A 72,089-nucleotide genomic window follows, 5' to 3' on the forward strand; every position below is an offset into this window, starting at 1 on the left:
CCTTAAGCTTGACCAACTAGAATCGCCCTTAAGGTTCTAAGAATTTCGGCTAAATGGTTGCAAGTGTTTGGCTTATTTTTGCTTCAAAATCTTACCTTTGAATACTTCAATGTTGTGTATAAATTTGTGACCCTAGGCCCCTATTTATAGACTTATGGAAAAGGACTTATAATCCTATTAGAATACTAATTTAGTTTAATTAGAATCCTGCTAGGACTCTATTAAATAAACTTTATCTATTAGGATTAGAATTTAATCATATGTCGAATCCCGATAGCTTTAGGATTCGTATAGCACGCACACGAGCATCGCACGAGCACCGTACACCCGCGCGCAGGCCTTGCAGCCCACGCTGAGCGCACAACGCCTCGGCCCAGCTCGCTGCCTGTGATCCGCGCGCGCGCCCAAGGCCTTGGTTGGGCCTAGCCTTGCGCTGGGCCTGGTCGAGGCTTGGCGTGTGGTTTGTTGCGTGTGGCTTGTTGGGCGACGGCCTGGCTTCGTGTTGGGCCTTCGTCTAGCGAGCCTCGTCCGATGCTAATTCGTATGATACGCTTCCGATTAAATTCCCGATTCCGGAATTCATTTCCGATACGAACAATATTTAATATTTCCGATTCCGGAATTAATTTCCGTTTCGAACAAATATTTAATATTTCCGTTTCCGGAATTATTTTCCGATTCCGATAATATTTCCGATTCTGACAATATTTCCGTTTCCGGTAATATTTCCGATTCCGGTAATATTTCCATTTCCGATAATATTTTCCGATACGTACCATGTTTCCGTTTCCGGCAACATCTACGACTTGGATAATATTTATATTTCCGATACGATCCATATTTCCGTTTCCGGCAACATCATCGTTTCCGGAGTATTCATTTCTTGCTTTTGACGATCTCAGCTCCCACTTAAACCAAGATCCGTCGATTCCGAATATCCATAGATGGAGTATTTAATGCCATTAAATACTTGATCCGTTTACGTACTACTTGTGTGACCCTACGGGTTCAGTCAAGAGTAAGATGTGGATTAATATCATTAATTCCACTTGAACTGAAGCGGCCTCTAGCTAGGCATTCAGCTCACTTGATCTCACTGAATTATTAACTTGTTTAATTAATACTGAACCGCATTTATTAGACTTAACATTAAATGCATACTTGGACCAAGGGCATTATTTCCTTCATTAGGACCCCGAGTCGAAGACAATTTTCTCAATGAATTTGCAATTACCTTCAGTGTCGTGTTTGGTAGATTCATCAACTGTTCGTCCATTTCTTTGTTGAATTTTCTTCAAGATTTTTCATCCACCAGAAGGATTGAGAAGGAAAGCGTGAAAAGGCGTGGATAGAGAAAAGGGCCGTAGAGACTAGAGAGGGATGAAGGGTTTTCCTTTGAACCATTGTTTTCGCACGTGTGTGTGCCCACACTAATATTAACATGGACCACGTTCACACAAGAATAATCCAAAAATTTTGCCAAAAAATTTTCCCCCTTTTTACTCATTTATTTATTTCAAAACTATTTTATGGAAAAGATTCAGTATACTCCCTCCGTTCCGTAATACTCGAAACGGTTTGATCGGCACAAAGCTTAATACATTGTAATTAACTTATTATTTAATTAGATCGTAGTTGGTAGTGGGATATTTTTTTTTAATATAAGTAGTGTGATGTGTGTCAAACTTTTAAAGGAGTAGGGGGGTGGGGGTGAGGGTAGTGGAATTTTTTAATGTATTTTTAGAGAGTAGGGATGTAAGTGGGTCCTTTGGTAAGTGATAAATTGATATAATATTAATAAAAGTTTCCATTTTTAGAAACGTTGCAAGTAATCTGGGACGATCTTATAAGTAAAGCGTTTCGAGTATTACGGGATGGAGGGAGTATTTGACAAAAAAATTATACAAACTTTTAGGAAAGACGGTCTAACGGTTAGACCACTTTTATGCATGCATTTTAACTAATTAGTTAACCGCTGAAACCAATTAGTTAAATTTGAAATTCAATTAGTTAAGCAACGAAACCAGTTAGTTATGCAACCGAACCTATTAGTTAAACAATGAAACTGATTAGTTAAGCAATGAGATCAATTAGTTAAGATTTTATGAGTTTCAGTTATTAATAAGTTTGTTCGAAAATAATAAATATTCGACTCATAAATTTAACTATTTGTCTTTATATCTTAACTATTTTGTTATTCAATTAGTTATGATTTTGTTACTTATAGTTATGTTTTACACTAGTTTAGTTACTACAAAAAAAATTAGTCTAACCGTTAAACGGTCTTACACAAAAGCTTTTGAAAAAAATTATCATTCCCTCTTTATTTGATCTTAAATCTAAATTTTCTACAGTAATTTTATTTCTCAAAATATAATATTTGTAAGATCGTGAAATATACTCCATCCTACTTTTATTATTATTTGGAAAACATGTCAAGATTTTTTGTACACAATACTACTTTATTTTTGCATAATTATTTGTTACTCAAATACAAGTATTTTATAAAAAATGATCAATAAATAATTTTAAAATAATCTAGTTGGACATAAATGAACACATTGAATCTATGAGAAAGATTGGATTCTACTTTCCAATGTAGTTAAAGTACTTATTTAGCCTGTTTAGGTTATTAAAACCGAACAAAGTATCAAACTCAAAAAACTCAAAAGAATATCACCAAAATAAAAGCAAAAAACTCAAAAGAACCCACCACAAATGTAGATCACACCTACCCTTTTTAGCGTGTCGGTTTTGTATTTATTTTGATTTTTCGTTTCGTTTCTTTTTCTTTTTCTTTTTCTTTTTTTTCTTTTTCTTTCATGGTACGTGCAATTTTCTGGGCTCCAATTAAATATTACTTTTATTACTCCTTTTCTCTCTCCTCCAATGTCAATAGTCAGTTGGAATTTATTTTTCTAATTTCACTATAAATAAAAACAGGAAAAATAAAAGAAAAGAAAAACTCTTTTCACACAGTCTATTTCCTCTTTCGCGCGTATATAAACCACCCAGTCGGAAAAGCCAAACTCCCCCAAAATTAAAAATCAAATGCTTTGAAAAAATTAAAAAAAAACCCATAATTTTAGAGAGAGAAAATCACCATCTTCATAAACCAGTTGAAGAAGAGAAAAAACAGTCATATATAGAGTATATATATATACATACATATATACGCATACGATCATAACTATCATTCTCTCTTTAAAAGATACAGACTTTCTCTCTCATCCCTCCATTACCATTGTCCGATCGGATTCTGGTGTAACAATGGAGCGGGAGAGGACCCACTCAGATCCAGCTCCTGATTGGGAAGCGGGTCACGGGACCCAAACCGGGCTCGAAGGTGAGTTCTTTACTCTTCCAATTTTATCTACATTTTTTGTATGTGATCACATGTTGGATTATTTTTTCAATTGTTGGGATTGGAAATAATGTGGGATCAAAATTGAATTGAATTTTGATGATATTGTGGGTTTTGGAATAAGGGTAGAACCGATGTGGCAGCTTGGGATGGAGGAGTCATCGTACCCGGAACGGCCCGGTGAGCCCGATTGCATATATTATTTGAGGACTGGTTTTTGTGGTTATGCCGATCGTTGTCGTTTCAATCATCCCCGTGATCGTTCTACTTCCCCGGTAATTTAGAATATTTTACAACATTGTCAATTTTTATTAATGTTAATTGTTTTTTTATGCTGGTTTTATTTGATCTTGCAATCTATTTTGATTTTGATGGAATTTATGGTCTATATAGTGAGAAGCTTAATTTTCTATCTTTGTGGATTTTGTTGTTGCTTTTTTTTTTTATTATATTTAATTTTCAAACTAGATTGTAAACCCGTGCAATGATGACATTGTTCAGGTTGTACGAAGTGGAAGGGTTAGTGGGGGAGGAGACTTCCCTGAGCGAGCTGGTCAGCCAATCTGTCAGGTACTAGTATTGATCTTGATATAATAACTAAATACGAATTATTTGTAAATATCCTATTTTTATTTAATTTAATCTTACCTCTTTGTAATTTATGTTGTCCTTAACATTATAGTATTTTATGAGAACTGGGAGTTGCAAATTTGGCACTTCTTGTAAGTACCATCATCCACGGCAAGGAGCTAGTTCTGCGAATCCATTTGCACTCAACATTTATGGATACCCCTTACGCCCGGTTTGTAAACTATTTATGATTATTATTTTAATAGTTGTTCCGAGAGTTTATGGTGTATGAAGATTTGAAGTTTATGAAGGGTGATGATTATTAATTGTGCAGGGAGAGAAAGAGTGTAGTTACTACATTAAAACAGGGCAATGTAAGTTTGGGATGACCTGCAAATTTCATCATCCACCACCTTGTAATGTACCAGTACCTACCGCAACACCTGCCACAGTTCCTCCTGCCCCTTTATCTGCGGCCACTATTTACTCTACTCCTAGTCCCGCTCCTCAGCAGTATGGAATGGTGACTGGTAATTGGCCTCTTGTAAGGCCCTCTATGTTGCCAGGTTCATATATTCAAGGACCTTATGGACCAATGTTAATCTCTCCTGGGGTACTCCCCTTTCCTGGCTGGCCACCTTACCCAGTAAGTGTATTCACTATTCTATCTTGTTAATATACTCTTGCTTGCTTGCCTCTAAAATCAATATTTTAAAACATTTTTTCTATCTCCATGATTGATTTTATGAGGATACTTTTACCCCTAGTCAATGCCATCCCTCCATAGGGGTCATTATATTTTTTTTTTGGTGCAAATGAGCCACAAAGGCGGGGATGAGAATCGATCCCACGATCACCTGAAACCGGGATGGAAGCTCTAACCAACTGAGCTATCCATCACTCTCCATAGGGGTCATTATATGAGAAAGCTTCTTAATACAAACTAAGTGGAAAGTCATCCTTTGCGTGACCAAGGATTTACTATGATCTTCATTGATAACCCTTTACATTCCCAAAACTCTCTAACCACTTTGAAGCCTAATATTCCTCAAACATATCACTTTGTAAATGTCCCTTCCTTTCACCACTTTATTAAGCTTGCTGTTCATTAAAATCAGAGCCCCAATTTTTTTTTTCTTTCTCCTATATCTTCTCAATTGGTGACGGAAGATTATTGGCAGTGTTATTCTGTATGTATAACTTGTAAACACGAATCTCCTTCTTGAGACATAGAGATTTCACTGCCTTTATCATGGTACCATGTGATTATTAAGTCTCGTCACTTATCTCCATATTTCAGATGTATCTTCTAGTGTTGAATGTTGCACTTTGGATTTTAATTTATTTTCTGTTTGGTGAGAGTAGAATCTGAATAATCAAATCAAGTTTTAAAAGATCCATCTATACATGGTTATTCAAAATTCGTTATTGTATGGTCACCAAGTTTTTTGCATGATTTGGCACAGGGTACTGCTCCTATGACCGCCCCGAACACCCAGTCGGTAGGACCTGGACAGTTTTATGGTTTAATGCCAATGTCACCTTCTGGACCTGCTTATACTGGGCCCTATCAAGCTATATCACCTTCTGCTGGTGGAACAAGTAGTATTTCAAAAGAACATTCGTATCCTCAGAGACCTGGGCAACCCGAGTGCCAGCATTACCTCAAAACAGGGGACTGCAAATTTGGTTCATCATGTAAATATAATCATCCTTCAGAATGGGTTGTTCCTGAAACAAGTTCTGCTCTTAGCCCCATGGGTCTTCCTCTTCGTCCAGTATGTACATTATCACCTCATACTCCTAAGTCTCATTACTTGCTTGGTTTTTTTCTGTATATTCTAATTGGCTTCTTTGGATATTTAGTTTCACTGTGTCCCTTGCTTTTTATTTTACTTTGGTTTTATACATCGCCCAGAGTTGACTACTTCTTTACCTGTCGTAAGGGGAAGCATCTAGACTTACTACCTTTATATTCAGTAATACGTTTAGACTTTCCAAACTTTTGTTTTCGTGTTCATAGAAGGGTCTATGTAGAGGTGGTTGGTGTCTATCTGTGACCAATATGATTACCCTTGATGACATCAACAAATATTTTCATGTATCCATAGCCAAGTCTTGCTACCATCCTTGTTTGTAAAGACTGAAGAATGGGTGTGAGGTGATAGTAGGTTTGGTTAATGCTTACAGGTCTAAACCTATGTTCCTACGTAGTAGGTTGGCTTGGTTAATCCCATCCCTAGTTTTTGATGCTCCGTCAAGTTTAAAGGATAAAGTTGACTAATAGATACTCCATTCCAAGTGCAAAGAGATAGTCGATACTAACGGTTGAATTCGATAATTGACAATTGTCATGTTTAGTGTAACAGCTATTTTCCTACCCATAAATAACGACTGTTTTCCTGCAACCCTCATCATTACCAGAATGAATATACTCCTTTCCTCAGTTATATTTTCAAAACATTGGGCGATATTATACTTTTAATTTTTTTAATTGTTTTTTATATATTTTATTTCACGTCGATAAATGCTCTGAGGTGTGGAAAGTACTATCTATAATTTGATTAAAACTTATCTGTCTATTTTGAGGCCTAAACAGAATCGAATTATAAAACTTATTACAGAGAAATTATTTCGTATTAATATGCCGTCTAATATCCATTCCTGATGCTCGGAGTATCTTCTATTGTGCCAGGACTGACATTTTCATCATGGTAGTTACTCTTTAAAATCTTCATATTGGATATTCAATACAGATATTGATAGTTATGAGAAAGCTTGGTTGTATTGATATAAGTAAGGGAGCATTTATTCAAGATTAAGAATATAACAAAGTCAGCGATAATATCAATTGCTAAAATAAAAAAGATGTTGTACATAATTAGAAGAGATTATATAATCAAATCTACCACTAATATGTGAAGTATGTTCACATAATAAGTAATAATATAAAGGATATGATTGTTCAAATCACAATTATGTTCATATTATGATATTATCTCAATAGATATTCCTTGTTGAATATTAAGTTCTTTTGTTCCATCTATTGATTGAGCTTGTTGTGCAAGTCAGGACATCCACTAGCATCAAAGAACTGAATAGAGTAAGCGGTGCTTGCATTTTAGGAATTTCATATCTTCCCTTGGTTCTCTGTACTGTTTCATTTACTCCTTCGTACTCAAACTTTATGCGGTAGTTCTCAATAAACTTGAATTATGGAGCATAACTCTCAGCCTTTTTCAGTGAAGAATATTAGCTAGGGTGCCAAGGGGAAGCCAGTAATATCACTTTCTTTCTGGTTGTTTTCTTCTGTTTATTTAGCGTAAGTCCTAACGTATTCTGTTGTTATCTCTCTCCTAGATTGCTCAATTTATTGGAGTTAAAAAGTGGAAAATTGAAGCTGTTAATATACGAAATATAAACAATACAATAATACTATATTGGTATCATGTCTCGTTGTATGTCTTAATCTATTTTGCAAAAAAGATAAGTAGAAAAACTATCAAAATGTTCCATTAGAAAAAAAGAACTTACCAAAATGATTTTTCCTAACAACTTATTCCACATCTTTCTCTCTTTAAAATTTAAGTTTTTGTGGCAGTGGCATGGTTGAACGTTGGCTCAGACTATATGATAGAAATGAAGCATGATTCTCAGAGGATTATGTCATTACTTGATGCCAAATAGGGGTTGATTATGGCTTAATTACAAGAGTTCAGCCCAGCTAATTCTTGAGTTGATTGAGCTATTCCCAGCTTGAAAGAGATTTGAAGTTTTAACAAGTCAAGTTGGGCTATCCCGAACTTGGCCTGAAAAGTAACAGAGTATCTCAACTTTATTACAATTATTATATAGTGACACAACATTATTTAAGAAGAAACTATAGATTTCACACATACTACTAAAAGAACTTAAGTAGTAATTGGTTATAACTTGTTGCTTTATCTCAAGTTACACGAGCTTGGCCTGAGATTGAGTCAAATTTCCAGCTCAGGCAAGCTCAAGTTTATCTTATTACCTTTCTCTCCATTTAATCTAACCTACTAGATCTATGTTGCCCAAGTAAAATAGCCTTGTTTAGGCCAGTTGTGAAGATCCTTATTTCTTTCTCCTGCTCTTTATTTAGACATACAAATGGCTGAGAATATAATAAAATCAGAAAGGACTGCAGGATGTCACCTTTTTTTCCTTACTTTCTATGGTTGAGGGGGCGGGTGAAATGGGTTGTAGGGAAATGGTAGACCAAGATTGGCTAGTGTTCTTTGAACATCCTGTTTGTTGCTTGTTTACGTCTGAAGATTTCATAGCTTAAAAATCATAGGGGTTACGGTTGGCTATGGTTAAATGGAGAATGAATATATTAGCTGATAATGGATTACTTGGAGAGTGAGTATATGAAATGATAATGGATGACTTTAGAATGAGCTGATTTTCCATGTACTATTCTTTGCAAGTGATACACAAGCAGAAGCATGCAAAGTTTACTGAATGTTTTTCTCCGCGTGTCTTGTAAATGTATCTACATATGTTAACTTCAAACTTGAAATGATTTTTGGATGATTGCTTAAATGGTAATCATATGGATTTTCAGACTTGTTTTGCTCATTTCATAACAAGATTTGTTTTTGTTTAGTGAATTTTGGAAATATGATAAATGTTGTTTTTATTTGAGTATCAGGGTACTCCAACTTGTAGTTACTATGCACAACATGGAGTTTGCAAGTTTGGTCCAACATGCAAGTTCGATCATCCAATGGGAACACTAAGTTACAGCCCTTCAACATCTTCCCTTTCAGATATGCCAGTTGCTCCGTATCCTGTTGGATCATCCATTGGCACTCTTGCTCCATCATCATCATCATCTTCAGATTTGCGAGCTGAAGTAAGCGCCAACAAAGACTCTGGTTCCACCTTGTCATCTTCTGTGAGCATATCAAGCAGTACAGGTAGCTCTTTATTGTCAAAAAGTGGGTCCATATCTCACTCTGGTCTCCAACAGTCTAGTCAGAGTTCTGCTACTTCCACTAGCAGTAAAGGGGGTGTTGGTCATCCATGCTAAGTCACCATCACCAGGCAGGAAATACATATATTTTCCTCATTTTTGCTTTTGTAGATGAAAATTTCAGGAACCATCAGAACTCATATTCTTTTGAACAAACCCCACCCAGGAAATCATATCTGCTCCTTCCTCCCTCCCTCCCTCATCCATTATTCACACTTTTGCACACACAACTCTTCACATCTATGTTCATAGAATCCCGATGGCCATATATATATATTTTTTTTTCCCTTATTGAATAAGCCATCTTGTACCCTCCCGTGCCCTTATAATAATTAGGGGAAAAAAAACAGATACTTCCCCCCATTGAACAAAGGTCCTATGATTCCTACCACATTCCCTCTCCTTCCACTTTTCTTCTTCCCCGAGTGTTAAAAAGATATGTCCATTTATGTTCTCATATCATTCCCTTCATTACATGGAACATGCTTCTCAGCTCAGTTTCGGACTAGGGTGTAATTGGGAGTATCTGTTGTTCTCTTATTCTTGTTTTACCCCTTTAGAAACTGTTGCAAAAAACAAACAAAAGAAAAAATCTCATTTCAGGACCTGAAACTAGGCACTGCTTTGTTGTCTTCATTTTAGATACTTGGAGAAATATGTTGTGACAATTACTACACTGTTAATTGATAACTTATTATGTATGTGAAGAAAACTTCATTTCTGTTTATAACTGAAATTTGGCTTTTATATGCTTCCATTTTTCTATTCTGATTTCTGTGTGGCGTGACGGATGGAGCAGTCTATGTCAATCGTTGTCCAAGTCACTTCTAGTTTTTCCTCATGTCATTCTCCTTCCTCCGTTCTTTTTCATGGTACAACCAAGGTTATGTTTTTATCATTGCTTTTTTAGAGCACCAAATAGACAAAAAATAGTGACGGCTGTATTATTCGAGGTACAACCAATTGTATAATAGAAATTACCCCAAACCAGTTATGGTATTGGTGGTATTATTGGTGAACGTAAATGCTAAACATATACGGAGTATTTTTTATTGGTAAATGTTAAATACTAGACTACTAGTCCTTCCTCTTTATATCATACTATTTTTATGATGTTACATGGATGATACTTAGGATAAACTTACGTTAACGAAAGAGTTTACAAATTACAACAAAACTCATTAGCTAGACTTTGGGGGCCAAAGAAAATCCAAACACATCCAAAGTTGCTAACATGAGTTTCACTAGCTAAAACATTGCTTGCGAATACAAAATAAATTACGGAGAAAGAAGTTGCCTTGTTTGTTGGCTTTGAATGATGGCCTCATCTTGCACATCCCCATTCTCTTTTTCACTTGTGTTGTAGCTTGGGAAAATTTTCACCACGAAGAACCCTTAAGCTTGTGGACTTTAAACGACGGAGAAAGAAACGAAAGGAAGGTAAAATCACGAGAAGGTTGACTCGACAATGTGAGTAACAACTCACACACAAACGGAGCTACCAAACATGACTCGGTATCCGTATAAATGAATACGCAAAGTTCCTCCTATTTAACAAGGAGAAACTCTACTTACTGGACAAGCTACCCCCAAATGATGAATTTGGGGAGTTGTCTTAAGAAAAGAAATTTTGAGAGCGAGGAGATCAAAAGGACCATTCCTCGCAAACCTAAACTGCACAACCAACACTCACATCCACCCTACACTACTTTCACGCCTATTCAAACTACATTCTTCCTCCATCCTATGACCCAACAATCTACCTTCAAGATTAGCACCATTACCACAACGTAAAATGACTGACAATTTTCTTAATCCAGTCAAGGTATCGACGAAGCCCAAAACCATAACATCTACCATCCTCAACCTTGAACATAACAACCATGAACATTCAAACATTAACCAACCAAAGATTAACCACAAGGAGTTTAAAGGCTTAACTAACCCAAAATCCAAACTACGAATTATACTATTATAAAAAATTTGAATTCTAAACAAACATAACGAATACCAACCCATCGTCAAACAGGGAAGTCTTAATCCCACCACTAATTCAACATACTCGGTAGCAAGATCCTCCATTAAACAAAAAATTTAATACCAAAACGAAAGCCCAACTAATTCTTTACCTTTACCGTCAAGATCGGGGTTTTCCGACACTACGAGACAGCGGAAAATTAGTTAGCTTTGGTATTAAAAGTCCGAATTAACAATCTTTAAAATCGAAAATCCTATTCCAAACTAGAAACCCTTACCCCACACTTTACCTTTACCGGTGAGATTATCAACGGCGGAATACGGGAAAGATCTGAAACCGGATAAGGTTGTTTCAAAAATGGATCTAGAACCTTCTTCCTCTTTGAACCACGATGAAATTGATATTAGAAAGTTCTAAAGACTAACGGAAAGCTAGTAAGGTCAAGTGGTAGGTGTTCCTGAGAACCGCAGTAAAGCCTAAGCTTTGTTGTAACTTGAATCTATATTTTATTGCTTTTCTCACCCTATAAATCTGCTAACCTTAATATGTTAAATTTCTCACGCCTAAATCAAATAATACTTGGACAAATCGGTTTATTGTTAAGCATCTTAAATCAATCTAAATCAGCGTTTTGACATCTGTTTAGTAACATCTGTGCATTAAAATCAATCAAGAGTAATAATGTAGCATAACGCATGTCCCACCATCGTCAAAATTGAACTAGTAAGGACCGCGCCGCGTGGGCTAATGCTGGGCACTCCCCGTATTAGTAAACGTCCCCCGAACTCTCAATCTCTCCGTTGGATGTACGTTGAGCGATCTCCACATCAGAGATCATAAGGGAACCTATGGCCGTTGTGGGTCAAATATGTTTGCACTCCAGGCATATCACGATAACCGGGTTTTGTCAGTTTTCTTAAATTGAATGGCGACTCCTACAGACTAGTAAAAAGAGGCTAACGCCCACAGTTAGTTCCTCTTTACTTAATATGCTTGCCACATCTAGAGGGGAAAAGTCGTGCGGGCCGTATACTCTGATAGAGTTATGAGAAAGGTTGATTGTATTGATGTTAATGTTGGAGTATTTATACAAGTCTAGGAATATTATAAAGTCAATAATTTCCTAAATAAGAAGATATCCTATAATAATATCTATACAAATATAAAATATTGTGATTGATTATAATCAATAACTTACTACAATCAAGGAGATATAATCTCCTTGATATTATTCTCAATACGCCCTCGCAAGATGGACGACCGGAGGGAAAGTCCAATCTTGAAAACTTGAGTATATGATGATTGTTTGAATGGATGCTTCGTCGCTTCGAGGAGGCGTTGAGCGCACAATAATGTTAATGAGGAACCTGTCGTACTTTTCTTTTGTATGAAAAATATATAGAAATAGGAAGGAGAAGTTGCCTTAGTGGTTGGTTTTTACGATTGTTGAACCATATGAACAATTGATGGCCAAAAAACGTAACAAACACTAAAAAGAAGGTCATATTTTTGATTGGGAACCCATCTTTATGAAGCATTAGAGATGAGTAGGGTTTTTTTTTTTTTTTTTGTCTATGGAAATATAGAAATAGAAAGGGGGAAATTGGCTTAGTGGTTGGTTTTCACGATTGTTGAACCGTGAACCACTAACGCCCAAAACCAACATTCAATAAAGTCATATTTTTGGGTGGAGAACCCAGATACAAAAGAACAATTTTTGCTAGCACATGCCTTCGAAGTATGGTGAAAAGGGTGGGGGAGGAGTAATTTGAAGGAAATAATGCCCTTGGTCCAAGTATGCATTCTATGTTAAGTCTAATAAATGCGGTTCAGTATTAATTAACAAGTTAATAATTCAGTGAGATCAAGTGAGCTGAATGCCTAGCTAGAGGCCGCTTCAGTTCAAGTGGAATTAATGATATTAATCCACAGCTTACTCTTGACTGAACCCGTAGGGTCACACAAATAGTACGTAAACGGATCAAGTATTTAATGGCATTAAATACTCCATCTATGGATATTCGGAATCGACGGATCTTGGTTTCAGTGGGAGCTGAGATCGTCACAGGCAAGAAATGAATACTCCGGAAACGATGATATTGCCGGAAACGGAAATATGGATCGTATCGGAAATATAAATATTATCCAAGTCGTAGATGTTGCCGGAAACGGAAACATGGTACGTATCGGGAAATATTATCGGAAATGGAAATATTGCCGGAATCGGAAATATTGCCGGAAACGGAAATATTGTCAGAATCGGAAATATTATCGGAATCGGAAAATAATTCCGGAAACGGAAATATTAAATATTTGTTCGAAACGGAAATTAATTCCGGAATCGAAAATATTAAATATTGTTCGTATCGGAAATATATTCCGGAATCGGGAATTTAATCGGAAGCGTATCGTACGAATAAGCATCGGACGAGGCCTGCCGGACGAGGGCCCAGCACGAAGCCAGGCCATCGCCCAGCAAGCCAAGCGCGCCACACGAACAGCCAAGGCCACGCCAGGCCCAGCGCAAGGCCAGGCCCAGCAGGCCGTGGCAACGCGCACAGCGCGCGCAGCGCGCGCAGCTGCGAGCAGTGGGCTGCGAGCATTGCTGCAGCTCGCGTGGGCTTGTAGCTCGCGTGGGCCGTGCGGCCGTGTGGGCTGTGCGCGGGCATGGCCTGCACGCTTGCGGGTCATGCTCGCGTAAGTGTTTGTGTTCGCGTACGAAACCTAAAACGTGCAGAGTTCGGTTAATGATTAAATTCCTAATTCTATTTGATAAATTAATTAAATAAGAGTTTTATTATAATTCTAATTTAATTAATTCGTATCCTAATAGGATTCTAATTCTCTTTCCACACCCCTATAAATATGTGGCCTGGGTTCACAATTTATAACGAGTATTCAAGTATTCAAAGTGAGTTTTTGAGAGAAAAATTCAGTCACACATCTTGCTCAAAAGTGCCGAAAATTTATAGTACCTTAGGGGCGATTCTAGTTGGTCAATCTTAATGCGGATCCGAACGTGCTGTGGACTATCTACGGAGGGACGACACTTGGAGTCCTAAAGACTTGTTCTTGTTCGGTTCGGGCGCAGCTAGGGAAGGCACGCAACAAAGAGTATGCATCTAAACTATGCTATATGATTATGTGTAAATAATATGTATTCCTGGCTTAATGGTTGTTTCCGCATGATTTATGAATTGTCATATGTATCATAACCCAACAGTGGTATCACGAGCCTCTTATTATTTTCATAATCTAAATTGCATGAACATGGTTAAATATTACAAATTTGCAAGAATTAAAAGGGGTGATTAATTTTCGTAATTGTTAATTAATTGCAAATTGCGTTTATTTAATTATACGTACGCAGTTTTTCGGCAGTTTCTTCGTTACTCATCCAAATTGAGTGATTTTTGTGTCAATTTCGCATGTAAAAGGCATTCTAAAATTTTGACAAAAATAGTAATTTTCTGCCGAACCCAGAAGTCTCAAATTCGAAGCCTAACTATGACTTTTCGAAGGTTTTAGTTTTTCGAATGCAAAATTTCGTAAATTTAAGATGTTAAATTAAATATTTGCGATTCTTGTTGATAAATCTTGAATTTTTGATTGACCTACTGTATATGTTTAACAAGTTTGAATGCCTAGCCTTGTTAATTATGCAATCTAATTTGTAATTATGATTAATTTGTTGAAAATTAGAATAATTTAGAATTAATTTGATTTTCATAATTAATTATAATTTAATTAGAAACCTATGATTAAAAAACCACCATAAAAATTGTAAATTTATGATAAATTTTAAATTTTTATGACCTAGGCTTGAATCCATGACAATCGGAAATCAATTGAATAATAAATTTTCGATTTTTTCGCCCTAAAATTATGAAATTAATATTAATTTATTAATTTGTCATTAATTTTAAATATAAATTTTAAATTTTTATGCGATTCGTTCATATAACTTGCACGCACAAAGCAATGGACGCTTCGTGTTACCCTTAAGGGGTGTTGTATAGTGCGGGCATGCGACGACGAGCAAGGGAGCTCGTCGCCCGTGCGGCACGAATGCAATGAGCAAGGGCATGGTGCACGAGCACAAGGCAGCAGCCCTGCCTTGTGTCGTGGGCCGCGAGCTATGGACGAATGGGCATGGGCGAAGGCAAGGCACGGTAGTCGCGTGTGGGCAGCAAGCGAGCTGCGCCACAACGCGCACTACCTCGCGCAAGCGCGCGCAGCGAGCGCAAGCTCGCGTGCCACGAGCGCTGCGCCCAGCGTCGATCGCGCGCAGCGAGAAATTGCTCGCGCACAGCGAGCGATGGCTCGCGTGCATCGAGCGCTGGAGCGCGCGCAGCAAGCGCTGGCGAGCGCGCACAGCGAGCGATGGCTCGCGTGCATCGAGCGCTGGCGCGCGCGCAGCGAGCACCACTTGTGCGATGGCTTGCGATGGGAAGATGCAGCAGCTATGCGACGAGCGCATGGGCTGCGCGCACATGGCCAGCGATGGTTGTGTGCGTGTGGCCCATGGGCGTGCGATGCGTAGGGTGTTTGCATTACGATTAGATCGTTTTGAATGTTTAATTTGAAATTTTCAGTTTACGTAATTTTAATTAATTTTAAAATTAATAATTTAAATTATTTTCTTGGATTTTAATTTTGAATATTGTAATTATAATAAATTTTATTTATTCTAATTATTTTACTAAAATTAAAATCATGAATTAATTTAAACACGACTGAAATCAAATTAAAATTTTTGGATTCAATTATAAATTTATATGGGCTTTAAATTTTAATTAAATTTGTATGTTTCCGGTTAGACTTGAAATACATTTTTATGTTTAAAATTAGTAAAGCATATGAATTTATTGGTTTAAGTGGGAGCGCTTTTTAGTCATAAACTCTTGATTAGGTCTACGAATCCTTAAGGTTAAAACAACTTGATTAGAATTAATAAGGACTGAATAATTGGTAGATTATTGCTGCCCTTGATTAACTGCTGCAAATGTTTACGTGATGCATAATGTGTTTTACTAACCAGCTATGTGGGCCATTCATGATAATGAATGGGTGAATGGTATATATATTGTATATGTACTGTTTTGCAGGTTATGAAGTGACTAGTATGGCCCAAATAGGATAGAAAATATGGTCTGCGTACCATTAATTTGAATGTAATTGGTCTAAAGTACCAAAGTTGTTTTTCAATTCAAAAATGGTCTGCGTACCATCAAATAGTTGTAATTAGTTTTAATTATAGCTTATCCTATTTGAAGAAAATGGTGCCTCCCACGGAGATTTTCAAGACGGACTTTGAAGTTAAAGCTTCAAGATGAAGTCGGGCCATACTAGATCACATTTATCTTATGCATGTTTTAAGTTATTTATTGCTTTTAAATATGTCTTAAAATGCATGAGATCATAAGCTTGATTATGTTGCATGATTAAGGATTTTAGTTCACTTAAAATCTAACCAACATAGTAAGAGCCTTAAGTTCCAAACTTAAAAATTGAGTTAAAAGGTGCCATGCCAAAATATACACTTGCTTGGATATCCTTTACATCAATCTAGTAATAGTTTTCGCCCAGCGAGGTGTTACTTATTGGTCCTAAAGGGGCAAGGTACACAAATAATTGTGAGTACATGTTAGTTTTGGTGAAACTCAACGATATAAGTAAGGAGTCCTTTTATGTCGTGGCAAAATCGATAGGTTTACCTAATAAGTTCTTAGACGTACCTATCAACCAAGAATAGTTTCTAGACTATTAGCAAAAGGCTTTTGCTTACCTAAGATGTTTTAGGATTAAGTCGACAAACTGTGCTTAGTTCTTCAATGATTTTAGGATCTTGGAATCATTTTATTCACACCTGCCGGAACAATAAAATCGAATAAAATGCTAATAACTTGTTTGAATTGCATGGTTGCTTTAATTTCAAGTTATTATTCATGATAAATGTTTAGACTTTGCATGCTTCAATGTATGTTTTAATTATTGTTTATAATTAAATATCTTGCACTGCAGTAAATCCTTTTAGAAAGGTAACAGTAAATTTCCTCGATTGGTAGTGAATCCAAGAACGATTCACGGAAATGAGAGAAAGTGAGCAATTTAAAATGTACGTTTCTTATAGCGACTTTTATGGTTGTTTTCGAACATCAAAGTCGAATGGCAAACCAATTGGTGCTTGTGAATTCAAAATACACTGTAGTTTTGAGATCATAAAGCATTGAGTTTAATACGCTCAGCTTTACCAATGGTTAACAACCTAATATCTTTGTCCATTTAATTCTCGAATGAGTCTAGTTCCTAGACATTCGAATAGATCGATACTTAGAGAACTTTAGAAGTTTCTGGTAAGATCATCTAGTTGAAACAAAATATTCAACATAAATTAAAATGGTAAAGAACCTTGTTGGTGACATTGGACATGTCTAACAAAGTATAAAAGTCAACACTATAGAATTCAGTTCTTAAGACTATAAGAAAGTGTACAAGAAATAGGGAAAACAAGGAACAAATGAAAGGAATTTACGATTCCGTTTCTACCTATAAGTTTATGTTTAAAGAGAAGTGACCTAGCAATCAAACTTCCTTGGTATCATATACCGCTTGAGGTTCTTACTTCGGTAATAACTCAAACAATGGAATCTAGGATACACTAATGACCTACAAGTGGGAAATGAAGCATGGCAATGCTACATTAGTTGTAGGGTCATCTAGTTTGTTTTAAGTCCTTTCAAAGGCTGGAACTTAATGGCTATTTTGTTCCATAATCAGCATACCTAAATTTCTGCTTCAAACACAGAAAGACTCACATTCAGAAGAACAAAAACAATGCTTGTTTGTTTGTTTATTTGAATGAAATGGTCAGTTACAGGTTGAGTCAATATGCTTGATTAAAACAAACAACTCTTTAAAGAACTTTACTAGGTTCAAATCAAACCCTTGATTTGAGTTCCACTAATCTTTGGCATTGTTGCTTAGACCATATCAACAAGTTAACATTCATAAGCTCTATTTTGATGGACTTTTGAAAGTTGGTTGATCTCTAGATCAACTTAAGACAAGCTAGTCTTACTTGTTGAAAGTAACAAAGAATATGAACTATTGTTAGAACGCCTAGACGATAGAGTTCAAATCTAAAGAAAGGTTTTATGACTTTATTATTTCACATGGATTTGAGTGAATATAGGTTTATTTACTCAAATGTGATATAAGTTGAATCTGTTTGGCTAGTTCAAAGATTCAGAAGTATAAAATCCACTTGGCAAGAAATCACAAAGATCTAGGTTAGATCATATTGATGATTACTTGAGACCAAATATGATCATCAATGATTGTGTGTTGTAATTTCACAATCTAGCTCCATAAGATATGGCATATCTACGTTGGAATGATCGAAGTCAATTAGTACTTGATTCGATCAATGATGAATCATAAAGACTTTTCCTATAATTTCTAAAACAAAATGCTCAACTACCACCAAACTAAACCAAATTCGTCAAAGCTATTGAAAAGTAATTTCAGGATATCTTTTCAATTATATATATATCTAAAGAGTTGCTAAACTCAGTGGGAGCTTAGTGTTTGTTATTCAACAAACTAAGGCCCAAGTCTAGATATATGTTTCATTGTGATGAGACACAAGGGTATTGTTTCTACCACGAATTTTTGAGAACATAATGTTTGTTTGCTCGAAATAATGTCCTTTTGGAGATTCGTTTCCAAAATAACAAGTGGGAGAAAATAGACCTCGAAAGTCTTCGAGGCGAACAACAAACATAAACGGACATTCCGGAGGCTTTTCGAAGTGCTTCAGAAAATCCGAACTTATTCTGTAAGGACTTTACAAGTGGCTTTAAAGAATAGACATCTCTTAGAAGACTTTACAAGTACTTCAAGGAGAATAGAATATTCAAAGGACTCTCAAAGTGTCTGTTGATATTCCATTGTTTGATGTTCTATACCCAAGTAGGCATAGAGTTCAAGACACTGGAACTATGAGATTCTTCTATTAGATAGTAAAGAAACATAGAGTTCTGGTCAATGAAACTATGATATTCTTCTATTAGATAGTGAAGAAACCTACAACTTGCAGTCAAACTATTATCATGTAAATTAATGAGTTTGTGACCTGTAAGAAAGCTATGACGAAACCCAAATTCCCTAAAATGGTTAGAGGCCATATATAGACTCAAATGTTTAATGGTTAGAGGCCATAAAACATACTCAATGTTTTGATGACAAAATTAAAATTTTGTTGATTTGCAAGAATAGTTTCACACCTATTGGTTGCAAGTTTGTTTCAAGGATAAAAACCATCAAACATGAAATTGTGTTCACACACAAAGCTAGATTAGTTGCTAAAGGTTACAAGCAAATTCATGACATGGATTGTGTTGAAACCTCATGCATAATCGTAATGCTCAAGTCTATATTCAAGCAATGATTGCATATTGGTACATATAGCAATTGGATGACAAAACGTATTCCTCAATCAAATGTTGGAATAAACTATGTACATGGTATGTCATAGAATTTGTGGATCCAAATAAATGCTTGAAAAGGAAAGCTAGCTTATAAAATGTAAGTACAGATTTAAGCAAGCAATTGGGAATTGGAACTGTATTTTAAGTGAAGCTAATAAGCATTTTAGTTTCATAAAATGTACATGATTCTTATAGATATATAAGAAGTTTAGTGGGAGTACATAAAACTTAATTGGTCCTATGTGTATCACACACATATCTCTCTATTGTGAAATAATATTCAAATGCTAATGACTTAGGTTTGAAATTATTCATCAATGACGGACCAAGGCGAAACTTAGTACATACTGGGTATTAAGATCTATTTACAAAGATCTTATGATATTGTTTTGGATTAAGTAAATGGCATTTACTAAATCAAACACGAAAGTCTCCATTGGAGATATTCGACCCATGTGAATAAATCTAAGTAAAGGATGTTTGAACTATGTATAAGCATTTACTAAGTTAAACATCAAAGGATCTAAATAAGATTCTTAACGTCAAAGATTTTAGCTGGATTTAGTATCTACTGAAACTAGATAAGCTAAAGTTACATGAATAGAATTCAATTGGGAATTATTCTGCAAAAGAATTTATCATGTATGATATAATATGAGGATCGCCAAAAACGTATCGTATGACTTTAGCCATGACGAACATATACCAATCTCTATTGATCTAAGTAAAGATCAACTAGATTGAGATCAAGAATACTTATGGTACTTGAAAAGGTACATAGGAATAGTTCTTGATTCAAGGAAATAAAGATATGCTAAATATTGATGCTACACGCATAAACACTGGCAAAGGATCAAGCAAGACCCTTTGGAGTTAACCATTGATAAGGACGAGCTATAGAGCATCGTGTTTTGAAAATTGCAACATGGGTTGGAGACCATGAGTTGTTGCGTGGGAAATTAAAATAATAATTTCTATGTTCTAAGATATAGTTGGAGAGTCTTCCACATATCTATGAACTGCTTGGATAGGTAAATCCAAACAAAGCATCACTAGCAACCTAAACAGTTGAAGTAAAAGTACTTATTGCCTAAAAAGCAATAAAACAGGGTTGTTTATGTTAAAGAGTTCTTCACTGAACTTGGGAAGATCACCTATCTGCTGGCTTGATGGTTCTTCATTGAAAAATGCGTAGAACCACTCTTGAAGAAAGAAAAAGGTCTGCTAACTTGATGGTTCTTCATTGAGAAATGCGTAGAACCACCATTGTAGCGAGAAAGACTAGATCACAAAATAAACATACTCAAAATATCTTATCATCTATCTCGAAGAACATTCGATGAAAAGGATATTAAGATTGGCAAAGCATGATAACTAAACCTATGCAACAAGTGAGAAACAACACTCACATTGTAGCACTGGAAATCAAGCATAGCTTTGAATTCCATGAACTGTTTTAAAGATGGGTTTAAGGCCCATGGTTGTAAAACAATGGGGTTGAACATTTATCATATATGAAATGTATTTTCATATTCCATTTAATCTTGGTTTAGTATTAAATGATGAGTCCCTTCAATTTGACGATATATTCAAGATAGACTGTCAGGACCAGTCCTGTGACTAAGAAATGTCTATCAAGTGAACTTGAATGTCAAAGGTTGAAAATGGTCCCTAGTCGGAGTTTTCTATAAAATAGGACGCATAGAAAACGTTAGACGATTAGAATGCAAGATGACTAGTAGTTCTGTTTCTTGAACTATGTGGACATGGCAATGTCATAATCATTTGCATAGATACTTACTTTGGGAAGACTAGTATCGGGCAAGACCTATGAAACTTTACTGTAAGAGATGAAAATTTGTCATAAGTAAATTTCATTAAAATTATTAGACACTAAATCCCCAATACCTGAGTGATTTGAGATTACTTGTTTGAGAACTGGTTGCTTTGACGTTGACCAACCGTCGCACCGTAAAAGGAGGCTATAAAGGCAACGCTCAGGTAATCACCTATCAAACGAAGTCTAATCTCAAGATCACAAGATTGGGATTGTCCTCCCATAAATCGGGATGAGATGCTTAAAAGTTGTACAAGGCCACTCGGAGAGCTAGAAACTGTGAAATGCATGGCCGTGCTCGGATGAATCATAGGCTATGATTATCTGTTTATTTGATCAGTTGAACTCTGAAACCGAGGAACACCTCTGGACATAATAAGGATGACAACTCTTACCTTATGTTCAAGAGCAAGCATCGAGAGACAAAGGAATTAGGAAATGCACACTTGTCCCTAAGGACAAGTGGGAGACTGAAGGAAATAATGCCCTTGGTCCAAGTATGCATTCTATGTTAAGTCTAATAAATGCGGTTCAGTATTAATTAACAAGTTAATAATTCAGTGAGATCAAGTGAGCTGAATGCCTAGCTAGAGGCCGCTTCAGTTCAAGTGGAATTAATGATATTAATCCACAGCTTACTCTTGACTGAACCCGTAGGGTCACACAAATAGTACGTAAACGGATCAAGTATTTAATGGAATTAAATACTCCATCTATGGATATTCGGAATCGACGGATCTTGGTTTCAGTGGGAGCTGAGATCGTCACAGGCAAGAAATGAATACTCCGGAAACGATGATATTGCCGGAAACGGAAATATGGATCGTATCGGAAATATAAATATTATCCAAGTCGTAGATGTTGCCGGAAACGGAAACATGGTACGTATCGGGAAATATTATCGGAAATGGAAATATTGCCGGAATCGGAAATATTGCCGGAAACGGAAATATTGTCAGAATCTGAAATATTATCGGAATCGGAAAATAATTCCGGAAACGGAAATATTAAATATTTGTTCGAAACGGAAATTAATTCCGGAATCGAAAATATTAAATATTGTTCGTATCGGAAATATATTCCGGAATCGGGAATTTAATCGGAAGCGTATCGTACGAATAAGCATCGGACGAGGCCTGCCGGACGAGGGCCCAGCACGAAGCCAGGCCATCGCCCAGCAAGCCAAGCGCGCCACACGAACAGCCAAGGCCACGCCAGGCCCAGCGCAAGGCCAGGCCCAGCAGGCCGTGGCAACGCGCACAGCGCGCGCAGCGCGCGCAGCTGCGAGCAGTGGGCTGCGAGCATTGCTGCAGCTCGCGTGGGCTTGTAGCTCGCGTGGGCCGTGCGGCCGTGTGGGCTGTGCGCGGGCATGGCCTGCACGCTTGCGGGTCATGCTCGCGTAAGTGTTTGTGTTCGCGTACGAAACCTAAAACGTGCAGAGTTCGGTTAATGATTAAATTCCTAATTCTATTTGATAAATTAATTAAATAAGAGTTTTATTATAATTCTAATTTAATTAATTCGTATCCTAATAGGATTCTAATTCTCTTTCCATACCCCTATAAATATGTGGCCTGGGTTCACAATTTATAACGAGTATTCAAGTATTCAAAGTGAGTTTTTGAGAGAAAAATTCAGTCACACATCTTGCTCAAAAGTGCCGAAAATTTATAGTACCTTAGGGGCGATTCTAGTTGGTCAATCTTAAGGCGGATCCGAACGTGCTGTGGACTATCTACGGAGGGACGACACTTGGAGTCCTAAAGACTTGTTCTTGTTCGGTTCGGGCGCAGCTAGGGAAGGCACGCAACAAAGAGTATGCATCTAAACTATGCTATATGATTATGTGTAAATAATATGTATTCCTGGCTTAATGGTTGTTTCCGCATGATTTATGAATTGTCATATGTATCATAACCCAACATAATTTGCATAGCGTGTGCTGGAGGCATGTTTGACAAGAAAGGGTATAGGGAGGATGCATTCCATTTCCATGGAGGAAAGGATCACAGTGATGGAGGTGTTGGGTTTAAAGCTCTCCATAGGGTTTGGAGAAAAGAGCTCATGTTCGGACACTCTATATGTATTTGGGTTTGAAGCTTTCTCTGTTGAAGAAGGGAAGAGAGGAGGGAGGTTGCATATAGAGGTTTTCTATTTTCATGTCAGTAGGGAGAAGATTAGAGGAGAAAAGATGTTTGATAGACATGGAGAGGGAACGTTGATGATCATTATGGTCACCATCATTAATTTGCCGGTGTCGGCAATGGTGATTGATGGTTTGGTCACGGAAAGTGAAGTGAGTCTTGAAAAAGGAGGTGGATAGCGGAAGCAAAAAAATGGACCTATAGCTCATGATACCATGATAGAGTTATGAGAAAGCTTGATTGTATTGATGTTAATGTTGAAGTATTTATACAAGTATAAGAATATTACAAAGTCAATAATTTCCTAAATAAGAAGATATCCTATAATAATATCTATACAAATATAAAATATTGTGATTGATTATAATCAATCACTTACTACAATCAAGGAGATATAATCTCCTTGATATTATCCTCAATATACTCTTTCCAGAGGCGCCCCATCGTGTTTTTTGACCCCCTCACACCTTCCCTTCTGTCCTAAAAAATGGCGATGGTCCAGTTTATACAAAACCAAATACTTTGAATATTTTAGCCAAAAATGGCAAAAACACTCAGAAGAAGAAACAAAAAGAAGATCTCTCGCCTTTCTCTCTCACCTCTTCTCTAACTCAGAAGAAGATATGTTCAAATAAAGGCGAGCGCAGTTGACTGGAATCGTTCTGTAATTAGACATGTCAAACAGGTCGATCGGGTTGTAAAAAATTATTTTCGGATTCGGGTTGAATCGGGTCGGTCACTTTCAGGTTCGGGTTTACAAATGCTTGTTCAAGACCCAGAATTTTCGGGTTCGGGTCGACCCAACGTGTTGAGAGATTTTAAGACGCTCATTATATTTTCATTAATTTAGGTGATAAATATACATAATATGGGCACAAATTAACAAACTTTCCTACATAAGTTTATATTTAATCAAATTCAACCATAAAATGACGTATAATTCAAATTAAAGTCATATTACACACAACAATAGTAAAAACAACGTGTTTATTATGCTAAAATTTTCTCATAATTTCATTTATTACTGTAAATAGAATGATTTTCAATCGGTCGGGTCAATAAGGGGTTCGGTCGCGTTTTGACCCATTACTTTTCGGGTTGCTCGGGTTCGGATAAAATCGGGTTACGGGTCACAAAATCTTGTTCAGGACCCAGTATTTTCTGGTCGGGTACGGGTCAGTTTTCGGGTCGCGGTGATTGTTGACAGGTCTATTTGTAATGCATAGGTATATTCCCCATCTCTTCGTCTTAACTTCTCTATGGTGTTGTTGTTCGTGTATTATTAACATAGCTTTAGTTGGACTTGATTTAGCATTTCAAGGTTTGTTCAAATGATTTTTTTTAGGTTTTTAGTTGTATTTTATTTCATGCAAAATGTTTTGTGGAATAGATAGGTTATTTGGGGTTTAGTTTAAGGATTAATTGTTGATTCACTAATTTGAGTTGTGGTTCATCTGCTTAATTGTTGATTTACTAATTTTTTTTTTGAACTATTTTGGTTTGCATGTTGTGTCCCTCCATGGATTGGAGAGGAAGGTGTAGAGGCGTTGGGCGAGGCTTGGGCGAGGCGTTGGGCGAGGCACCGGTGAGGTATAAAATGTTGGGTCATTTTATTTTAGCTTGCATCGTTTTTTGGGGTTTAATTTTTTTTTTCTGGGTTCGTCAATTCTTCGCATGTTTCTAGAAATATTTTGTGGTGTATGATTTGTTGTTGAGTGTTAATAAGATTGGTATTTTGCTCCCTTAAATGGTAAGTTTGTCTTTGATTTGAGTTTGTTTTTGTGTTGTTAAACTTAACTTGAAATTTTGATTTTGAATGTTTGTTTTGTTTAAATGTTGGAATTCCTTCTCACTTTTGTTCCCTGAAAAAACCTTCCTGTGTTTTTATGTTGTTGTGTTAGCGTGTCTTGTATGTTTTTTAATGGATTGTGTGTTTTGTTAGTGTATTGCAGTCCTAGAATCAATAAAGTTAACTGGTTTTTTTTGTTTTTTTTTTTTTTTGTTAAAGTTAACCGGGTTCATCCTGTTAAGGTGACTAAAAATATGAGCTCACATGTCAATCCAAATTAGTTTAAATTATCCGAATCTGTTTTGAATTTTGATTTGAGTATTACTGTTACAGATACTTCATGGGTGTTTTGTTATGTGAAAATCTAAAATAATAATATATGTCGAATAGTTTATGCAGGAAATAGAATGTCTGTTATGGTCAACTGTGGATTAAGTTTGAAAAGGGGAATTTTGAACTGGGCTCGAAAGAGAGGAGGTGAGACAGAGCTTGGCTTTGATTTTGAATGTTTGTTTTGTTTAAGCTTACTGTAGGTATGCTTGTTTTGTAGTTCATGATTATATCTGAATTATATCATATCACTTTCATAATCAGAAAACCAAAAATCACAAGCTGACAATACATGATGTCGAACCGCCTCTTAGTAGTACCTGTATTAGTTAAATGAGTCGGTATTTTGTGTCATTTTTACTGGATTGTGTTTGTTTAGTGTATTGCATTCCTAGAACCTAATAAAATATGAAATTAGAGATTACATTCAAATAACAACTTATTTAATTAAAAGCATGAACTAAAATCTGTAATAATGAATTAAAATCAATAAAAGCATGCATATTACTATTAGAGATTGATGGGGCACATACCTTATGTCGTTGGTTATTGTATGCTTGACGAACTTAACACCCAACTTAAAATCGAAATTAAAACCGAAATTAAAACCTGCAAAAACCATTTTTTATTTCAGATTTTCATGATTGATTTTAGATTTACTTAGCAGTGCATTTATTTTTAATTTGTAGATAATTTAAGATTTATTTTTAATCAATACATAATTCATGCTTTTAATTAATAAAAATCATCTGTATAAAAACTATTTATTTCAATAGAATCTAAAATGAGAGATTAAAATCAAATACTACCTCCGTTCCTTAATGTTCTTTACGATTACTATTTGTACGGACTCCAATGCAATATTTAACTATTAGTATATCCAATTCCGTATGTGAAAAAATTGTAAAAAGTTGATATTCTGAAAATATATTTCGAGACCAATCTAACAAGATCTTACATGATAATGTTTTGATGTATATAATATTGAGAATTTACGGTCAAAATTTTCATACTTTGGACACATATTCCAAGGCGTAAAGAACTTTTAGGAACGGCTGTAGTAAGAGAATATTTAATAAAAAGTATGAATAAAAATCTGAAATAATTAATTAAAATCAATAAAAGGATGCATATTACTATTTTTTTGTTTAAGAGATTGATGGGGCACATACCGTATGTCGTTGGTTATTGTATCTCGTTATGAACTTAAAACCCAACTTAAAATCTGCATAAAACTTAAAAATCGATGCAAGTCAATTATTTTTCAATTCATAATTCCAATAACAAAAATTTATGTTATGTCTTTTCAGAAGCTATTGCACTCTCCCAAAACCCTATAAACAACCTTATATTTTTAAATCTACAAAATAAATAAACGCAAGTGTTTTAGTGAGACACATTCAATTTACATAGGAACAATCTTAAAAAAGAACATTTGTTTATGCATAAAAAATCACGAAAATTATTAAAAAGTTGTTTAAGTTCTGTTTTTATTTTATCTCTAGTCTTATGAAGTATTCATAAATTTTTTAATTACGCATACAATAATTCCTTGTATTTTTATGCATAGACAGATTTTTATGCATCCAATTGTTTCATTTCTATTTTTATGGTTATGCATAAAAATTCACGAATTATTATTATTAAAAAAATATAAGAGATTATTTAATTAAAAGCATGAATTAAAATATGAAATGATTAATTAAAATCCATAAAAGCATGAATTAAACATACCTTATATTTTCAAATCTGCAAAATAAATAAACGCAAGTGTTTTAGTTAGACAAATTCAATTTACATAGCAACAATCTTAAATTTTTTTTTTTTTTATGCATAAAAATTCATGAAATATTATTATTAAAAAAATAATTTAATTTCTGTTTTTATTTTATCTCTAGTCTTATATTCATAAAAATTTAATTGTTATGCATACAATAATTCCTTATATTTTTATAAGTAGACAGATTTTAATGGCTCTAATCTTGAAGTTTGAATCTGTCCATACAATTAAATTTAAAATTCTCGTTTTTGTTAAAAATCTAATTGTTTCTTTTCTGTTTTTTATGGCTATGCATAAAGATTCACGAATTATTAATTACTAAAAAATTGTTTAATTTCTGTTTTTATTTTCTTGCAAGGATCCGTGAGAAAAATATATACTTATGTGTGTGGAAGCGACTTCACGAAGAACGGTGATGGAGTTTTTGGAATCAAATTGTATAGATTTGTTTCTAGAGTTTTTTTTTCCTTATGAGAATGGTATAAACTTGTTTCTGGAGTTTTTGTTTTACAGAAAGTCGAATGTCAATTTGGTTTATTTGGCAATTGAAATAATTTGTAATATTTTTGTTTTTTTTATTAATTGTTTTTTTTATTGATTCTGTATTTGTACTATTTCCCCTAATTTTCATTTCCTTTCCTGATTTAATCACTTAATCAAAATTAATTTCAATCAAATTGATTTCCTTTCCTTTCCTATTACAAAGAAGATTTTAGGTTGTTATGGCAGTCAAATAAGTTGTCTAGTTGTCTTTATGGGCCCACTAAGAAGGTTTAGGGCGTTTTTGACGTTTGTTTTTGCATTCAAAATAATCTTTGTTATTGAATTAAATTGTAAACTAAAGGGTATTTTAGTCTTTTATATAGGGACACCAAAAGTGGTATTATCATAATGCCCCTCCCCTCTTCCCTTATGTACTCCATCCGTCCCAAATTATAGTCCTGTTTTCCAAATCGGGCGTTCCAAAATTATAGTTCTGTTTCTATTTTTGGCTATTAAAGTCTCTACTTTCTCATGTACTATATTAATTAAAAATTGCATTGAAAACACACAAAAAAAAGTATTGTATTCCAATTCCGCTAGTACTATATTTCACTTTCTCATGTACTTTATTCTACTTTTTCATACAAATCAATCATCATTTGTACTTTATTCCACTTTTCTATGTACTATATTTCATATTTCTTAAAACCGTGTTTTGATCAAAAGAGACTATAAATACGAGACAGAGACAGCACTACAAAAGACGGGTGAAAATGCTAGTTTTCCGTGGCAAACAACTCCTTTGATAGACATAAATAGATTTTATCCCAAAAAGATTTAGTCCTCTGTCGAAAAAGAGTTAAACACCAAAAAGGTGCAGAAAACACAACACAACACAACATCCTTGCCACCGTAAACCAGGAGAATCAGATTCGGATTTTTCTGACTTGTAAAATTATTATAAGCCCCAACCAACAACGTCACCCAAATTATAATCTCCACTCAAAATCTAGGAAAAAAAATAAATAAAATAAATTCCAATTCTACGATATTTATGTTCGTCTCCAAAGATTCTCCACTTCTCGCTTCTGACCTGTTTCTCATTTTTTTGTGTCACTCTCTTCCTTTGTGTTCCACTCGTTCATTTCTTCTCCCTTTGACTCACTATCATCAATTTTATAATTAAATCTTTGCTTTTCTGATCTGGGTTTTCTTTTTCTCGGTCTTCAGATTCAACCATCTATCAGGTGGAAACTTCTGAATTTCCTACAATTTTTTTCTCAAGTTATTTTCTTTTGTTTAATTTGATTAGTTTTCTGCACTTGTCTATCCGGGGTTTTGTTAATTTCTTAGGTTCAATGTTATTCTAGAATTAATATCATCATGGAAAAGATAGTGGATTTTTAATCTGATTTTAAATTTACCCTAGAATTAGGATATTGATGATTGGTTAATTGATTATTGGTTAACAAACCTTCGTATCCTGCAAATATTATCAAAATTTGAATGACTTGGTCCTCTTTGCCACCTTTAAAATGTTATTGACAGAGTGAATGATATATATGAACTTATGAAGTATCTGTTGACTTGTTGATATTTCTATAATTCTATTTAGAATGTGTTGGTCTTTTGGAAAAATTTTCCCCTTATTCATTAGCTATGCTAATGAAGAAATTGTATTTATTGGTTCTGACTTCTGAGCACTATATATGTTATGCTGTGTATGGAAAAGTTGCACTGACCCACTATATATGTTATGTTGTGTATGAATATACTAGCTCAAGATTTTTCTTATTTGAATTAATTATGACTTATTTGAAATTATGACCCTTATTTGGACTTGTTTTTAAGTCTGTCGTCGTTATCATAACTCACTTTTCCTTTCCTAAAAGCTTTTTTTGTAAGGAAAAAGAGCCTGGCCTTAATCTTGCTAGTCATCTGTCATTGGTACGCTCTAAGTTAGTTTGTTTCCAGAATTCTGCTTTTGGAGCAATTGGAATTAAGTTCTCTTCATATACTTATACATTAGGTTAATGGTACTTTAGTACATTTTTTGGGAGGGAGAGAAAGATTCTACTTGAACTCGCTATAATAGACTAGCGTAGGGGTAGGATTACTATTGGTATGACAATATTAATTGGTTAGGATTAGCTCGCAGTGGAAGGCAGTGCATTTGTTAGAGGTGAGAGTGGAAAGGAAGACAGAAAATACCCATACATAGAGGTGACAAGTGAGAGGGAAAATAAGCCGAAATTAGTTGAGTTTATTTAGTTAGTTTTAGCTTGTGTCTGGGATTGTCCAGCCACTCGATGGTATGAGATTGTAAACTCAATTTGATGATTTATTCGCATCAAAATACAATCAAATATCAATTCTGCCCTCGAATTCTCTTCTTCATCATTCATTCAAATCTGATTTTCCAGTCTACTACATTTGTCACACACAGTGGTTTCTGCTCCATCAAGAGGTAATGTGTAACGTTTCTTCCTTGGGATGCTTATAGGGAAGCCATCTTTCACCTTTTGTTGTTGTTTAGACATGTCGAAAATATATATTACATCTCTTGGTTTGATGACCTTTTTTGTGTGATAAACGAAAGAGGTGGTGTGACTCAAACTATAGAAGATGAACTGCACATTGTTCACGTTGCTTTCGTTTAAAATTTGGAGAAGTAGTCTGGCATTTTGGCACTTACATCAGAAACTTAGCAGCAATATTCATTATGTATGCTGAAAGCCTTATAGATTTGGTGGTTAAAAGAAAGTATCTAATGTAGTTATGGACCGTTTGGTAGTCCGTAATAAATGTTGGGAATGAGAATAAATCAAATTGTTATTTGGCAAGAAAAATAACACCATAATATCCATTGTAATGAAACTTTATCTCAAACTTGGTGTTTTTCTTCATAAATTTGTATTCCCACCCAATACCACTGCCCAAATGGTAATGGGTGGTAATGGAAATTTATGAAGACAAAAGAGATAATGTTTAGTGAACTAGCATTACCATGGAAATGATATTGATTTTCCTTACATATTTACATACAAATTCATTCCCATTGACACCATTTATGGTCGGATACCAAACAAGTCATTAATGTTATTCTTTTGCACTTCACTCTTAATCAGTCATAATAAGATAGAAAATAGACCACTCTTGTCATGTAAGAACTTCTGAATGCAGTGTGATTCTTTCTGTTTTGTCTTTTGAATTGTACAATTACTCTCAGCTTCAATACATTGTACTTCCTCCGTTTCTTTTTACTTGCAACACATTGTTTTTCACGTTTTTCAATGCACAACTTAGAACAATTAATATATTTAATTTTCGATAAGTAAATTATAAAAAAATAATATCTGAAAAATATATATTTAATACGAATCTAACAAGATCCCACATGAATATGTTTTTCCTTAAGTATAGATCATCAAAAACAAACAAAGTAGAATATGTAAATAATGCAAAAACAAAGTGTTGCAACTATAAAGAAATGGAGGAAGTATATGACAAGCATGATACTCATTTTGGCCCATAAAGAAAATGAAAGTTTTAAAATTTTGCCATCATAATTAAAAAACTTATTGTCCCTGTAATGGAGTAACTGTCCTAATACCCTTATCAGTGGAGCAATTGTGTGTGACATGTTAGGATGTGAGAGCACATTAGTTTCTATTTTCCAATTGTGTGTGAACTGGATGAAATCAAGTAATAAAGAGAATCAGGCACAAAGTCAGTAACTCAGGAAGTTTAGGTGAAAAGGAATGAGATTACTCCGAGTTAGGTTTACAACTGTCTTTCTCACAAACGAAGATAGTTCTATCAAAGCTTAATGAAGGCTTTGTCTACTAGATTAAACCATATGGTCTTCTAATTGAAGTTTGCATGTTGAAGTTGAAGTCCTAAAATGCCTTTTTCATGAGATGACATTATATTGAGACTTGTGTGCTACCCATTTATTCCATTTCATGCACTTAATGCAGAAAAGGAGGATGGCTGCTGCCTAGTTAAGTAAGATGGTTTTTCAAGGATATGAATGTAAGATAGTTCATCAACCTGCAAGGATTTGTAATCTTAGTTTTGTTTTCTTGAATGCTATTGTTGATATGTTTTGTTGTTTTGTTTTCTTTTGTCTTGTCTTCGTTTTTGTTTCAAATCTAATTTCACCTCTCTATCTCAAAGCACGACAATACTAACATGTTATGTTCAATATTCAGATTGGCTATATGCCTTTTAAAGCACTGTTTGGATTTTGTTTAATACGTGTATGTAGTATTGCTATAGTAAAGCGTACAACTGAGAAAAAAGAACTCTGTGTGTGTGTGTGTGAATTACTAGATGGTTAAAGAAAGCGTTATAGATATCAAGGGCATAGTTATACATTGGCTAGTTCTCTGATTTTCTGGTATATGAATTCATTTGATGATCTTTAGTGTTACTTTTAACTCACAAAATACAGTCTAAAGAGTAATTGCTTATCTTCGGTGTTGTTCTTTAACAGGTGCAATGTTTCGGGAACCTGTTAGTTCTACTGATGGAGAAATTAAAGTAAGTTTTGGTTACCAGTGTGATGGGAAGAAAGCCATCTATGAGGATTCTAATGAATATGAAATCATCCCTAAGACTCGACTTAGAAGAACTAGTCGATCTTTCTCCTGTCTTTCTGGTGCTGCCTTAAGTGCTAACACTACATTAGCAAATACAAACATTTGCAATGGCATGATAGACTCAGAGATACTGCCTAGTTGGGAATCACCCAACTCGTTCCGCAGAATTCCATCTTCGCCATCACTTTCTTCTAAAGTGGACATACTGTCATCTTCTCTCCAGAGTACATTGTCAAACTTGAGTGTTAGTCCTTCTTCTCTAGGTGAGTCACCTGATAGTGAATCATATCTTAGGTTCACTAGTACTGCTTCCCCAAATGAAGGCTTTCTCAATGCTATGGAAGTGCAAGTTGCTGGTGGAGCTGCAGGTGAAGATAGGGTTATAGCTGTTTGTTCTGAAGAAGATGGATGGCTCTTCTGTGGTGTTTATGATGGATTTAACGGAAGAGATGCAGCTGATTTCCTAGCTGGAACACTATATGATACCTTCTTAATGAACTTCAACTTGTGTAATTGGGATAATAGAGAGGATTTATCTGAAGCATCTTTGGCTTCTGATGATTCTTTCCAGACTGTGCTAGAAAATGGCAATATTTCTGGTACCGGGAAGAAATGTTTAAGAATAAGTGGTCGAAAGGATGTCAACTTTGATGCTTTTAGTCACAAGGATTGTGGCACTGAGATAGACACATCATCTAGTATTTTTAAAAAGGGAGTGCTAGAGTGCCTCCAACGAGCTCTTAGTCAAGCCGAGATTGACTTCTTGTCCATGGTTGAGCAGGAAATGGAAGATCGTCCTGATCTTGTTTCTGTTGGATCTTGTGTTCTGGTTGCACTGCTTGTTGGGAAAGACTTGTATACAATGAATTTAGGTGACAGCAGAGTTGTTGTTGCAACACAGATAAATGACTGTGATGTTGGAGAGACCATAAAATTGAAAGCAATCCAACTTACAGATAGTCATACTACTGATAATGAAGTTGAGAGATCTAAACTTATATCAAATCATCGCGATGATCCTGCCACGATTACCGCAGGGAAAGTGAAAGGAAAGTTGAAGGTCACTCGTGCATTTGGTGTTGGATATTTGAAGAAGGTTGGTAATGGCTTTTAGTTAAGACAGGTCCATTAATTGAACCTCATTTTAGTAAAAGTGAGGAATAATGTTTATTTAATGTCAAATTATAGAGATCCTGACTGACTGTCCGACGTAACGTGTTGTTATGTCTAATTTAGTCATTAGGGGTAAATTGGTAATCAATATAGGTAAAGAAGAAATTCCAGTGTTAGATGTACAACATGTTTAGAAAAATTAATCTTTTTTGGTAGAGGTATTGAGCTTCAAGGATTTGAAGAGTTAAAAAATCAAATCTCCATCTCTTCTTAGAGATTAAATGTGCCCAACAGTTTTTTTTTCTTTCTTTTGAAAAATTATCCTGTGTACTTTTATTAAAGACTCATATGATTATTTGTGAATTTGATCATACAAACAATTCTAAGGTTATTTTTCTTGTTTTATTGTGCATTGTGCACACAATTTCGCCCTCTTTCAAGTGAATTATCTTTTCTAACACCGGTTTTTATGTGTTTGTAGAAAGTGTTGAATGATGCACTGATGGGAATTCTCAGAGTCCGGAATTTAATAAGTCCTCCTTATGTCTCCACAAGTCCTTCTATCAATGTCCACAGGATCTCAAGATCTGATCGCTTTGTTGTACTTGGTAGTGATGGCTTATTTGATTTCTTTACCAACGAGGAGGTCGTGAGACTGGTCCATTTGTTCATATTGAAAAATCCTTCAGGCGATCCAGCAAAGTTTCTGCTGGAGCAACTTGTCGTCAGAGCTGCAGATTGTGCGGGTATGTTGTCTTGTAATTGAACCGTTCTGATCACTGTGATAATATGTTGCAACCAGTTAACTCTGTATGGTTTGTTGCAAATTAAATGAGTTTCTATCTACTTGTTTTCATTCTGCATCCTACACTTGTGCTTTTTCCGATATTGTAGATGAATGAGAGATTTTTTTCTGTGAACTACATACTACGTACATTTGGTCAAGTTTGCAAGGAGAAGAAGTGAATTAAGAAATATAAGAAGTCTTCTAGGTTTAGCTGTTTGGTTGACCAAATGAGTGCATAGGCTTGTCCTAGTAGCAGTGTCTAAAAGAACCATTACATCTGATGAATCACCTCTATAACTCCTCTTTACACTTCTCTATTATGTAATCATGAATATCCATAAAATAATGTTACCCTCTTATTCTTTGTAAATTCAGTTAATCTATTTTAGTCGGACTCTCATAGGTTTACCGGTTCAGTGAAGAAATCACTTGATGTTTTAACAAATTATCATTAGGGATACTGTCGTGTATTCTCTAGCTTCTGGTGTGAACACATACAATTTCTATTTTTCTTTTTTTTCTGCGTAATTTGCCCTTGGAGCTCAGTTTTTTCATTGATTTTTTTTAAAATTATTTTTTATCATTGTTTAATTTGTTTTGCTTATACACCAAATTAGAGTGTTTCTTTTGTGATATTTGAAATATGATTTGTGGTCTGGCAGGATTCAGCATGGAAGAACTCTTGAATATTCCACCAGGAAGGAGGAGAAAATACCATGATGATGTGACTGTAATTGTCATCACCCTTGGACAAAAACAACGCACTTCAAAAGCCTCCACATGTTTGTAAGTTTCATGCATGAGTTGCATCCTGCTGTAGTGAATGGAATCTGTAAATATAAATTTTGGTTACCAACGAAGACATATTGATGAAGTTTAGAAGGACTCGGCAACCCTCCTAGTTTAGGAGGAGAGCTGGACCGACAGAAAACTGAATTTTTTCGTGTTTCCCCCTTTTCCTGGGTCTGTGCCCAGAACAATTTTCTTACATCCACAAAATATGTTATAGACTTGTGGTTTGATGATGATGATGATGATGATGATAACATATGTAGGTAAAAGTCTTTGCTTTAAATCTATCAAGCTTCTTAGCTTTGTGCAAACTCTGGTTCATGTGTTTGACTCATATTGCAGGATTTATGCATTTAAAACATAGATATGGAAGACTTTGGGCTTTAAGAAATAAATTTCGTTGTACAGTTGCTTCGTAAGTTTTATCAGACCTTTCAGGATTGTGTTCAAAGCATATTCTTTCTGGTTTATTTTCTTCTGGCTTTTTACATTTGAAACCCGTATCAAGTTTTCGATATTTGCTAGGGGACATAATCGAAGTTGTTTCGATTTTGCTTAAATACCTTTGATCATGAGCAGAGTAACCTAACAGGTGAATATTAGATTTGGCACGGTATGTAATTTCTACCTAATTTGTTAAATTCAGCCAAAATTTTGCCATTGTCAATACGCAGTATGCATGGGGTATTAGAGTATTAGGTACTCCGTAATACTGATGATGAAATCAGAAGCTTAATGATGATTTAAAGTGCAATTTCACTCAAGTATTTTTCCCTAATCAAAAGTTCAATTTCACTCAATTATTTTTCCTCATGTTTACTATTCATATGGTCAAAGTTTAAAAACTTTGACCATAATTAATAATATGATTAAGAGTATAAATGTTAACTTGTGGGATATCATTGGATTCGTTTCAATATAAATTTTTCTAAATATCAATTTTTTATAATTTTTACTAATACGAAATTAAAATTATTAATAGTCAAAAGTAGTGCATTGGAGACCGCGCATAATGGAAAAGTGAGGAACATTAAGGAACGGAGGGAGTAGGGTCAGTAGTTTTACCAAATACTTTGTTCTTATTTACTCCGTACATGAGACTATTTACACAAGCTCGTTTGACTTTCTTTTGTGATTTATACATAAGAAAAAAACATAGTCGTGTTGGGTCTTATTAGATTCGTCTCAATAAATATTTTTTAAATATGAACTTTTTTGTTATAAAAAATGAAAGATATTAATGTTTGAAATCATGCATTGGCAAACATGCCTAGATAATTGTGTCATTTAAAAAAGAACAAATGATGTATAATATTGAAGGAGTGATTTGTAGTAAACTGTTAATAAAAAATCATTGGTGTAGGTTGTAGGATCCTCCAACTTATGACCTTTAAGTTTGAACGTACCCTATCATCTAGAGGTTCTATTTAAGTTTGAACCCTATCATCTAGAGGTTCTATTGGGACAGGACTTCCCCTTGTCCCCCCCAGTACCAAGGGCCTAACCCGCAGCTCCCATTGAGTCAATCCGTACTGGCCACTGGGTCATTCGTGTACTCCGTAATTATTATCTCTTTATAGGAGTAAGCTCGGGCATGTACGCACTATACTGACCTTTTACATTAACAACAGATTCATTTTTATTCATGTCTAACCAAAATAGCAAGCCAAGCAGACACTAGAAAATATTGATTACAGTACAAGAGAGGAGTTGTTAATTTGTTACGACTTACGAGTAGTAGACAAAAATGATTATCGATGAACTACATAACAGAACAGCCAGTAGGGTTGTCATCACTGAAAATATCCAAGGAATAAAAGGTTGATGTATGAACGTTGCAACTCTCGTACTTGTCATTGGCAGTGTTGTGATAAAAGTAAGGTGGTGTTGTGACTTGAAAGTTACTAGGATCTGCATTGTAATTCATGACATCAACTGTTTGATTTGAACTCATCTCACTCAACTGTTCAACTTGATTAGCTCCTTGGAATCTTCCCTCACAGGCATTCACACAATTACCTTTTCCTGCATTACCTGTGTCACCCACTACAGCTTCAGGACTCTGTTTGCTCTTCTTACGATTTTGATTGCCCTTGTTGTTCAAATTCGTCTCTTTACCATTGTTTTTCACTGCAGAATCACTGCCCTTTATGGACTTTAGCTTGTCTTCATTATTTCGACTACTTTCCACTTTGGTTTCACTACTTTTTCGATCACTTTCTTTATCGTTTTTCTTCGCCTTTTCAGCTGGTTTTTCATTCCATACCTCTGCATGCTTGCCTGCTTTGAGTAATTTTTTAACCAGGATCTCTGACTCAACGTTTCCACTTATGGTCACCTTCTGATGCTGTATGTCAATACTAGTGCTGTAAACACCTGATTTACATGAAAATAATTGGCAAATTAATTCATCATTTATATCAGAACAATCAACCACAAACAAAACTTAAACTCTAGTTAACCGTAAGCCTGTAATTTCACTTGCTAAATTTTAATTTTAGGTCGATAATATCTTTCTACTTCATCTCATCAGCCAAAAATGATTTCCATTCAAGGCCATGCCTTTTCTAGGGATCGAGTGCATGTATTGAAATTGTTTATTTTATACTACCTCCGTTTCAAAATGATCTTTACATTTTCTGTTTTAATTTGTTTCATAATATTCTTCACACTTTGCTTTATTCAATTTTTTGACATGGATATTTACTATCCTACCCATCTTACCCCACAACATTTACAATTTTCCACTTAGTTTATTCATTTTTTTCTTTACATCCACCTACCTTTTACCCCATCTACCATACTTTATCTATATTTTATTATATCCACCCAATTTACACTTTTTTCCTACTTGGTCTTCATATTTGTGCAAATAGTAATGGTAAAAAATCATTTTGAAATGGAGGTATTACAACTTAACAACAAGTTTACATCTTGTTGAAAAGCTAGCGATAGGTTTCATAAATGCAGTCACTCACAGGCTTAAGTATACAAATTATACTTTCCCGGTCAAAATTAATTACTCCCTCCGTCCCGATTAGATGGTAGTTGACAGTGAAGTATTTTTTAATGTAGATACTAGATAGGCATATGTGTCAACTTTTTAAAGGGGTAGGGGGTGGGTGCATGAGACCACAAAATAACATGTGACGGGGTAGTTGATATAATATTAATAAAAGTTTACTATTTATAAAAACTGTGCAAGTAATCTGGGATGACTTTATAAGGAAAGCGGTGCAAGTATTTCGGGACGGAGGAAGTATCACATAGTCCTAACCCACATACTGTATTGGATTTGAAACAGTTTGACTAAAAGACCCTTTATAGTACTATTAATCTGTCACTCAACAATTTGACTAAAAGACCCTTTTGTAAGGGTATTTCTGTACATCTAATTACAAACCATTACCATTTTAGGAAAAGTGACAACCTTCTCCAGGGAAAAAACATCTCGAAATAGAATAAATGTGACTATCATTTGAGGAAAGAGCAAGTAGGGAAAATAGATAGAGTTAAAGAGTACCGTCAATGCGCTGAAGAAGCTTCTTGACTTCTCTTTTACAGCCAAGACAGTGAATGGGGACTTTAAGTACCCATGTCTGCATGCAAAAGAAAACGAAAAACAACTAACAATATAAACAAACAGGCAAAAATATATGCATAAATATATTAAATAGTTGATTAGTAAAATTTCATTAAATGGGAGGAATTGGTTACATTGTATTTCAGCAAGTGTGTAGCTTCTCCTCCTGGTCTAGTTGCAGGCATCTTAGAGAGAGAATGAGCAGAGAGTTTGAGGACCAAAGGTGGGGGAAGAAGACAAGAAGTTATTGGGGGTTTACAAGAAATGAAGTAAATAGTGAGTATTAAAAAAGGGGGTTGTAGTTGGGTTTTGCTACTAGGAATTTAATGATGCAACATTTTTCTACTGTCTATTTATTTACTTGCTTTTTAAAAGGGTTTTAGGTTTACCTTTAAGTTATCTCTTTTCATTTTCTATGTTTGTAAAGGAATATGGTCTCGTGCTAGGATTTTGTTTAAATTTATTCAAATTATTGTTCTGGTTCTGGTTATGGTTCTGGTTTCTTTGCATTATATGGTATGGCTTATCGTGTATGTATCACATCAGAGGAGTAACTTTCGTAATCGTATAACATTTCATTCATTTTACCAGGAACTTACTTAATATCATACATTATTATGGCCTAATTTATTTTGACGGAAAACGTTTACAAAAGAAAATGATTTTTCATGGAAAATAGGTTTCAGGAGGAAAATCCAAATGGAAAGTAGTTTCCCCTTATGTTTGTATGAAATAATTTTAGCGGGAATAAAGTACCCAGAAAACCTAGGAATAATCAATCGCTGGAATTTCAATAAAAAATTAAAACAAATTTAGATGACAATGTAAAATCAGACGATGGCTTCTTCAATAAATCGTTTTATAAAAAAATCAACAACAAAAAAAAGATGAAAAGAAGTTTCACCAACATTATGATCAATTTTAGACAAAGAACGCTAATTTATCCATAGGGCAAAAATCAAATAATATTCAAACAATGAATTCTTAATTGATCGATGTTGAGATCGAAGAAAACACAACAAATGAGGAGAAACACTTCACGTTAGAAGAGGAGAGAGGTAAGAAAAGAGAAGAGAAAGTGTGGTGTTCCAACTATTTTTGGTAAAAGTATTTTCATGTATGACAAAATATTTTCTAGCCTACTTTTCATTTGATTGGGCTAGCTCGAACAAACTGAGGAAAGTAAGGAAAATCATTTTCCTTCGAAATGGTTTCCCCCCGATATAAATAGATCCTAGATTATGTCCCCTCAAAACAAATGTAGACTTAACAAATTAAATTGACACGTGTATTCTCTCAACAACAAAAACAAAGTAACATGACCCGGATTTTAAAGTTGTATAGTTAAATGTAGACCCAACCCAAGGGATAAATGGGGATTTAGTTCGAGACAAACAGTGAGAGAAAAGTTATTCAGTGAGAACATAAATACGTCGTATTTACAAAATAATACTCCTCAATGATACATACTAATTTAGATCTCGTGCTTGCACAATTAAATTAATATTCTAAAATAATTAGATAATTTTTTATAATATATTTGACTGAAATATTTCTCACACTAAAGTTACTTCATAATTATTACATCTTGAACATAATCATTTAATTATCTAAGATAGAGTATGCAATTTCCTTCCTACTACGTATTACATAAGAAATAATTTGCATGTTTGGTACGCTAATTTGACCAAAATATTCGATATACTAATTTGACCAAAAAAATATGTAATATATTTTCCATTTTTAATATAACCATTTGACTAAAGTATTACCAAAAATATTTTTTAGCAAGTTATTGTCTGGCATATATTATTTTCATAATCTATAAACGAATTTCGTTTTCCATACTTAAACAGTTAATAAAAAGGATAGAAAATAAAAATATTTTTAATAAAAAGGTTTTTGACGGGAAAATTTTGCACCAGAAAGTGACATGTGACACTCCTGGTGTCTATTTTAATATAACTAGCATTTGAGCGCCTTCAATGAACGGACAATTATATAGTGGTTGTTAACTCGTCTTATAAAGTGCTAATTTTATTGATGGCTTGCGTTTTTAGTGGGAATATATGATTTATATAGAGGTAAAAGTTGAAAAAATATATAAATTAAAGTAAATAGTGAATTAATATTGAGTGTTAAAGAGGTAGATGGAGTGGAAGTGGTAGAATGAATAAATGAATTAAATGGTAAATTGATGTTGAACGAGGAAGATGAAAGCTGTAAAACATCTAGTACTAGATTAGGTCCCGTGCACGTACGAATATTCAAAAATTATTATTTGACCATCTTTTTTTATGAAATATTTACCCCTTAATCTATTGCGTAATTAATAAATCTCAAACGTACTCATTTTATCATACAATATACAATTTTCGTCCTACTACATATTATATATTTTATATGTTTAATATGATGATTTGACCAAAATATTTGATATGCTTAATATACTAATTTGACCAAAATATTGAGTAAGAATATTTTCTATTATTGATATAACGATTAGATTAAAATATTGTCAATTTTTTTTAATAATGTCATATTCCATAATCTTATAATTTGTTCCATATATAAACATCTATACAAAAGGAGAGAATTTTTTAAAAAAAAATTAAAAAATATATAGATATTTTTTTTAGAAAAGCGTTTTTGACGGGAAAATTTTGCACCAGGAAGTGACACGTGTCATTCCTGGTTTTTGTTTTAGTATAATGTAATAGATAACAAACAATAAAAGGAAAAAGTTTTTTATTTAAAAAAGGAGTAAACTGTACTGAAGGTCCCTAAACTTTGCCAAAAGGAGCAGTTAGGTCCCTCAAGTTTCAAAAGGAGCATTTAGGTCCCTCAAAATGGATGGAAAACGCTGCTTTTTGTTTTCCGTCACTAACGGCCGTTAAAATGAATATAATAATATTAAAAATTATTAAAATAAAAGGAGAATTAATATACACGTAGATTAATGATTGAAAACAGATGATTTTGATGAAAAGAAGCCTTTTCCAATTACTTAGAGGTTTCAACTTACTTTTTCAATGTGTACACGTGGAAACCTTCCAACTTCTCTCGTTTTTTCTGGTTCCTTCCTAATAATGTTTTGGCGGTAATTTTTTACTGTTCCCAACCCTATTTCCCCCCCTTTTCACTTCCTATTTATATGGTCCCCCCCCCCCCCCATTTTCACTCTCAGTTGTCTTTTTGCCATTTACTCACTCAAACACTTAAGAGAATTTGAAGTTATTACTCTGAGTTTTCTGCAAAAATGGGTTCTTGCGTATCAGGAAAGAGGACTGCTGATAAGTGAATGTCGCACCCCCAAGAGAACAAGAATTTCCAGATGGGACGAAGGTATTTTCATTCAATTTGTCGGTTTTTTCAATAAATGTTTGCAGTTGAGCCATGATAAATTAGGGCTTTTTTGTTAAGTAACTTTTTCCCAAAATTGGTGCATGCATTATCTTGATTGTGGTGTTTTATATGTTAATTTAAACAATCGTGGGCTGATTTCGCATAATTTTTCAATTGAAGTTGGAATTAGGGTTTCGTCCGTTTTTACTTTCCAATATTTAATTCGAATTGATGCTTGCATGTTCTTGAAAATGGTGTTTAATATGTTAAATTATACAATTGTTGCGTAATTTGGAATTAATTTAAACTAGATTTTGTAGTAATTAGGGTTTCACTTACTGTTTTTGATTCACTTAAATAAAAAACAGAGTTTGATTAATTCGAATTGATGCTTGCATGTTCTTGAAAATGGTGTTTAATATGTTAAATTATACAATTGTTGCGTACTTTGGAATTAATTTAAACTAGATTTTGTAGTAATTAGGGTTTCACTTACTGTTTTTGATTCACTTAAATAAAAAACAGAGTTTGATTAATTCGAATTGATGCTTGCATGTTCTTGAAAATGGTGTTTATTTAAACTATTGTTTCTTAATTTAGAAGTATTTTAATCTAGATTCCGTATAATAATTAGGGTTTACTTACTGTTTTATTGACTTTGGCCGTTACTTTGACTTTAGGAGACCTTGCTTTAAGGGAGGCACACCCCCTTTGCCATCATCAAGACATCCTCATCACCCAGATCTTCACCAAGCTGGACTGGGAGGGGCAGGCTGCTGTGCAGATGGTATGCAAGCAGTGGCGTAGGTGGGCCAAGTTGCGGTACCGCCTCCCATACCACTACCCTCAAGGATGCTACCGCGCGTGGCTGCGGGAGTGGGTGATCATGGACATCATTGACAATGATGGCCGTGACTTCCACGCCTGGATGGACAAGGACATGACCGTCTACTTTGACGGCTTCCCCTCCTTTTCAAGGAGGAGGAGTAGCTGGTGGTGGAGGCCATGCAGGGGTGGGTGGTGGTGGCGCTGGTGGTGGCCCCTCTTTTGTCAAGCTTATGATGATCCAGCTTGTTTATAGCTTTTTTTATTTTTAATTTTCAAGGACAATTACATTACTATTGTCATTGCAAGTAGGTTTTTGTGAATGTGACAAATGTTGATTTTTGGTATTTGTCACTGCTATGACAGTAGTTTATATCTAACCGTAGGCTTCTCCCTCAATAGTGGATTGAGGTTTGAAATGTTAGGGTTGAAGCCTACCCTTTTGTAAATTCAACTGACATGATCATGATGAATGAATGAATGCAATTTAACCTTTTGTTATCTCTTGTGTTGTTATTCAAGATTTGGTTTGGTTTGATTTCTTAAAGTTTTGTTTTTTTAATTGATATTGTTTAACTTTGATCAGATGATGTTGATGATTTGACTTTGAACCCTTGCATATATGTGCATCATGGTGGTGAATGGGTTGTGCAAGGTGATATGGTTTATAGTGGGGGGAGGGTGGATGTCTTTGATTACATCCATGAGAATGCAGATGGCAAATATGTTAAGGAATTAGTGGATAGTTTAGGTTATAATGATATAGAGAAAGTACATTTCTGGGACCCTAGGAAAGAATTCAAGAATGGGGTTAGGTTTTTAGGTTTTGATAGTAGTACTTGTGACCCTTTCTTAGCTTTACTCTTTGAATACAAAAGCATTCATATATACATTGAACATAAAATCAAACCCACCTACAACTTTAACCTAAACAGGAGTGCAGGAGGGGGAGGAGGGAGAGGTAGCTTCCTTGAGTTGTTGAATACTGATGTGGTTGACTTAAATTCTGATTATGTGGAACCACCTTTTACAGTACTCCCACCCAAACAAACTGAAACTCAACCTGAACCCCAACCTGAACCTCAAATTCAACCTCAAAATGTGCCTCAACCTGAAATTGATTATGATTCAGAGGGTACAGATGAAGATGATGATGAGTTAGCCACTGCTAGGTCTAAGATATCTGATGATATGAGAAGGGAAAAGGCTTATTTTGAGGAGTTAGTAATGCTGAAAAAACTAGCAGAAAGTAAAGTAGAAGGTGGTCTGAATTTGGGGGATGACTTTGATGGATACAGTGACTTAGACAGCCCTAGTGAGTCAGAAGATGAGGATGATGTTGGTTACTTAGTTGCACCACAACACCATAAGAGGGGGAGAGGGAAACAGAAGCAAAACAACACTGAAACTGAAGAGAGGGAAGCCACTTTTTATGTTGGGCAACAGTTTGAGAATCCAAAGACATTTAGGAAAGCAATCATAGATTATTCAATTGATAAAGGAAGAAACATTTCATTTTCTAAAAATGATTCCACTAGGGTTTGTGCAGAGTGTGAGCACAAAGATAAAGGTTGTAAATGGAGAATTTGGGCTTCATGGGAGAGAGGAAGAAGGTCATTTACAGTGAAAACATTTGTCAGTGAGCACACTTGTGGTAGGACACCTATCATTAAGAAGATGACTTCACATTGGATTGCAGAACACTACCAGAATCTGTTTAAGGTTAACCCTTACATGAGAGTGCAAGATATTCAGGAAACCATTTGGTTAGAAAAGGGTATAAGGGTGAGCAAAGACAAGGCTGCCAGGGCTAGGAGAAGGGGTCAAGCACTCATTGTTGGTGAATACAAAGAGCAGTATGCATTACTCCCAAGGTATGCAGCTGAGATACTAAGAAGCAATCCAGGGAACACAGTGAAGTTGAAGTTGGATGCAAATGTGTTTGACAGACTGTATTTGTGTTTTGAGGCACTTAGGAAAGGGTTCTTGGCAGGATGCAGACCTTTCATATCACTTGATGGATGTTTCTTAAAGGGACCATTTGGGGGTCAATTGTTAGTAGCAGTAGGGAGGGATGGAAACAATCAAATGTTCCCTTTGGCTTGGGCTGTTTGTGAGGTTGAGAGCACTGACACATGGAGTTGGTTTCTAGAACTTCTAGCTACTGATTTAGGCACTAGTGAAGGAGCAGGGTACACTTTCATGTCTGACCAACAAAAGGGTTTACTTGCTGCTGTGTCAAATGTGTTTCCACAAGCTGAAAGTAGGGTGTGTGCAAGGCATGTGTACTGTAACTTTAGGGGAGTGTTTGGAGGTGGTTTAGAGTACAGAAAACAATTTTGGACTATTGCAAAAAGCAACACAGTAAATCACTTCAAAGAAAACATTGAAGTAATGAGGGGTATTTCACATGAAGCTGCTGAAGACCTACTGAAAAGGAACTACAAGAAATGGTGTAGGGCATTCTACACTCCATTATCTTGTTGTGACAGTGTAGACAACAACATGAGTGAGGTGTTTAATGCATACATCTTGAGTGCAAGGCACAAGCCTATTATTACCATGTTGGAAGATATCAGAGAGGGTTTGATGGAAAGACTGCATAAGAAAAGAGATTTCATTGGGAAAAAGGAGATAATGTTGTGTCCTAGGATCCAAATTCAGTTAGAGAAACACAAAATTTGGGCTAGGGGTTGGAATGCATACTGGGATGGTGGGTTTTGCTATGGAGTAAGAGAAGGTGCAACACAGGTTAAGTATGTGGTGGATCTGAACCAACATACTTGCAGTTGCAATGCATGGCAGGTGAGTGGGATTCCATGCAAACATGCAATTGTTGCTATATGGAATAAAGTAGACCACCCAGAACAATATGTCAATGCATATTTCTGCAAACAGACCTACATGAAGGCATATGAATTTTTGTTAGAGCCTTTAAATGGTCCTCAAGAGTGGCCTACTTCTGATAGCATTGTTGTGGCTCCAAAGGTGAAAAAGGTCAATGGAAGACCTAAAACAAAGAGGAGATATGGTGTTGGAGAGGTAACTGCATCTGGTAAGCTGAAGAGAACAGGTTGTTCTATGAAATGCAGCTTATGTGGTGTGATAGGCCACAACAAAAGGGGTTGCAAGAATGCCCCTAAGCAACAACAACACAACAACAATCATGCTACTGCAGAGCAGACCACACCACAGCAACAACACCCAAGAACCAGTTCAGCTATACCAATGCACAATAGGGGTGTGGGTATTTATACCTACCCAAATGGGTATCAAAGAATAGCTACTGTAAGTCATTCAATATACTCAAATTCTTTCTTACATGTTACTTTACTGTACTGAAGCCAACTTGTTCCTAATTTGTTTTAATTAATGCATCCTATATCACAACACTTCCCCACACCACAGAGGCAAAGACCTCCTGCAGCTTTCTATTCTGATCATGGGGGTGAGCAAACCATCTACTCCTTCCCTGCACATGACTTCCCATTGTCACAGACTCAACCAAGTCAAGGACACACAATATCAAGCCAAGCATTGCAGGATCTTGCAATGGCTAGAAGATTAGAAAAAAGACCACGAGGTTAGATTTTATTGAATTTAAAGTCTTCATTACATTTCATTAGTGCAGATCATTACATTTTACCTACCCACTTAACCCACTTAACTTAAAACAAACCAGATAAAAAAAAACAGAACCACTAGGATTACAACCCACACTTCACATTTCACACTAATAGGTCTTCTCATCTTGCTCATCACATAGTCTGCCTCCCTCTTCCTTGCATAATTGTTAGCTTCACTAAGTTTTGTCCTAAAACTATCAACTTCAGCAGCAAGACTTTGTTTATCTTGCATTAACCCTAGTATGACAATTGTTTGCCAAGTTGTTGGTTCTTGTTCATCAATCCATCTAAAAAAAATGCAACCCCTTCTGTTTGTTTCAACATCATAATCTGGACAAGCAATGAACCTCCTTCCAGGATTTTCTTTTGTCCATGCCTTTTGAATGGATACTGTGAATCTACAGTAGCACCTCTTAGGGTGTTCATTATCACCATTGTTGAACAAAGAGATAGCCCTGTTCATCATTCTGCAAATAAATTACGTTTTAATAATTATTTCCTAAATATGTTTAATTATTGTTAAAATAAGCTAACTTAAGATTTTTTAAAAAATGGCAGAAAAATACCTTTTTGTTGAGAAGAGTCAGCTATGGTGGAGCAACAGAGAAAAAACACAGAGCAGAAGATGGAGAAGAAAGAATTTTGTTTTTTAAGTGTTTTATTGTTGTTTTGTTGTGCATGGAATGTTAAATACTCTGTTTTTTGAGAGCCTCAACGGATATATTTTTGTAAAAAGCTAACTGAAATGAATTCCCCTTTATTTAATTATTGGTAAATGGTAAATGTAACTGTTTTTTTGTCGTTTAGTGCCTTTTATTTAGTTTCCTTTTAATTTAATTGAATTTTAACGGCCGTTAGTGATGGAAAACAAAAAGCAGCGTTTTCCATCCAAACGCAGGGACCTAAATGCTCCTTTTGAAACTTGAGGGACCTAACTGCTCCTTTTGGCAAAGTTTAGGGACCTCCAGACCTATTTACTCTTTAAAAAAGTATGGATGAACGATTGGGTTACATGTGCCATCTAATCATGTATGATTTTGCTTTTAAAATACTAGGTATAGGCATAATAGATAGATAGATAGATGTCAGGAAATGGAAAGTACTTCAAATGCAAAACGTAAAATTAAGCGAGGCCAAATATTTCTTCGATCATCTACTTTCCTTTCTTCTTTTTGTTGTTTTAACTCTAGCTATCTACGAAATATACTAGAGCGTACAACTCTTGACACGACACGGTAGCACTAAACGAACTCGGGCTATGAAAATTTTGTCATATTAATTATCCTAGTTTTTACACAATATTAAACATGGTCGCTGAATGATCTAAAAATTTAATCGACGGGAAACTATTAACACGGCCTATTTAGATTTACTCTATACACATGTATTGTACTTTTTATTAATTATACGATTTTTTCATGAAATGCCTCTGAGATTTCGCATAATGCACAAAATAACCACCAAGTTTCCAAAATACACAAACTACCCCTATGTTTTTTAGAAATTCACCAAATGCCCTAATTATTAACGGAAGTATAACGCCGTTAGTTTTAATGATCATTACCTCCAAATTAATCTCATTAACCCTAAACTAGACCTAATTAAATCTAAAATAAATATAATTAAACCTAAACCCCACATAACCCCATAACCATCCACCTAATTGAGGCTCTGTTAAACTTTTGGCTTGGTGTAAAACATTTTCATGGAAAACAATTTTCCCCTTTCAATCATTTTTACGTTGTATGGTTTGTTAAGGGATGAAAATCAATTTTCCATAACTTCCTCAAAGGTGGAAAAATCTTTTTCCATTTGAAATAAAGGCAAACCACTTTTCTTCCTTACATCCCTCTTCCTTCTACCAACAATCTTCTCTCATCTTCTTCCTTTTTCTATTAATTTTCTTGTAAGGAACCAAAAAAATATTTGGAATTGTGTTTTTCCTTGAAAAATGATTTTCATGAAAATTCATTTTTCACTTAAAATAATTTACGACAAAAAACGGAGCCTAAGATCTTCACCATATTCTCACCACCACCTCCATCGCCACCTGCACAACAATCACCACCCATCATCGTCTCCGTCGTAACATCCATCGCTGACAAATCGACATCTTCAGGCGAGTCGGTCCTCCGTTGCTTCTTCGTCCCTTATTCATAATCATCATTCTCCTCGCAAATGTAATTCGAGCCGCAAGGGATAGAGAGAGGGTCTTCGGGAGTTTGAGTAACATCGCCGGAAGTTCGATAGGGTCTCTCACCCCTGTGACCGTTGTTATCCCACTTTTTGTACTAACGACGTAACTGCTTTGACGTTTGATCATGTCGTGTCGCTAGGTATTGTCGTGTCCACAGATTATGACGCGTCGGACGAAGCCACAATCAGAAAAGACGCATGAACTCAAACATTCAAGCAATCTAAGAGCATTACTCAGTTTTAGCAATTATTAAGCAATCTGATATTCCAGTAGGAACACGCACAAGAGGGGGGCCGGGGGTGAATTGTAATTGGAACTTTGATAAAGTTTCTTGCGGAACTTAGAAATAATAAAGGATCTGAGAATAGGAAAGACATAAATGACAATTGTGAAAACTTCTTGACACTAATCAAGAAGAGAATTCCTTTTTATTATGGTAATGCCTCGATTACAATAACACTCTAACACAAGTTCCTCTCAAACTTGTGTTCCTCACAGTAATCTACTCAGATTACAACTCTTTCTTCTTCTCTTTCTCTCGGACTTAAACTCTAAGTCTAAACAGGATAACTCTATCCTCTCTAATCAGAAAATACAATTCGTGTTTAGAAAACCTCTAGATATTAATAATGCTTTTGTATATAAGGAACTTAGGAACTCTGAATTGACTAGGACACAAACTGTTTTTAGAAAATCTTTGATAATACGTTTTTAGGAAAGCAAAAACTCTTAGAATGTTTGTGTGATTTTCCAGAAAATATATTTGCCCTTTTATTGAGTTTTATCCTTAGGGTTTGTTCCCTTCAAAGACTCAACTGCCAACTAACATAATCTTAGGTTTCCACGTCCCTTGACTTGAGGAACAAGGGAAGACCACTTCTCCCTTAACTTCCTCAATCACTGGTCGTGGTTTAGACTAAGTCAATCTCCTCAGTTTTCCTTCAAAACAGTTTGTAAATTTATCAAAATAATAGGAGAAGTTTTAGGAGTGTTTAAACTGCTTTATTTAGGAAATAAATACTTAGGAAAAATTAGATTTTTATTAAGCAGGAATAGATATTTATTTTGACAAAATAATTTCCTTTAAAATTTTGATTCTTGAATTTTGATAAATAGGCCAAGTAATGTTAAGTTCCCGTGTTCCTTGTATACCTTTTTGCACATTAATATTTTTACATAAAATCTAAGAAAAATAAACTACCTAGATATTTATGTTTTCCCTTTCTTGGAGCTTACAACTCAGAAGCTTCAATTGTTCCAGCTCTGGAACAGTGACGAGTTCCTTTTGGTAGCTAGGGGAACTCCAGGATAGAAACTGCAATTGTCTTTGTGTATTTGAGGATCACTTGATTGCAGGTGGATTTGTTTCTATTTTGTTGACCCTTGGTGCTTTAGCCTTTACTGTATCCAACCCAGGAACTCCAGCAGCTATTCCTAGTTCCTCATAGGAACTCGACCATTTAACTGTCAACACTTATCAACAACATCAATCAGGAAGTTTGCAGTGTGTGTCATCAACCAAAACCAGGAACAACAATATTCCCCCTTTTTGGTGATGACAAAACTTGCAAACTTTTACAACCAGAGATTAATCAATACTAGGAGCAATTTCAGTTTCTAATTTTGTACAACAAACAATGGGAAAAAATTTAGAAGAAAGAAAAAAAACTTAAAAAAAACTTACAGAGGAGAACCACAAGATTTGGAGTTAGGAACTAGGTTTGATTATCCACCTTGGAAGTTTGCAACATATTTTCCCCCTGTTGGCATTGATAAAAAGTATAGCACGAAATATAGAAATTCCAAACACAGTGCCCCATGATCAACGTTTGGCAAGTCAAGCTAGTCTCAAAGTATTGGAACTAATCACACCACAAAATAACAGGAAGCAATATCCAAGAAACTAGTAAAATAGTAGATACCAACCAAAGCAAGTCTTAAAAGTTTTGAAAACAACAAAAAAAAGTCCACCCGAGTTTAGTTATACAAAACAACAAAAAGAAATTGTTCCATAGGCATAAAATAAAGATAGGCAGAATGGGATTTAGGCTTGAGATGGGGAACCAGATGCGGCTGTTTCTTTAACAATTGTTTCCTCGACAGCTTCCAGGTTGTCAATCTTTGAAAGAATGGCTCCTCGAGTTGCATTTGCATGATCAGAGTAGTGTTGAAGGTTGGCTTGAAGAGTCTTCACAACTTCAACCAAAGAACCTACATGTGCCTGCAGCTGACTGATCCTGTGATCAGTTCCCCCTTGCAGTTCCACTAGGCGAGACACCGTAGCTCAGAGTTCCATGATATGCTGATCCTTGGAACTCTCAGAAAACCCAGCAAAACCCGAGGAACTACCATATGGTGAAGGAGGTTTCTGAGTGGGAGGAACTGGTTGAGGTAAGGTTTTCTTGGATGGGGTATTGGCTTTGTTTCTCAGCTTGGCTGCTTGAACCAGTTCCTCTTTCTTGATGGGAACAACAACCTCATACTCAGGTTCCTCTATACCATCCTGTTCCCCCTGTTCCAATGTGTCAACCTCTACTCCTTCCTCCCATGTGATATCCATGTAGACTGGTCCCTTCTTCTTATTCTCCCTACTAGCTACCCTCATACTCTTCCTTTTCCCAGTCTGTACAACATCCTTTTTCTTTTGGGAGGAGTGAGGAACTCGAGAGAGTTTAACTCGCAAGGGAGTGAGTTCCTCATCCTCCTCCTCTTCTTTCTTCTCTTCCTTACCACATCTGATGACTTTACCTTCAACTATTTTTAGTTTTAACAGGGTGAGCATTTCAGATTGAACAATTTGAGTGGATTTTAGGGGTATGGTAGCATATTGGCTTAAATCAACCGAGAAACTCTCAAAAATTGATGTGAGTAGTGAAGAATAGGGAATTTTGTATTTTGGGATGCAAGTGGATAGGTGTTTGATCATAATAGCCGGGAAGTTGATTGGGATTTTGCGTTCAAGACAGTACATTAGGCATGCATCAGAAAGACTGGCAATGTTCCTCTTTTGAGTGCGAGGAACTATGCCTCTCCAAACAACACTGAACAAAAGTTTTTGTAAGGGAGAAAATGAGTTTTGTTGTGTGGAAGTAGAAATTTTACAGTCCCCTCCAATTGATCCTACAATGTCATTCTCACTGACTGTTCCTATGGTCACTTTAATTTGACCTTTAACCCAATCATCAAATCCCGGATTGGGAGTTCCAAACAATTTCTCCAAATACACAACATCAAATTCAATTTTGGTTCCATTGACCATACTGGAACACACATTGTCAACACACGAAAAATTCTTTTAAAATTATTTCATGGCACTGGGGATCAAAGGGGATTTAGCATAAACACTTAATAGGCTTACCCACTTTGGTTGTTCAAGAATTTCCATCAATTCGTTGAATTGGTTAGCCGCACACCAAGTCGAATTGATTGCGAACCCTTCCACTAAGTTGCTCTCTTTTGCCGTCAGTTTTGCCGAGCTTTTTCCTTCCCCCTGAGTCCGAGGACTCTCCGGCGCCTCCTCGATCTCCTCGAACTTATCGCCGGAATCCTCAACACGGCGTTTTTTGGTTTTTCTGGTGGATGATTGAGGATTAGGGTTTGGGGTGGTCATTTCTTCATCGGAGTTGACATGTTCCCCTTGAGTGAGTGCAAGCACTGGGGTGTGCATCTGGAGAGGAATTGGGGATTGCATGGGTGAGGTGTCCATGGGAACTAGGGAAGATGGGTTTCTTTTGCGTTTGAGGTTGGTGAGACCGGTGTTGTGATTGGTGAGTACCATGGTGGAGTCGTTTTTATAGATGGGTGGTTTGATGGTGGCAGAGGAAAAGACGTGTGAGAGAGGTGAAAAATGTGGAGATGGGGAGTGAATGGGGGAGATGAGGGGTTCCTTCTATTTAATGCCAATGGGAACCGAGGAAATACTTTGAATTGGGTGACCATGTTTTTAAATTTTGAAAATCAGTTTTAAATTCAAGGGTAAAGAAATTTAAATAAATAAATAAAAAAAATAAAAAATAAAAAACGTTTAACAAACTTGCTTAATCTTTGTATCTTGTATTTCTAATTTTAAGGATAATAGCTTACCGATCATATTTGTTGCGTAAGTAGATCGTCTACGATGGTAAGCTTCAACTATGTTTGCACACGTAAAGTTGTGTTCGTAATAATCTATATGTACCACAGTTTTTGTCTTTACCTTGGAGGAACTTCAATTGCAAATTACCTTAGTTTGATCATCCCGAGTTCCATCCTCATTTTCTCGTGTTTCTCCCTGTTTAAAGGCTTAGTCAAAATGTCAGCAATTTGGTGATCAGTTTGGCAAAAATCTAATTTAATTAAACCTTTCTCAACATTATCTTTAAGGAAATGGTGTCTAATGTGGATGTGTTTGACCCGGGAATGATGAACCGGATCTTTTGAAATACAAATAACACTAGTGTTATCACAATAGATAAGAACTCAATCATAGATAATACCAAAATCTCTTAACTGTTGTTTTATCCATAGTATTTGTGAGCAACAAGCTGCAGCAGCTACATACTCAGCTTCAGCTGTGGATAGAGCAACAGTGTTCTATTTCTTGGAACCCCAAGAAACCATGCATGGACCTAGGAACTGTACCATACCTGATGTGCTTTTTCTATTTACCAAGTCACCTGCATAATCAGCATCAGCATATCCTTTTAACTCGAATGATCCACTTCTTGGATTGAAGAGGCATAGGTCATCAGTTCCTTTAAGATACCTTAGTATTCTTTTTACAACAGTTAAGTGGGACTCCTTTGGATTAGAATGAAACCTTGCACATAGTCCTACACTAAAAGAAATGTCAGGTCTACTAGCAGTTAAGTATAGTAGTGATCCAATCATACCTCTATATTTTGTTTGATTCACACTTTTCCCATTTGGATCAGTGTCTAATCTGGTAGCTGTTCCCATGGGAGTGTGATTTACTTTGGCTGATTCTAGCTCGTATTTCTTTAGGAGTTCCTTCACATACTTTTGTTGGTGGATCATGATTCCTTCCTCAGTTTGTTTGATTTGCAAACCAAGGAAAAAGTTGAGTTCCCCCATCATGCTCATTTCAAATTCACTGCTCACCAGGTTTGCAAAATCCTTGCACAAGATCTCATTAGTTGCTCCAAATAATATATCATCAACATAGATTTGAACAACTAACAAGTCAGTTCCTCTAGATTTTAGAAATAAAGTTTTTTCTATTCTACCTCTTTTAAAATCATTTTGTAGGAGGAACTTTGATAATCTCTCATACCAAGATCTAGGGGCTTGTTTTAGTCCATAGAGAGCCTTATCTAATTTGTAAATATGATTTGGAAATTCGGGATTTTCAAAGCCAGGAGGTTGTTCCACATAGACATCTTCTTCTAAAAAACCATTTAAGAAAGCACATTTAACATCCATTTGATAAAGTTTAAAACCCATAAAGGCAACAAAGGTAATTAGAATTCTAATGGCTTCTAATCTAGCAAAACGTGCAAAAGTTTCTTCGAAGTCTACACCTTCCTGTTGATTATATCCTTTGACCACTAACCTTGCCTTGTTCCTTATGATTGTTGCATGTTCATCTTTCTTGTTCCGGAACACCCATTTCAGTCCTATCACTTTCTGGTTCTTTGGTTTGGGTTCCAAGTGCCACACTTTGTTTCTTTTGAATTCATTCAGTTCTTCTTGCATGGCTATGATCCGGTCAGCATCTTCCAAAGCCTCTATATGATTTCTTGGTTCAAATATGGAGAGGAACGCGTGAAATGCACAGAAGTTCCTGAGTTGTGACCTTGTCTGAGTTCCTTTTCTAATGTCACTCATAATGAGTTCCATTGGATGAGAACTTTGGTGTTTCCAAGGTCTGGGTTGAAACTGTGCTGCTGGAGTTGTAGCAATTCCCTCAGTTCCTTCTGTGACCTGAGTTCCTTGTTGATCAGTGTAGAGTTCCTCAGGTTCAGGTGCTGCTTCTGTTTCCTCTAGAGCCGGATCTTCTTGGATTTCTTCGTGTTCCTCTTGCACTGGAACTTCTTGGTTCTGTTGAACAGTTCCTTTGGCTGTTTGTCTAGTTGGTTGGAACTCCTCATCATTGTCTGGAGTACGAGACAAACCAATTTCGAAATGTTCTTGTTCCTGTACTATATCAGATTTGTTAGATTCATCAAATAATATATGTACACTTTCCTCAACGCACATAGACCTTTTGTTATAGACTCTGTAAGCTTTGGTATTTAGAGCATATCCTAGGAACACTGCCTCATCGCTTCTTTCATCAAACTTCCCCAAGTTCCTTTTGCCATTATTGTGGACAAAACATTTGCTACCAAAAGCTCTAAAGTAAGAGATGTTGGGTTTTATACCTTTTAACAGTTCAAAGGGGGTTTTGTTTAAGATTGCTCGAATCATAACTCTATTTACAATATAACAAGCTGTATTGACTGCTTCAGCCCAGAAGTTCCTAGGCAAGGAACTGGCTATTAACATGGTTCTTGCCATGTCCTCTAAGGTTCTATTTTTTCTCTCAACAACTCCATTTTGTTGTGGAGTTTTGGGAGCTGAGAAATTGTGGTCCATACCTTGTTCCTTGCAGTATTCTTCGAATTTGTAATTTTCAAATTCTGTTCCATGATCAGATCTTATGTGGATCAGTTGATGACCTGTAGTTTTCTGGATTTTCTTTGAAAATGCAACAAACTCATCAAACGTTTCATCTTTGCTTGTTAGAAATATGACCCAAGTAAAGCGAGAATAATCATCAACAATAACTAGAACATATTTTTTCCCACTTCTACTTTGGATTCGCATTGGTCCACACAAGTCCATATGGATCAGTTCCAAAGGTTTTGTTGTGCTTACCAATTTCTTAGGCTTAAAGGAACTTCGGACATGCTTGCCTTTTGCACATGCATCACAGACTTTATCATTTAGGAACTTGATTGAGGGGAGTCCTCGAACCAGTTCCTTTGATCTTAGTTTGTCAAGCAGTGAGAAACTAGCATGTCCAAACCTCCTGTGCCATAGTAGGGGATCTTCTTCAATGGCACTGAGGCAGGTTAAATTGTTCCTGGGAACTGTATTGAGATCCACAGAATATGTGTTCCCTTTACGAGTTCCTTCCAAAATAACCTTCCCAGTGTTATTATTAACGATTTGACAATTTTCAGAAGTAAAACTTACAGAGTTTCCTTTGTCACAAAATTGAGAAATGCTTAGTAGACTGTGCATTAAACCCTCGACTAAAAATAAATTTTCAATGGCATGGGAACTTGACCTTCCAACCTTTCCAATTCCAACAATTTCTCCTTTCATGTTGTCTCCAAAGGTCGCAGTTCCTCCATTGTAGGCTTCTAGTGAGAGGAATTTAGATTTGTCTCCTGTCATGTGTTTGGAACACCCGCTGTCGAGATACCACGAGCTGTTCCCCTTCACTAGAACCTGTAAGGAAATCAAAGGTTAGTTACAGGAACTCAGGTTTCCTCGAGTTCCTTTTCAACTACAATATCTGACTTCTTAACCCATTTTTGCCTTACATAATTTATGTTTCTTTGATCCTGTTCCTTCATCTTAGAACAATCAGTACTTACATGACTTCCACTTCCACAAGAGAAACAGACTTTCACACTTGGGAGTTCCACATACTTTTTCTTATGACTAGTTTTATGGTTAAAACCTAAACCTTATGTTCTCTTAGATTGAGCGTTCTCAATCCACTTAGGAGGAACTTTAGGTGGTTGTTTCTGTGCCCTGGCCATGGCTAGTTCCCTTTCTAGTTTCTCTTTCTGTTCCTTTGTGGTGATCAGATCTTTGTTTAATCTTTCTAGGTCGACATTAAAAACTCCCATGTTAATCTCTAAGGATTTTGTAGGGTCTAAACTTAGATTAAACATCTTATATTGACTGAGTTGCACTTGTAGAAGGATGTTTTCATTTCTAATTTTCTCGAATGACTCATTAATGGTGGTATTTCTATCTAGCAATTCAAAGAACCTGCCTTGAACATCAGATCTAATATTGTTCAGATAATTTATGTGGTCTTTACTGAGTTCCAAGGCTCTATCACTTTGCGCTTTTAGCATACTTAGCTTTTTGTAATCATCTAGAGTTTCTAGCAACAGTTCAATTAGTTTTGACTTTGAAAGACATTGAAGAGTGGAGGAACTTACTTCTTCTGATGGAACTCGTTCAGTTCCATATGTTCTTGCCATGAGGCAGAGATTTGCAGTTTCTTCATTAGGTTGTTCCTCATCGTCTTCTAAGTCTGTTGCTTCGCCCCATGCAGCTATCATAGCCTTCTTGAAGTTTGGCCTGTTGAAGGTAGACTTGTTATAACGTTCCTTGACCTGTTCCTTTCCTTTTCCTTTGGCTTTGTCGTTTTCCCACAGAGGGCATTCACGGATTTGATGATCAGTTTCTCCGCATTTGAAGCAACCTTGCTCAGTTTTGGAACTAGTAGTTTTCTTAGCAAAGTTCCTTTCTTTCTGGTTCCCTGGTTTGAAGTTCCTGTAGAGCTTTCTCATTCTTCTAACCAGCATGGCAGCCTCTTCTTCATCTGGCTCAGATTCGTCGAGTTCCTCAGCTTTTAGAGCAAGTCCTCGGTTTCTAGAGCTCTCAGGAACATCAGCTCCAAGATGCAATTCATGTGTCATCAAGGGACCAGCAAGTTGTTCAATGTTGAACTTGGTAAAGTCCTTGGTCTCAAACAGTGCAGTGACCTTTGTTCTCCAACGATCATCTTGTGGCATGCTCCTTAGTATTTTTCTTACCTGTTCATCTGTGGGATGATTCTACTAAGAGAAACTAATTCATTGGTTATGTTAGTAAATCTAGTGAACATTTCTTGAATAGTTTCTTTTGGAAGCATTTCAAATCTTTCATATTTAGACATCAAAAGGTCAATTTTGGAACGCTTAACTTCATTAGTTCCTTCGTGGGTTACTTGTAGTAATTCCCAAATCTGTTTTGCGTTCTTGCACACCATGACCCTGTTGTGTTCATGGGGTCCAAGTCCACAATGCAAGATTTTGACAGCCATAGCATTCATCTCTTATTTATCGAAGTCTTCTTTGGAGAATTCAGACATTGGTTTAGGAACTACCTCGTTTTCAGCATTGGTCTTTGTTACCTCAAAGTCTCCAACTTCAATTACACGCCAAACTTGGTAATTTTCCGCTTTGATGAATATCTCCACACTACTACAAAAATGGGCTAAGGAACCATTGATAGGGCACCGTATAAGTCACTTATTAGGTTTCTTAGATGAAGAAACCAATTATCTTAGAAGTGCGGTTTCTTAGAAAAAAATATAAGAAACCTTGTACGTGAAATATATGGTTTCCTAGATAATATTATATTTTAAAAAAAATCAAAGAAACCGTAGATCTTTTAAAATCGGTCTCCTACTCATATATTTCAAATATTATCATTTTTATTTTTAATGTAATTAAGGTTGTGAATTTTTTTGCCCAAAAAAAATCAAAAAAAAAATCAAAAAAAAATTTGCTGCAATTCCCGCCGATTCCTACCCGCGTAGTATTAGGAAACAAAATAACTTCTTCCTAAAACCACGATCTCTCAAGCTTATCAATTCACCAAGAACTCAAAAAACCTGTAAAACCTAATAACTTCAATTCACCTAAGAAACGAATTCACAGAGCTCAAAGCACCGCACCACCGCACCACCGCACCACCGCCGGCGAAGGGCCGACACGTCTCCTTCTCGTTCGCTTCTCCGGCCATCTTCCTAATTTCTTATACTTTTGTGGTTTGATTGGAACTTCCACCTGTACCGCAACGACCGTCTCCACCACCACGTCAATCTCCGTCTCTGCCGCCAGTTCGTCAGCCCCTGTAATTTTAGGTAATACCTCTTCTCACCCTTTTTCCCTATTTTAATTTTACAATTTTCTCTCCTAATATGTGTTTGAGTGATAATTTGGTTGAAATTTCATTTGAAATTAATTTTTCTATGATGATATGAACGATTTTTGTAAAAAATGAATACAGGGGTTAGGAAAAATTTCAGCTAAAAAAAACGGGTGAACACAAAATTTATAATTTTCTGATAAAGCTTCAAATTTGTAATTTTCTGATAAAGCTTCAAATTTGTAATTGGTTTTTTTTATGTTAGCTTTGGCCTTTTTGTGTCATTATGTGAATGCCTCATTACTTTGAGTCAAATCATTGTTCTTCTCTGCACTATTCACTACCTCAAATTCTGATTATGTGATGCTACGTTATATTTATTATAAGTTGTGATCGAATGCCCGGTTACATCACTCTTGTTTGTGTCTCCCTGTGGTTATATGTATGTTTATGATGGTTGTGACCGAATGCCCGTTTACGTCTGGTTGATTTTATAAGTCAGTAAGTGAGTCAGTCTGTAAGAAGGAGCTGTAAGTCAGTTAGTAAGAAGGAGCAGTCAGTAAGTCAGTCAGTTAGTAAGAAGGAGCAGTTAGTCTGTAAATCAATCAGTCAGTTAGTAAGAAGGATCAATCAGTAGGTCGGTCATTCAGTCAGTTAGTAAGAAGGAGCAATTAGTCTATAAATCAGTCAGTCAGTTAGTAAGAAGGATCAACCAGTAGGTCGGTCAGTCAGTCAGTCTGCCTTTGTAGCTCAGCCTATCAATAGAATAGCTTCGCGTTAGCGAATTCCTTAACCTAACTTAACTTAGACTTGAATATACACAATACAACTCCTACGGTTTGTTCATATAACTGATATAGCCTTTAAATAGCCTTTAAATAGCCTTTGTATGTCTTATAACCTAATATGCCTTATAAGCTCAATAACTTGCCTTATAAACTCCTATAACCTATTGTGCTATATTAGCTATACCCTCTAGATATGCTCTATTAATGGATTTGCTGATTCTTGAAATATGCTTCATTGGTAATTTTCTTTTTATGTGGTAGGCTGCGATTTAAGTGTCATACCAGCCCGATCATTCTCTGCTAGTATACACACTTAATCTAAACACCTCTGTCGGCAGCCTTATACCGTTTGAAAGTGCTACCAGCTAGTTTACTGTCGGTCATGTTTGTTTGCTGTCGTACTACTTCTGTCGGCTACTTTGTCTGATGTCAGTGACTCCGTCATCGTGTAATGCGGTCAGCAGTGTGCACTCTTACCAGTGTCATTTTCTATCAGCGGTCAGTAAGTCAGCCAGTTAGTAAGGAGCAGTTAGTCTGTAAATCAGTCAGTCAATTAGTAAGAAGGATCAGTCAGTTGGTCAGTCAGTCAGTCTGCCTTTGTAGCTTAGCCTATCAATAGAATAGCTTCGCGTTAGCGAATTCCTTAACCTAACTTAACGTAGACTTGAGTATACACAATACAACTCCTACCAGCGGCGGATCCAGGAACTTATTAAAGGGGGTCCAAAAATGTAATACACGACACTGGTAAAATGATGTCAATTTTTTTCAACGATTACGAGGCATTGTGCATTTGTGTTACGGAGAATTATTTTATTAGGTCCTGGAAATTTTCAAAGAAACTATTAAATAAAAATATAGTACCAATACCGTTTAAAAGCCTACTCAATTAAGCACTATCTAATTTTTATGCATCAAATTTGGCAAGTAAAAAAGTTAAGAAACCCACTACTAGTACTAAATTTCCATTATGTATATAATTAAGGAAGTGATAAAATTGTTATAGTTAAAAATCAAAACAAAACAAAGAAAAGAAAAAAAATAAACAAGAAAGAAAGAGGAGATCACGCCAAGTGAGAAATAAAAAGAAAGAAAAACATACCGAAGGTCATATTCGAACTCAAGACCTCAAAGTCGTGGTAAAGTTTCACGCACAGTTCGAAGCTCCACTGTGCTATTTTGTGTTTGATGATTCTAACGCACATTAATTGTTAATGTCACTTATTTATCAGTTTTTCTTTTTCTAGAAAAATGGGGGTCCCTTTGGGCCCCTATAAGCCTATGTAGGTCCGCCCTTGACTCCTACGGTTTGTTCGTATAATTGATATAGCCTTTAAATAGCCTTTGTATGTCTTATAACCTAATATGTCTTATAAGCTCAATAACTTGCCTTATAACCTCCTATAACCTATTGTGTTATATTAGCTATACCCTCTAGATATGCTCTATTAATGGATTTGCTGATTCTTGAAATATGCTTCATTGGTAATTCTTTTTATGTGGTAGGCTACGATTTAAGTGTCATACCAGCCCGATCATTCTCTGCCAGTATACACACTTAGTCTAAACACCTCTGTCGGCAGCCTTATACCATTTGAAAGTGCTACCAGCTAGTTTACTGTCGGTCATGTTTGTTTGCTGTCGTACTACTTCTGTCGGCTACTTTGATCTGATGTCAGTGACTTAGTCAGCAGTGTGCACTCTTACCTGTGTCATTTTCTATCAGCAGGCCCTGGTACCATCTTACTAGCACTTGGCAACACTCGTTTGTACCTGTGCGCAGTAGTTTCCCTCCATTCCTCCATTACCAGTCTTGCTGAAGGAATAATAATTGACCATCTTATTTGCTTAAATTATGGATTTTCTCTTACCATAAGTTGTTGTCAGCTACCATCATGTCATTAGTATCATGTTTTTTCAAATAGACCAGAGTTATAAATTAAAGTTGGAGTATTTTCGCGTAGAGGGCTTATTATATTGTTTTATTTTTCCAAAGGTGATCTCCAATTCGTAGCATGTGTCGGGTTATTTTAGCTATTATCATAGGTTTCTAGACCAGGTTGAACTCTGGGCAGTCCAAGTAAACTTATATTATGGGATCCTCATGCGGCTAAGAGTAGTATACTAGTATGTAAAATTCAGATTAAGTATCTGTTGACCAAGTATTCTGATTGTGACAACACAATTCAGTTGGCCAGTTTTGCGGGTTATCTAGGAAGCACTCTAGTAATAAGTAATGAATTTTAGTTTGTGCAGAAGCTAGTTAAAAAGACTGTTCCCATGCTCATAACTTTTAGTGTTAAATAATTCAGGTTTTTATATGTTGGCCATACGTTAATATTAGAAATTTAACCTTGCGTTTTTTTGTTCTTTTCAATTTTAGGAGCCTTTTGTTGCTAGTTGGTTTGGTTCACTTGCTCGTTTCATTGGTGTCCGCGCTTCAATTAGGTGAGTATATATAATTCCTTATCCTTTAGTCTCCTCCTTTTTATTTTAATCATTTAACAATTAATAACTTGATGAATTATTTTTACTAGCATAAATTGCTTGCTGCTTGCATATTCGTAAGAATGTGTGCATGTAATATTTTTTTTTTTTTAAATTTTTATATTTTGAATACTTAGAGATGGATCGAAGTTGGATATCAAATTCAAAACCGGGTGACCCACAATATGAAGCTGGAATAAGGGATTTCGTTAATTTTGCGGTTCAGAATGCCGGAGATCGTTCTAGGTTACCATGCCCTTGTTTCAAATGCCATAATTTTTTGTATAGACGGATAGATGAAATTCTCGGTCATTTGAGCAAGAATGCTTTTGATAGAACATATACCCGTTGGGTTTGGCATGGGGAAAACTTTGAAGGAACTCGTACAAGTGATTCTGGGAACGATGTTCATGATGTTCATGAAGGTCCTGATGTTAATGACATCCCTAATGCTAGAGGGTGATAGGTAGGAGACATGATACGTGCAGCTCAAGATAAGTTCGCTGAAAATCCTGCCACATTTGAGGGGGTGTTAAAAGATTCCGAAACACCCTTATATCCAGGTTGCAGCAAGTATACAAGATTATCTAGTATACTTAGATTATATAATGTGAAGGCAGGTCTGGTTTAACGGATCAATGTTTTGATGAAGTACTTGAAGTTTTCAAAGACATGCTTCCTGATGATAATGTCTTGGCAAGTGGTGCATATGAGGCTAAAAAGATATTCATCCCGATGGGCTTGCCATACGAGAAAATTCATGCTTGTCCTAACGATTGCGTACTCTATCGAAATGAGCGTGAATCATTAAAGAATTTCCCAGTATGCAATGCCTCGCGATACAAGGAGAAGGAAGGAGTGCCGGCTAAGGTTTTGTGGTATTCTCCCATAGTTCCGAAATTTAAACGTCTTTTTTCAAATGAGGATGATGCACAAAAGTTGACATGGCATTTTTATGGGCGGAACAAAGATGGATTATTAAGACACCCAGCTGACTCCCCGCAGTGGAGGTTTATTGATGGAAAATATCCCGAGTTTCGTAAAGAAAAACGGAACCTACGCCTTGCACTTTCAACTGATGGTATGAATCCATTTGGTTCTCTTAGTAGCATGCATAGTACTTGGCCAGTGATTTTGGTTACTTACAACCTACCACCTTCGTTGTGCATGAAAAGAAAGTACATGATGCTTACATTGTTAATTTCCGGGCCAAAACAGCCGGGAAATGACATTGATGTGTACTTGGCTCCCCTCATTGATGATTTGAAGATATTATGGGAAAAAGGTGTCAAAGTTTTTGATGCGCATCAAAATGAGACCTTTAATCTGAGAGCAATGTTGTTTTGCACCATCCAAGATTTTCCGGCATATGGTAATCTTTCTGGGTATACTGTGAAAGGGAAAACTGCTTGTCCCATATGTGAGGATCGTATGAAGGGAAAGTGGCTAAAGAATTCTAAGAAGATGGTTTACTTTGATCATCGTCCGTTTTTGCCCTGTGATCATCCATATCGCAAGCAAAAAAAGGCTTTTAATGGGAAACAAGAATTCAAAAAACGTCCAAGAGACTTGAGTGGGGAGGAGGTGTTTCAAAAGGTTAAGGACATCCAGATAACCTTTGGGAAGAAATCTAGAGCAGGTATTTCTAAGCAGGGGTACAAGAAATGTTCTGACTTCTGGCGCTTACCCTATTGGAAACACTTATTTGTCAGACATTGTTTAGATATAATGCATATTGAGAAGAATGTGTGTGATAGCTTGATTGGCACACTGTTGAATGTTCCTGGGAAGACAAAAGACGGTGAAAATGCTCGATATGACTTGAAGGATATGGGGATTAGAAGTGAACTCCACGTTGTTGAGGGAAAACCCAAGAAATACCTTCCTCCCGCAGCTTATACATTGTCACGAAAAGAGAAAAAAGTGTTATGTGAATCCTTAGCTTTCCAGAGGGTTTTTCTTCAAACTTTCGCAACCTTATTTCGATGGAAAATCTGAAACTTGTGGGTCTTAAGTCTCATGATTGCCACATTTTGATGCAATATTTGTTGCCAGTGGCTATTCGCTCAATTTTACCTAAAAATGTTCGATATGCCATTATTAGATTGTGTTCATTCTTTAACGCAATGTACGCCAAAGTCATTAATCCTAAAGACTTAGATAATTGGGAAACAAAAATTGCTATCATTATTTGCCAATTACAGATGTATTTTCCTCCATCTTTTTTTGATATCATGGTTCATTTACCTATTCACTTGGTGAGAGAGATAAGGTATTGTGGCCCAGTTCATTTGAGAGCTCAATGGTCCTTTGAAAGGCAAATGAAAACTTATAAGGGATATGTGAAGAATGCCTATAGACCCGAAGCTTGTATTGCTGAAAAGAACTTCTATGAAGATCTTGTTGGATCGTGTAGTCAATATCTAGAAAATGCAAAGATTATTGGGCTTCCAATATCAAGACATAGTGGTAGAATGGAGGGAAAAGGGATTATAGGTCATAAGAAACGTGACTTGTCTTATGAAGAATGGCACAAGGCCCACACATATGTTCTGTTTAACGAGGATGAAGTTACACCATATATTAACAAACACATTGATCACCTTAAGCAGTTCAATCGTAAGACAAGTCAGAAATCACTTCTTAGTCAACATCACAATTCATTTAGAACTTGGCTGAAAGATAAAGTGATGAGAGAGCTTAATGATCCACTATATGTTGTTTCTGATCGACTAAAGAGTTTAGCGTTAGGACCCAATTTTAGAGCATCTTTTTATAATGGGTATGTATATAATGGTTGCACATTCTATACTAAGGAGCAAGATGAAGTTAGCACTATGCAGAATAGTGGAGTTGTTGTTGAAGCCGAAGCTATGTATTTTGCAAGTGCTAAAGATAGTTCTCCTGCCCATGGTAAAATGTGGTATTACGGTGTCATTGAAAAAAATTTTGAGTTGCAATACAATGATTTTGTGATACCAGTTTTTGGTTGCAAATGGGTTGATAACAACAACGAAGTTGACTATGAAGATATAGGGTTTACTTTGGTTAATTTTGACAAGCTTGGTCATAAGGAAGATCCTTACATATTGGCTAGTCAAGCAAGACAAGTGTTCTACATGACTGATCCATCCGATCAAAAAAGGTCTGCTGTTATAAAGCCAAGGTCTCAGTTTGAAATCGATGAAATTGTTGACTACCATGAAGATGATGATATTGAAGAAGAGGAAATCCATTTCACTAATGGGGTACAAGTCCAAGATGTCATCAATGATTATGGAGATAATTCAGTAACATATATACGTGATGACCATAGCGAAAGAACATGGGTTGATGACACTAGTAATGAGGGTGCATCACGGAAGCGTCGACGGAAAGAGAAATGAGGTGCAAACATAAGAACTATTATCTGCATCTCTCTTTATTAGTTTTAATTATATAGAGTGTCAGGGCATGAAACTGCCCTTCAATTATCTGCTAGATACATCTAATTCTTCTGTTGCATGATTGTGTATTTGTGTGTTTGAGCTGCTGGTGGACATTATATTTTGTGATGATTGGTCAGCATGTATGCATGTATACCTGCAATTTTTATGGTTCAAAATAATGAGATTAGATGATGTACCTAATAGATCACTGAACCTGGTATAGAGTTACAGACATAACAAACTCAAACTCAATTTCTAGTTTCTAGTATAGAGTCTGTTATGGTTTGTTTCTACATTGTTCTCTTGGTTGTGATTGTTTAGGTATAATAATACACTTTTCAATTGAGTAAGCAGGCTCTTAGACAACCGACTTCCCTGCAACTAATATCCTAATCTGTTTGCCTAGATGGAACTAGGTTGATGATGTCTAGTGAACAATAAACTTCTTTACAGGCAGCTGATTGTTTTGTGTAAGAACTCGGTTTTAGGGTTCTTGCTAGATTTCAGATTAATGAGGTATCCAGTCTGATCAATTAACGAATATATGTCCTTTATTCTGATTTTCTACCAGCAGCATCTGAAATGCTTTTATGGTAGCATACTAAGTGCAATTTTGTTTAAAGGAACTAGCATTAGTCATTGAAGGTTGTGGTTTTATTCATCTTAGAATCTGCAGTCCAAGTAGGGTTGGCAGAAATGACTTTTTTTCTTAAGCCTCCTCGCTACTGGAAGAATCATTATCAAAAAGCCCAAAGTATCAGTGTGTTGCTATAGTTGTTTGGGATTTCAATTGAAAATACACATTTTTCCAGCAGCTTTGTATTAGACTGGTTTAGCCCCTCCATCCTTCGTCCTAGCTTTCTACTCAACATAAATTCAATACTACCTCTATTCCAATTTAATCGTAAAACCCTTAAGAACAGTCAATACAATCACCTAGTCACACCCACTAATACGCAACTACTCTAGTCTTGTAAGATAACTCTTGGGATGACAAACCAAACACTAGAAAAGATGTTCATTATAAAATCTATCCCTATTTCATTTTCAGCCAACAGATAAGGCCATGTTATAAATTCCGAGGTACCTCTAGGATAACTTGGCAGTAAATTGAAAGTTAAGACGACTGTACAAAGAAAATGTCAAACCTTTCTAAGGCCCTGTTTTGTTGACTTACTTCATACAAAATAAGTTTAGTAAATTCAGATAAGTGAAATTAAGTTCGGATGGCCTTAATTGGTGTTATAGGGGCAGTGATAGCTGGCTGCAGAAGTTGTTCTTCCAACTCAGCTCCTTCAAGTTCTTCAAGCTCGGCTTCCAATTCATCCTTTTATACCAACAATCAACAGAGAAAAAAGTTAGTACAAAAGTGATGCCTTTGTAGAGCTACATTTTTTTCCTAGTATTTGTGACTAAAACCCTTACGTACCTCGTCAAAATCAGCTGCACCACCAATAGGAGAAGCTAGTGCCTCCTGTATCTGTCTTAAATTATCGGTCTGCTTGTTGATCTCATCCATTGTCTAGTCCACGTCATCAATATTCCTGTAATGTAAAATGAGCAACTTTCTCATAACCAGTTCCAAATCAAGAGATGAACATTGCAGTTGAACACTAGCTAGTTTCAGTTGAGAACCAACACTAGCTACTTGTTCTAGTTGGTTTAAGTTCATTTTTGACAGGATTATAACTCGTGATCTATTTTTAAATTAGGGAATAAAGCATCACAAAAAAGAAATACAGACACTAATCATTTTAGACAACTGCCCCTATACGTACTACATTTAGATATGGAAGCACGTTATAATTATAAAATATATTGACAGCAACAATGACCTGTTTGAGACAGGAGATATTCCCTTGATTATCCAAGTCAATTGAAAATTTCTGCTGCCAAGTGATATGCTCAAACTTGATCCTGCATCAGATTAAGAGTTTAAGATACAAATGTGAAATAGTTAGGTTAAGTACACACTGATGCAGTGCTTTAAATTCCTCTGCATTATTTCTCCCTCTACTTTAGCAGAGTACTATTCTTTTTCTTGCTTCAGTAAATTTTTTTTATGTTTAATTTTTTGAAAATGAATAAGGGAAAATAAATTTATCATTGCTAATACACCATAACAAATTTCAACTTCTATTTTACTGATGGCTTTACTTCCATTCGGCTTTATATCTTTTATTCTAATCGTTTTTATGTCTTGTATGCAGTACTTTCCTCAAGTTCCTGCCACTTATTCTCAAGCGATGATTGATGAGATACGGGATACTTTGGTTACATATTTTTTCAAGCAAAAACAAGTTATCAATGATCAGATTGATGAAGATGAAGAAAATGATATTTTGGACGTTGATCATGAATGATCTTTGTAGCTAGTGCATATTGACACTTTTTAACAAATGTTTTGCGAATCTCATAGCAAGTTAATACATTTGAAGTATTCTTTTGGACTTAAGCCTGTGATTGGAGTTTGGAGAATATTATATATTACATTAGTTTTATTTAATTTATTGTTTTGGAGAACAAGAAGGTACATTGGTCGGGTTGGAGTATTTTTATGCATATATATAATATCGAGTTAATGGATTTTTACCATTAAATCGAGCCAATTTGTATATTGAATGGAATCTAATAGGTACCATGTAATTTGAAAATATATTATCTGTCACTAATTTATTGGTTGTAGCAGCCATTTAAAATTTAATAATAATACAAAAAAATATCAAAGAAACCAGATTTATTAAAATAAATCTGGTTTCTTAGGTTGCACGTTTATGACAGAGGAGCATCAAAGAAACCGTAGATCTGAAAATGCAGTCTCTTTAAAAAAAACATCAAAGGAACCGCACTTTGTAATAAAGTGGTTTCCTAGTACAGTCAAAGTAACCGCATATTTCCTCAATTCGGTCTCCTTTTCTTTGTATTTAAATTCACAGCAAATGACCTAAGAAACCAGTTTTCTGCCAAAATCGGTTCCTTAGATATATCAAAGAAACCAGGCCAAAACTCCGGTCTCTTATGCTAAGAGACATACTACCTAGGCACCGTATAAGTGAGGTTTCTTTGCCTTGTTTTTCCCGGTTTCTTAGGCTATTTTTGTAGTAGTGCCATTCTATTCTTCCAGTATGAGTAGAACTTGCCATTGGACATAGGTGGCCTTTGCGTGGAGTAGCCTTCTTCCAGTTTCTCTTGTGAGTTCATACTATCAGGAACTTGACTCAAACAAGGTTTCCTGTGTTTTTAGTGAGTACTGGCTCTGATACCAATTGATATTCCAGTAGGAACACGCACAAAAGGGGGGGGGGGGTGTGAATTGTAATTGGAACTGATAAAGTTTCTTGCAGAACTTAGAAATAATAAAGGATCTGAGAATAGGAAAGACAGAAATGACAATTGTGAAAACTTCTTGACACTAATCAAGAAGAGGATTCCTTTTTATTATGGTAATGCCTCGATTACAATAACACTCTAACACAAGTTCCTCTCAAACTTGTGTTCCTCACAGTAATCTACTCAGATTACAACTCTTTCTTCTTCTCTTTCTCTCAGACTTAAACTCTAAGTCTAAACAGGATAACTCTATCCTCTCTAATCAGAAAATACAATTCGTGTTTAGAAAACCTCTAGATATTAATAATGCTTCTGTATATAAGGAACTTAGGAACTCTGGATTGACTAGGACACAAACTGTTTTTAGAAAATCTTTGATAATACGTTTTTAGGAAAGCAAAAACTCTTAGAATGTTTGTGTGATTTTCCAGAAAATATATTTGCCCTTTTATAGAGTTTTATCCTTAGGGTTTGTTCCCTTCAAAGACTCAACTTCCAACTAACATAATCTTAGGTTTCCACGTCCCTTGACTTGAGGAACAAGGGAAGACCACTTCTCCCTTAACTTCCTCAATCACTGGTCGTGGTTTAGACTAAGTCAATCTCCTCAGTTTTTGTAATACCCCATATTTTTTTAAACTTGATTAATTATGCTAATTATTTTAATTAGCCTTTTTAATTAAGCTTTAATCTTATTAATGAATATTTTATTTTGAAAATTTTAAATGTCTTAATGATAAATATTATTTTTAGATTTTATGATTAATTAAGGAATTTTTTTTAATTTTTTTTATTATTTGATTTTTCAGCAAAAAGGATAAAAATCTGAAAATTTCCTAATTACCAAAATGCCCTCATGTATTCACAGAATTGGAAAACCAGGTTCTTGAACCCCTTTCTTCTCTTCCATCCGTGTCACCATTTCAATGAAACTCAAACCCATGACTTTCCATGTGTCTCTACTATAATTAATTCTCTTGCTAATTCATCAAACCTATGTACCTAAAACTAGAGTAGCTAATCTTAATCACCAATTCCATTGCTCAAATTCTTACACTTGTTAATACAATCTTGTTGAGTTGTTGCATCCAGAGAACACCATTGCTCCTATAAATAGCTGTTAATTCATCCCCAAATGCAACACAAATCAGATTAACCATCCATTGAAATTTTCACCATTCAAAATCCATCAAAATTACCCACCTTCCCTGTAATTTCTCACCTTCGAACCACCACCATTACCCACCACTGCCGCCCAATTCCACCGGAAACCACCACCATTGACCACCCAATCACCTCCTGCTCATCTATCACCACCACCGTAGCTCGTACTCGCCTCCCTCCTGCTCCTCCGTTTACCTACGCGCGGCTTCGCTCCCCTGCATCTCTCGCTCCTCCGCGTAAGCTCGACCATCAGCCCCAGCGGCACCTCCTTCCGGTGTGCCATTGTCGCCCAAAAGTCAGCTCCCTCCCTTGCGCAGACCATCACACATCAGCTGCTCCCCTCTTCGTTAATTGCTTCTCGGGTTGCAAATAGTAAGACCCCTCCTAAAACTTAGGTATTCTGTATATTTACTTTGGTAAATGGGCTTATGTTTCTTTTAAAATTATAGTGGGCTTTGCTTTTCATTGAAAAATATCTTAGGTTTATTTTACAGTTGACTTTTAAAGTGAACTACTAGAATTAACGTATTAGTAAGATTTAAAAGCTAATCACTATACTCTTATGCCTTTTTCAAAAAGTAAATGTGCTTAAATTATTATTATTATTATTATTATTATTATTATTATTTTATTATTATTATTATTATTATTATTATTATTATTATTATTATTATTATTTTTATTATTATCACTAAAAACAAGTAATAACTTGGTTATACCTATTTCCATAAAGATCTCGACCCTCGGAGCTCAGGAAGGACGATAATCAAGGCTACAGAAAAAGGTCTAGCCAATCACAAATAGAGGTAACGGCTATTGCTAGTACCCGCAATTCCCTTATAAATGTGATTATGAAATTACAACGTATGATTGATTTATTAAATGAATGTTTTGACATGTTTTATGAATTGCGGGAAATGAAATATGATTTTATAGAATAATTTATTATAATATGATTTGATGGAATTATTCCTTATTTTATGATTGATTATCAAATGCTATAATGATTGATTGAATTTCTTATAAAATGCTGTTTATAAGAAACCGTGAAAGAAAGAATGTTTGATCTTATGATCCAAAGGAATTATGTTACTTCAACTGAAGTAAAAAGACTAAAATGTAAAATTAAACGAAACATGATAAATGAAAGTGAAATTCCTAGTCCGTTTGGCAGTATATGTTCACAGGTTACGATTCTCGGTCATGCATGTACCCATGGGGCATCCGCCCATTGAGCCAAGGCTCTCATGTTTTCGGGCCAAGGCCCCATGTTTATGGACAGCGGTCCATCGTGGAAGACGTTCCACCATGTCATACTTGCCACGACTAGCATGTGCATCCTAGAGTTATGAATGAATTAATTAAAGGACTTTATAAAATGTTTTACATTATTCTATTCTCCCTGTGTTATTAAATAAAATGAATTGAAATGAATTTACGTTGCTAGAATAGTTCGTTACTGAGTCTTCGGCTCACCGTTTTGTTTTCTGTTTTAGGTGCTACGGGGAACGATGGAGACGAGTAGTGGCGAGGAATTTCACCTGAATAATATTCACTTAGTCTATGCTTAATGTTTTAATAGTTTAATTAAAAGACTCTTAGTAAGTTATGTATTTTTATTTCGATAATATAAGGAATTATTATAATAACTTTTGGGATTTAATAGCTTATGATTGATGGCTGCCTTGTAATTCCCAAGAGGGAGTTACGGCAGGTAATGCCCCGACCAATTAGGTTAATTCCGCTGCTAATTATGCTTTAATAATGTAATTAGAGGTCGGGGTGTTACAGTTTGGTATCAGAGCAAAGGTTCTGGACCATAAGTGCTAAACCTTACGGGTTTTCGCACGAATAGAATTCATTAGGCTTTAAGTAAAGAATTTTAAGGAATGAGTTAAAAAGAATGTTCTAAAATCTTGCTAAGTTAAAATGAATATGAGTGTGAGTGTAGGAACGGGATCAAAGGGTTTATTTTATATTTCGCTTCAACCTGATAAGATATGTTATGCAGAATGTCGACCATCGATGTTATCAACGATGTTACCAATGGAGCTCGCAACGAGCATCATGTTCACGATGATAACGACATCACTCATGAAGGGTATGTCCATGTTAATGGCCACGAGGAAAGGATGGAACGATTGGAAAATGTGAGTTCAATGTTGGCAGAATTAGTCCATGATTCTCGGAAAAAGAAAGATGTTAGTGGAAACGAGAGCGCAACGATGTTCAAGAACTTTTCGTCACTTAACCCACCATCCTATGATGGCAAGCCTGATCCAGTTGAGTTCGAGGATTGGATAAGTCGCATTGATCAGTTGTTTGAAACCCTGCAGTGCCCTGAGAAATGGAGAGTTGATTTCGCAGTGTTCTACTTGTCAGGCCAA

General features: G+C 35.7%; 3 protein-coding genes across 6 annotated transcripts; 2 read left to right on the forward strand and 1 right to left on the reverse strand.

The window, feature by feature from the left end:
• The first annotated feature begins 3,019 nt into the window (after positions 1–3,019).
• Positions 3,020–9,691, forward strand: LOC110774799 (zinc finger CCCH domain-containing protein 32). Of its 2 annotated transcripts, none has more exons than XM_021979386.2 (7): positions 3,020–3,346; positions 3,489–3,639; positions 3,866–3,934; positions 4,047–4,166; positions 4,269–4,580; positions 5,401–5,712; positions 8,613–9,691. In XM_021979386.2, exons 2-7 carry the CDS (start codon positions 3,499–3,501, stop codon positions 8,991–8,993), a joined length of 1,335 nt encoding a protein of 444 aa, XP_021835078.1. In that variant the 5' UTR covers positions 3,020–3,346; positions 3,489–3,498; the 3' UTR covers positions 8,994–9,691. The 2 variants fall into 2 exon arrangements, with proteins under 2 accessions (XP_021835078.1, XP_021835077.1); XM_021979385.2 differs by having other exon boundaries at positions 3,021–3,346; positions 3,494–3,639.
• Positions 9,692–28,760: 19,069 nt separating this feature from the next.
• On the forward strand, positions 28,761–35,348 carry LOC110774800 (probable protein phosphatase 2C 40). Of its 3 annotated transcripts, XM_021979387.2 has the most exons (5): positions 28,761–29,016; positions 31,750–31,804; positions 32,268–33,469; positions 33,968–34,232; positions 34,936–35,348. In XM_021979387.2, the coding sequence occupies exons 2-5, from the start codon at positions 31,783–31,785 to the stop codon at positions 35,061–35,063; spliced, it is 1,617 nt and encodes a 538-aa protein (XP_021835079.1). In that variant the 5' UTR covers positions 28,761–29,016; positions 31,750–31,782; the 3' UTR covers positions 35,064–35,348. The 3 variants fall into 3 exon arrangements, with proteins under 3 accessions (XP_021835079.1, XP_021835080.1, XP_056684000.1); XM_021979388.2 differs by lacking the exon at positions 31,750–31,804 and having other exon boundaries at positions 28,764–29,016; XM_056828022.1 differs by lacking the exons at positions 28,761–29,016; positions 31,750–31,804 and adding an exon at positions 29,041–30,236.
• Positions 35,349–36,679: 1,331 nt separating this feature from the next.
• Positions 36,680–38,912, reverse strand: LOC110774803 (heavy metal-associated isoprenylated plant protein 37). The gene is made up of 3 exons (XM_021979391.2): positions 38,783–38,912; positions 38,589–38,664; positions 36,680–37,441 (listed from the first exon to the last, which is right to left on the reverse strand). The coding sequence occupies exons 1-3, from the start codon at positions 38,831–38,833 to the stop codon at positions 36,828–36,830; spliced, it is 741 nt and encodes a 246-aa protein (XP_021835083.2). The 5' UTR covers positions 38,834–38,912; the 3' UTR covers positions 36,680–36,827.
• Between the last annotated feature and the right edge of the window lie 33,177 nt (positions 38,913–72,089).

The sequence above is a fragment of the Spinacia oleracea genome, chromosome 5 (assembly GCF_020520425.1).
Source record: "Spinacia oleracea cultivar Varoflay chromosome 5, BTI_SOV_V1, whole genome shotgun sequence".
NCBI classification, from domain to species: domain Eukaryota; kingdom Viridiplantae; phylum Streptophyta; class Magnoliopsida; order Caryophyllales; family Amaranthaceae; genus Spinacia; species Spinacia oleracea.

Coding starts and splice junctions, on each gene's coding strand:
- LOC110774799 (XM_021979385.2), top strand. CDS start 3,271: ATGGAGCGGGAGAGGACCCACTCAGATCCAGCTCCTGATTGGGAAGCG. Junction 3,640..3,865: donor GTGATCGTTCTACTTCCCCG/GTAATTTAGAAT, acceptor GACATTGTTCAG/GTTGTACGAAGTGGAAGGGT. Junction 4,167..4,268: donor ATGGATACCCCTTACGCCCG/GTTTGTAAACTA, acceptor TTAATTGTGCAG/GGAGAGAAAGAGTGTAGTTA.
- LOC110774800 (XM_021979387.2), top strand. CDS start 31,783: ATGGTTTTTCAAGGATATGAAT. Junction 31,805..32,267: donor GGTTTTTCAAGGATATGAAT/GTAAGATAGTTC, acceptor GTTCTTTAACAG/GTGCAATGTTTCGGGAACCT. Junction 34,233..34,935: donor CAGAGCTGCAGATTGTGCGG/GTATGTTGTCTT, acceptor GTGGTCTGGCAG/GATTCAGCATGGAAGAACTC.
- LOC110774803 (XM_021979391.2), bottom strand. CDS start 38,833: ATGCCTGCAACTAGACCAGGAGGAGAAGCTACACACTTGCTGAAATAC. Junction 38,665..38,782: donor CACACTTGCTGAAATACAAT/GTAACCAATTCC, acceptor TTTTGCATGCAG/ACATGGGTACTTAAAGTCCC. Junction 37,442..38,588: donor GCTTCTTCAGCGCATTGACG/GTACTCTTTAAC, acceptor CATGTAAATCAG/GTGTTTACAGCACTAGTATT.